The following is a 72089-nucleotide window of genomic DNA, read 5'->3' as shown; positions in this document are numbered from 1 at the left end:
TAGTTTCCCCCTTTTCATTTCTAATTTGGATGATTAAGTTTCTCTCTATTTTTTTGGTGTTTGCTAGTTGTTTATTAATCTTGTTTATGTTTCCAAGAATCAACTTTTGGTTTCTTAGATTTTTCAGATTTGGTTTCGAATTTCCAATTTATTAATTTCTTCTCTAAGCTTTATTATTTTCTTCTGTATTTCTATTTTTTATTATTTTCTATTTCTATTTGTATTTCTATTATTTATTGATTCATTTTGTTGATCAGTTTCCAATTTTAGAATCTGTGCTAATAAGTTATTTTATTTGTCTTTTTTTTTTTTTTGGTCACACCCGGCAGTGTTCAGGGGTTACTCCTGGCTCTATGCTCAGAAATCGCTCCCGGCAGGCTCAGGGGACTATATGAGATGCCAGGATTTGAACCACCATCCTTTACATGCAAAGCAATTGCCCTACCTCCATGCTATCTCTCCAGCCCCTATTTTGTTTGTTTTTTAAGACTGGTTTTGAGTCTATAAAGTTTCTGAGCTGTTGTTTATCTGTGAAGCTGTGTAACCTTCATTCAAACCTGAATGTAAGTCTGACTGGATAAAGTATTCTAAGAGAAACATTCATTTTGTTTAGTTTTGTCACTATATCCTACCACTGACTTCTGACCTTAAGGGTTTCTTGAGACAGGTCTGCTGTAAATCTTAAGGATGCTTCTTTGAATGTTATTTCCCTTTTGGTCTTGCTGCTTTCAATATTCTATTCCTATCTGTAGGATTAGTCATTGTGACTAAGACGTGTCTTGGGATGCCTTTCTTTGGTTCTTTTTTGGTTGGTACACTTGGGCTTGCAGGATTTGGTTGCATGCACTCTTTAGCTCTGGGAGTTTCTCTGCAATAATGTTCTTGACTGTTTATTCTTTATTCTTTATGGTTTTCTTCCTGGGTCTCTGGCATTCCAGTGATGATGTTTCTGAATAAGTTTATGCCAGAATTATATATATATATATATATATATATATATATATATATATATATATATATATATATATATATCAGCTCACTGATTCTGTCCTCAGCCATTTGTTAAGCTATTGGAGATACTTTCCAGTAATGTTTTCATTTAGCCTGTTATTTAAGTTAGAAGTTTTCTAATTTTCATTTTCATATCCTCTTTATTCTTATTTGTAGTTTATTTAGTTCATTCCATGTTTTCTTTAAGTTCTATGAGCAGCCTCCATTTTTCTTTTCTAAAGTCCTACTCTGAGAGGCTAAAAAGGCAGTTGATATGTTTTGGGTCATCAGAGCTGCCATCTTTACTCTCTAAGCATGATTGGAGACCTGCATTGTTTCTCTATTGTCACGGTTGCGATGTGGTGTTTTCCACATGCCATGCTGGAAAAAGTGCACAGCCAGGGAGAAGAGCAGACACTCTCCTTTTGCTCTGCTTTTGTGGGTTGTAGTACACATGCTGAAGTACCATGCTTTCCAGGTGGATGCTGACAAGCCAACTCCCCTTTTCGTCTCTGTCTTGAGGGAGGGGGCCCACTACCAGGGGTCCAAACTTTCCAGGTGGGTGCTGCCAAGCAGACTCTTATTTGTCTCTGTCTTTGATGACAGTGATCCACTTATATGGGGCACCATGCTTTCTGGGCAGGCATCACCAAACAAACTCCCCTTTCTGTGTCTGTCATTGTTGGCAGGGGTCTGCTTACCTGGGGTGATATGTTTTCCAGGGGGGTGCTGCCAATCAGACTCCCCTTTTTGTCTCTGAAGTTGGGTCATTGATAATCTGTCTTGAAACACAAAAATCTGATGTTAATCTTCTATCTGATCTTCAGCTATAAGTATTATAAGTATTAATGTGAAAAACTATAAAGTCAATTACTATCAAATTTAATGCAAATATAAAACAAATTAATCTCATTTTCTACTGTTACCATGATGTCACACCTGATATAAAAAGTATTTTATTGATTATGTGTCTTACTACCTATTATTTTATTAACTGCAGAAAGCAATGCTCTATTTTACTTTATTTTCCTTAAGTTTTTATAACTACATTAACATCAATTCATCACTTAGATACAGCAAGATATAAGACTATAAAATTCCAGACACACATTTCCTCAGTAATACACTGAGGAAGTACTCTTCAAATAATACTTACTAATATTTCTTTCCCATTTGGATGACTTTTGTTTCTTTACTAACTTTTTTTTTAAAATTTTGGGTCACAGCTGGCAGCACTCAGGGGTTACACCTGGCTCTATGCTCAGAAACAGCTCCTGGAAGGCTTGGGGGACCATATGAGATGCCAGGATTCAAACCACTGTCCTTCTGCATGCAAGGCAAACACCCTGCCTCCATACTATCTCTCCAGCCTCTCTTTACTTTCATTTTAATATTTAATATTGAAACTTGAGGTATGGACACACTAATTTTCTCTGATACTTCATCCAAAGCTAAATATAGAGAAGCATTTGGGATAAAAAAGAAATTGTGAAGTATTCACTTTCAAATTTATTTATTTAACTTTTGGTTTTTGGGTCACACCGGCAGTGTTCAGGGGTTATTTCTTGCTCTGCACTCAGAAATCGCTCCTGGTTGGCTCAGGGGACCATACTGGGTGCCGGGATTTGAATCACAATCCATCCTGGGTCAGCTGCATACAAGGCAAAGGCCCTACCGCTGTGCTATCGCTCCGGTCCCTAATTTTCAAATTTATAATAAGCGTATGTCAGGGCTGGAGTGATAGCAGAGTGGTAAGGCGTTTGCTTTGCACACGGCCAACACAGGATGGACCCTGGTTCAAATCCCAGCATTCAATATGGTCCCCCGAACCTGCCAGGAGTGACTTCTGAGTGCAGAGCCAGGAGTAAACCCTGAGCAATTCCAGATGTGGCCCTAAAACCAAAAAAAAAAAAAGGTATGTAGATATTTTTCTAATCATTATAAAATTGTTAAGGTCGATACAAAATGAAACTAGAAGAGTTTTTTTTTAAGTATGTGTTGATACAAAGATAGTTTTGCTGAATATGTATTCAAACTGCCATATTTTTTTAAACATGTGTGACCACAGCACAAAGGTATGTAAAGCAGTGTGAACACTCAATGGATCAAGAACAAACTTTACAAACTTTGAAGATAATGGGAAATAAGGTATAGAAATGTAGACTACCTAGGCTCTCCAAATATCTAGCTCTATTTGAATTGACTGAAGATTAAGTGTAGTGACTAAGAACTGGACACCCAAGTGGGAGTTATCTAAAAACATTATCTCTGGAATATTACTTATGATGCCAGTTTGTCTGGGAATTGTTGCTTAGCCCCACCTATCACAGACCATAGCAAACTTGTGTCTTGGAAACTCTACCTTAGATAAGCCAACAAGCAGCCCAATACTGTCTGCTAGCATTCAGCTAACATTCAGTTAGTCACAGAAAATGAAGAGAAGAATTAAGCTATTTTGTTTTGTTTTGGGGCCACATCTGTTGATGCTCAGGGATTTCTCCTGGCTATGTGCTCTGAAATCACTCCTGGCTTTGGGGGACTACATGGGACGCTGGGGATTGAACAGGTTCATCCTGGATCAGCCGCATGCAAGGCAAACACCCTACCACTGCGCTATCGCTCTGGCCCTGAGAAGAATTAAGTTTTATCAATTCATTCAGCTCCATAGAAAGGTACTATAACAAAGGCCCCAATTGTCTGCTATGTCTGAATTACCACACTGGCTATCCATCCACATAACATGTTATAAACCTGTGTAATTCTGTGCTACTATAAAGCTCTGGTGACAGAGATCTCCCAACTTTTACTCAGGAGGTTCCTTGTATTACAACTGCTTAGTCACAGTGTATTTGTGATATGAAATTAGAAATCTAAGTTGAAAAATTCTGGCATAAATCTATCGTGGTTAAACACAACCTCATCTCCATAGTTACCATAACCTACGTCGTTGGAACAGATGAAAAGGTATCTTGGGTTGCCAGAAATAGACATTAGAGAACTAAGCATACTTATTCAGACTTGGCAGACCAAACACAGGATAACAATGGTAGTCTTCATTTGGCGATCATGCAGTTGTACTCAAATGTAGCACTCTGGCATACTCAGAAACATAAATTAGTTCATTTCATGGCAACAAAGCCCACTCAAACTGGGTGTCAATGGCACTGCCAAATAATCACAATATTTTACAAGAGATCTTTAACTAGGAATTTGTTGCATTAAGCCCTTAGGATGGACTGGGGATGGTGGACGGAGATGGAGGCCTTTCTTTGCCATCCCAGGCCACGTGGCTCCATCCCCCATTAACCGGGGAGTCTGGGTCCAGGAAAGCGAAGGGTATTGAACTTACTCACAGGCAGGCTTCCAGAGAGATAACATCTTTATTTAGCCCCAGCCAACAGATGTAGCTGCTAACCATTTATGCATGCCATTCTTAGCTTGCCCTGTGTCTTAACTCCTTCCAGCCATCTTCCCTCTCACCTCCATACAGGCAAAGACCAAAAGCCTTAATCCCCTGGGTCAAAGTCCTTATCTCACCTTTCCAAGAACCCTCCCAGGACTGGGCGGGGTCTTGTAGGTGAGATCAGGTTACACAGGAAGAATGGGGGTTGGGGCCACAGGAATTCTCAACTTTCACTCTCTAAGTGTGGCCCACTGCTGACAAAGGCATATACCCACATCATAACTTCAAAGAACAGCTTTCTAGAGAGTTATTAATTTGGGTACATATAGAGTTATGGTAAAGTGTTCTTGAATAACTATTACTTGGGTACACAATAAAGTTGTGGTAATGTGTTTGCTTCTCATGCTCACCAAACTATCTTCATTTCTGTTTCAGAGAGCCACAACTTTGAATCCTGAATCAGAACACATGCCTGTTAGACATTAGCACCTTAGCTGCTACTTAAACTCTCCAATTCCCAGTGGTCATCAGGCCTTTGCAACTCAGAAAAGTAGGCACTGATTTCACAGGCCTGACAGTCAATTAAGATCAGTTTGTACTCCGATCTTCACCTCTACCCTCTTGCAGCACCAAAAATAAACAAGAAACAGCAATGCCAGCTATGATGAAAAGGGACAAAAGCCCAGGAAGAGATGCTGAAACTTTCTAAACTTCCTGAAAAAGCAAACAATAGTTAAAATTAATGGTTCCAAGCAGCATTCCATTAATGCTCAATGAAATGAAAACAATAGTGAGCATCATTAATTTCAAAGAAAATATGAGTAAAATGTATGAAACAATTTCAAAAACAAATGAGCAGACATATATAGTAACTAAACTAAAAATAATAGCAGGATTCAGACTAGAAGTCAAAAATTGAATCAGTGGCCTCAAAAATAAAGTAGATGAGTGCCAGAGTAGTAACACAGTGGTAGGGCATTTGTCTTGCATGTGACTGACCCAGGACGAATGTAGTTCAATCCCTGACATCCCATATGGTTCCCTGAGCCATAAGCAATTTCTAAGCTCAGAACCAGGAGAAACCCCTGTGGGCCACCAGGTGTAGCCCCAAAATAAAAAACAAAGAAGCAAACAAAAGAATAACAGATGTAATCACTGTACTCCAGGATTTTGTAACTCAACACATCTTTTTGAGAGTTGATCTATCACAGTGATTTAAAGTTTGTCATTTAGGAATTACAAATGACTGATAAAGCACCTCAGACTTTCGAGATAGCAGTGTATCTTACATCCTCGGTAAAGGAGACAGGCTGGTGAGGTGGGAGAGAAATAGGACATTGGAGAAGGGAAGTTTCACTGGTGATAGAACTGATGTTTGGACATTGTATGCCTGAAACTCAACCATACATAACTTTGGGAATCACGGTGCCTTAATAAAAAAAAGAAAAAGAAAAAGAGATCACTACTCAAAATGACAATATCCAAAGATAGGGACACAATACTGAAAGCAGCAAGATCAAAATATAAATTCACACAGGAAAAGCCACAAGATTCATAACAGTTCTAGCAAATGAGATTCTCCAAGCCAGAAGATTCTAAAGAATATAGTAAAAAAATTTAATGAAATTAACATGTCCCCAAGAATACTTTATCAAGCTAGATTGTCATTCAGATTTGAAGGAACAAAATAGAGCAGAGGTGGAGCAGATGTCAGAATGAGTGGTGAGCACAGGGCAGGAGAGAGGAAACTTTCACAGATATGTGTAGAACAGCAGGATCAAAGCAGATAGGACACAGCAAAAATGATGAGTAAATTCTTGATACTGTAGGATTCACAGTTTGTCCGGTTTGTGTCGACAACTACCATACTACCATACCATATATAGGTAATAAATTTCCTTTATTTTCATTTACCAATAAATGTGTACCATTGACTTCTTCATGGAAAAGTAAGACATCCTCTAAATAAAGACCTAATGCATCTTTGGAAGCAAAAATTAATGTAAGACACTATTATTTTTCGGGAAACAGGATATAAGAATAACTTCCCAGCTTCTTTTTTTGATTTCCAGTAGCTTTTACAATTGTTTTTCTTCCTTTCCTTCTGAGTCAGTGTCTATCCTAAGATTTTACATGAATTTCCTGCAAGCAGCAAATAATTGGTTTTTGGTTCCTGATCCAACCTACTACTCTGTGCCTTTTTATGGGAGAGTTTAATCCATTGACATCTAAGAAAACTATTTTTAGAAAGGGCTGTTGTGCCATTATACTATATAAGGTTGTTGCAGTTAAAATTGGGCATTTGGTTTAAATAATAAATCTTTGAATAGTTTATTTAGAGTTGGTTTTGTTAATGTGAATGTTGCACTTCTTTTTTGTCTGAGAATGTTTTTATCATTCCCTTCCAAATAAATGAGAGATTCCCTGGGTAGTGGAATTGAGGTTGAAAATTTCTTTCATTCAGAAATTTGAATTTGTCAATTCACTCTTTTCTTGGCCTGAATAATTTCAAATGGGAGATCTGGTTTCATTTTTATGTTCTTTCTTTATACTTAAGGTTTTTCTTTTCACTTAATGCTGTCTTTTCACTTAATAAGTCTTGGTATTGTTATGTTAGGATCTATTTTTTTTTTTTTGGCACTCTTTGCCTCTAGGATTTGTACAGTGGCCTCCCTCCAGAGAGTAGGTAAGTTCATTTCTATTATCTCTCCTACTATTTGTTCTTCTCCTTTCTATTTTTTCTTTACCTTCTGGTATTCTTATAACTAGGAGATTATTTCTCTTTTCTTTGTTCTTAAGTGCCTTACATTTTCTTCCACAGTTTTGTCTCTCCTTTCTCTTTTAATTTCTTTACTAATGTTGGCTTGTAATTTGTCTTCAACTTTGTCTATAAAGTTATCTACCTGTATAATTCTTAATGGCAAAAAACTGAAAACAATTTCACTAAGGCTAAGCACTAGACAAGCATTTGATTGTCTCTACTCTTATTCAAAATAGTATTAGAAACCTTAGCAACAGCAATCAGACAAGAGAAGGAATTAAAAGAATAAAAGTTGGAAAGATGAAGTCAAGCTATCTTTATTTGCAGATCACATAATGATTTACATTAAATATCCTAAAGAGTTCACAAAAATAGCTCCTAGAAACAATAAACCAATATAGCACTGTGGCTGTCTACAAAGTCAATGCACAAAAGATAGTTGCATTCCTTTATGAAAATAGTGACTTAGAGGAGAAAAAAGATCAAAAAGTCTATTCCATTTAAAACAGTGTCCAAAATTATCAAGTACCTATGAATCAACCTAACAAGAGAGGTGAGAGAACTATACTACAAAAACTTCAAAACACTTAAGAAAGAAATTGAAGAAGACTTAAGGAGATGCAAAAACACTCCATAATCATAGATTGGAAGAATCCATATTATCAAAATGGCCATTATATCTAATATATATATATTCAATGTAATCCCTATCCAAATTCAGACAAAATTATTCAAGGACTTAGAACGGTCAATTATAAAGTTTGTATAAAACCATAAAAGACCTAAAATAGCCAAATTCATATCGAAAAACAAGAAACTGAAAGATATTTCATTACCTAACTTGAAGCCCTATACAAAGCCATAGTGATCAAAACAGCATGGCCTTGAACAAAGACAGACTTTCAGAGCAATGGGACAGAATAGAATATATAGTGACAAACTTCCAAGTATATGATGAATTACAGTTTTTGTTAGAGAGGATGTGGTAAGAAAGGAACTCTCATCCACTAATGTTGCCTGGTCCAACCCCTATGGAAAAGAGTATAAAGGGTTCTCAGTAAACTCAAAATTGATCTGCCATATGACCAAGAAATCCCTCTTTTGGCTATCTATTCCAAGGACAGAAAAACATTCATCCAAAACGATTTATGTACACAATTATTCATTGCAGCACTCAGTACATTGGAAACAATTTAGATGTCCAACAAAAGATAAGTTGATCATGAAGATGTGGTATATATATATATATATATATATATATATATATATAATACTACATAGCTGTAAGAAATGACATAATCATGCAATATGCAACTACATGGGTGGGACTGAAAGATATTAATAAACAGTAAATATTTATTTAAAATAAATAAAAATAGTAATAAATAATAAATAAATAAAGTAAGCTAGAAGAAGTATAAATACAGAATGATATCACTTACATGTGGTATTTAGAATAACTACATAAAAACAAACTGTCTAAATAGAAGTTGTCTCAAACAACCTTGGCACCAGAGTATAATGAGAAGAGAAAAGAAAATTAAGTAGAGAGCAAGAACACAAATATAAAATATGGGGGTCTGGGGCCAAGTGTCTCAGGTGCATTGGTAGTGTTAAAATAGGATAGAATTTGAACCGGAATGGTGGCGCTGGAGGTAAGGCGTCTGCCTTGCAAGCACTAGCCTAGGACGAACCGTGGTTCGATCCCCTGGCATCCCATACGGTCCCCCTAAGCCAGGAGCGATTTCTGAGTGCATAGCCAGTAGTAACCCCTGAGCATCAATGGGTGTGGCCCCAAAACAAAAAGAAAACAAAACAAAAAGGATATAATTACATATCCAAGCTGAAATCAACAACAATGGAATCAAGAGACCCAAATGTTAACACTAACTTTAACCCAAACTTAAAATGGATCTATTATACTGGTAGGCTGTGGTGTGTGGGTGTTGGTATGAGATACACTTTCAGAACATTGATGGAGAAAGGTCAATACTGGTGGCAGGATTGGTCCTGATTCATTGTATGTCTGAAACCCAACTACAAAGGATTTGTAAATCACAATGGTTCCAATAAAAATAAAACAAAATAATTTTTATAAAAGCTAAAGATCTTCATTACATCTTAATATCTACAAGAGATTTTAAATAGTCTTAGGAAAAGAAACCCAAATTGTAAGTAGTAAAATGAATTTTAAAAGAAACATAAACAGGAGAAATAAATAGAAATTAATGAATTGCTGAGATCATTCAATGGGCTAAGAGCATACGTTGCATGCCAAAGTCTTAGGTTGCCCTCAGATCTAGGAAGCTCCACACACTCATTCAACACTATAGAAAATGAGAACCAAGAAAATATGGAATTAATATACTTACTAACAGACTGTTCCCCCTTCGGAAGTTTTTGTTTCTTTTTCACTTTGTGTAGTTTTGGGGCAGCTGAAATTGAGTCTTGAAGTTTAAGTGTAAGATTTTCATCTGGTACTTGATCTTGAGCTACACAATAATAAATTTTGAGAGAGAGAGAGAAAAGTGAAACTGTGAAGTCAGTGACTTCCAAATTTATAACAAATGGAACACAGTTTAGCCTGTTTTACAAAAGTTAAAATTGTCAAGGTCAGAATTGATATAATAATAGTTTTAATGGGTGTGCACTCTAACTCATATTTCATTAATATTATATACCATATTGCTTTATATTAATTTCCATTTCTTGAGAACAATTTTAAGTTAAAAAATTTATAGACCCACAAGGATTAAGACCAACATATGGACTTAGGCACATAAAAAATGCTCAGCATCACTTAAAATTAGGAAAATTCAAATCAGGATGACAATAAGATATCTTATACCAGTGAATATGGCACATAATCAAAAATATGGTAACAATTTGTGTTGGTGGGTATGTGGTGGAAAAGGAACTCTCATCCACTGATGGTGAGAATGTGGTCTGATTTAACCCCTATGAAAAACAGTATGGAGGATTCTCAGTAAACTCAAAATATAATTGCCACATGACCTAGAAATTTTAGTTTTGGTGATCTATCCCAAGACATAAAAACATTCATTCAAAAGGATGTATGCACTCTTATCACAATGCTCAGCACAACAGCTAAGAGTTGGAATTAATCTAGATGCCCAAAAACAGATGAGAGCATCATGAAGAGATACATATATATAATTGAATACTATATTGTTCTATAGAATAATGCAATCACGAAATTCACTGTATCATGGATGAAACTGGAAGATCTCATGTTAAATAAAGTAATTTAGATGATAAAATAGGATGATATCACTTATTAGTAGTATTTAGAATAAAGAAGTGAAATAGGAAATACACTCATATAAATGGGGGTTTACTAGAATACTCTTGACCCTAAAGTATATATATAGTGAGGAAAGGGAAACAAATGGAGTGGAGGAGGAGAAAGACAGATGTGAAATAATGTGGGCAGAGATAAAGGGGACTCAGGTACATTGGTTGTTAAAGAAGAACAGAAGGAAACAAATATTCAAACCAAGGAATCAACAACTGAAATTACGAGACACAAACTTTAAAAAAACTTAAAACAAACTTAAAAAGGTGCATGCTATGATGGAAGGCTGGGGAAGATAGGGGGATACAGGATGAACTCTAAGAAAAATGATGAAGGAGGCTGACACTGGGGCGGGGATTGGTGCTAAAACATTGTATGTCTAAAACTCAACTATGAATAACTTTGTACACAGTGCTTTAAATCAAAAATTATAGAAGCAAGATGGAACCATGAGATATAACATATTCTCATTTACCTAATGAGACTCTAGGAATGTTCACCTAATTTTTATACATACTAATCTGTATTTCCTCTTTGGATCGTCTCTGTTTTTTTAATTGCACTTCTGTAATTATTGCTGAATCTTTAAGCTGAGCTATGCGCATTTCCTCTGGTACTTCAATAATAAACCACATTTACAGAATCATTTAGTTGAAAAAATAGAAAAGCAAATACTTTGAGTCATTAATTTATAAATATAACTAGAGCAGAACTTCTCATTTAAAAAAAAATGACTGGGGCCAGAGCAATAGCACAGAGCAGGTAAAGTGTTTGCCCTGCACATGACTGTCCTGGGTTCTATCCCCAGCATCCTATTGGTGTGAATTTGCCTGGAGTGATTCCTCAGTGCAGAACCAGGAGTAATGCCTGAGGACTGCTGGGTGTGCCTGAAAAAACAAAACAAAACAAAAGTAACCATAATTTCAGACTGATAAAAAACTTTTAATGTGTTTCTGTTTAAAGACAAAGTATGGTATTTCAATTTCTTATCTAAGGCATCATATATATTTTGTCATCATATATATTTTGTATCTTATCTATTTCCCTAGATTTGTTTTGTTTTGTTTTTGGGCCCCACTGAATGACGCTCAGGGGTTACTTCTGGCTATGAGCTCAGAAATCGCTCCTGGCTTGGGGGACCACATGGGACACAGGGGGATCTAATGGAGGTCCATCCTAGATCAGACACAAGCAAGGCAAATATCCTATCGCTTTGTCACCACTCCGGCCCCTATTTCCCTAGATTTTTGATGAATAAGTTAAAATTAAAATTAGAATAAGACACTAGTAAGATAGGAACTCTAGAAAGCTCAAAACACTTTTCCCAATGTAAACAATGATAAAATACTCTGCAATTAATATGCTTATCAATATATTTATCTTCTTTATATTGTTTTGAGGTATTTATAATTGAGTCTTGAAGCTCAAGTATATGATTTCCATCTGGTATTCCATCATGAGCTACATAATGAAAAACATTTAGAGAGAAAGAACGAAAGAGAGGTTGTGCATTCATTGACTTTCAAATTTTTGTTTGTTTGTCTGTTTGTTCTTGGCCACACCTGCTGGCGTTCAGGTATTACTTCTGGCTCCACACTCAGTGATCACTCCTGGCAGAATGCCAAGTATTGATCCTGGTTGATTGCATGCAAGGCAAAATATCCTGTACTATAACTCTAGTCACACACTTTACAATTTTTATCAGATGGAAATCACTATCTTGTTCTATTAATCAATTATATTCAGTAAAATTGACATAAAATTTTAATGTATATGTGTTTAACTTGTTTTATTAATAAATCTTATGGATCACAATTTATTTATATTAACTCCTATTTTTCTAGAACTTAAAATTACAGAATAAGATATCAAGATAGAAACTTAAGATACTCCTTCAATAAGATTAGTATAGTTCTCATAATTTCTATGCTTACTAATCTGTGTTTCCTCTTCAGATGGTCTCTGTTTCTTTAGCTGTTCTTCTTTCAATGTTGAATCCTGAAGCTGAGTTATTTGCATTTCATCTGGTACATCATAATGAGCTACTTTATGGAAGCATTTAGGTAAAAAACAGAAAAATAAACATTTGTACTCATTAATTTATAAATTTAAGCATATATCAAAATTATTCTCATTTTTATAAAGTAAAGTGACCATAATTTCAGACTGGCTATTAAAATGGAAATTTGCATCAATATTTCAAATCTCCATATCCTAGGTAGAAAATGTACTTCTTGTTTTATGTATTTTCCAGTGCCTTAAAATAACTAAGTTAAAAATCAAGATTAGGATTGGACACTAGCAAATGGAGGCACAGGAAATTGCAAAAACTAATTTTCAAGTATAAAAAATAACTGAGTACTCTGCAATTTATATACTTTCTAATATATTGTTCCTCCATGGGCAGTTTTTGTTTCTTTAATTGATGTTGAGTAGTTGAAATTGATTCTTGAACCTCAAACATAAGATTTCCATCTTGTGCTTCATAAAGACAAGCATTTAGAGAAAAGAAATAAATTATTTAACTTGCATTATGAAATTATAATTAACTGTGTTCAGTTCAGAATGTTTATATGATAAGAATATTTTATTTCATTAGTAACTCCTAAATATAATTGATTTACATTAATAATTGTTTTTGAAAATATTTATACTTTAATTTTAAAATTCTAGAATATGACATCAGAAAAATGGAATACTAAGATATAAGACACATTCATTTTCCCAATGCCATACAGGGAAAAGTTGCATTATTTCTATAAATTACTAATGTGCATTTCCTCTTTGGATAACCCCTGTTTCTTTAACTGCACTTCTGTCACTGTTATTGAATCTTGAAGTTGAGGCATGTGCATTTCATCTACTACATCATAACAAGCTACATTTACAGAAGAATTTGGTTGTATATAGAAAGAAAATTCTTTTTATCCACAAACAAAAATTTAGAGTAAATGTACCACAAGAATTTATTCTCATTTTTATAATAATATTAAATGACCATAATTTCAGGTGATATAAAAATAGAAGGCATTTGTATTTAGAATATTTAGCACTTTTATATCCTAGACCATCAATGTACTTTTTATCTATTATTTTAAATGCATAAGTTAAAATAATTATTAAGACATGATACTAGCAAGATAAAAGTTTAAGAAACTCCAAAAATTCACTCTTCAATGTAGACAGTTAAGTATTTAGCAATTAATGTACATACTAATATATTGTTCCTCTGTGGAGAGTTTATGTTCCTTTAATTGATGCTGGGTGGTTGAAATTGAGTCTTGAAGCTCATTATTAAGATTTTCACTAGGCACATTTTGAGCTACATAATGAGAAGTATTTAGAGAGAAAAAAGAAGAAAAAGCTTTACACTTATTAACTTTCTAATATATTACAGAAAAATACACAATTTATAAAGTTATAATTAAATTCTAATGCTTTATTGTTGTATTAATAACTTATAGATGTAATAATTGACTTATATTAATCCTAATTTAAAAAATTTTTATACTTAGGCTTATACAATTATCTAAGACCACAAAATGAAACTCTAAGATATTATTTATATTCATTTTCCCAATGAGACTCAAAGTGCTTGAATTATTTCCACACTTACTAATCTGTGTTTCTTCTTTGGATGGCCACTGTTTCTTTAACTGTACTTCTGCTGCAGTTACTAAGTCTTGAAGTTCAGTCATATACACTTCACGTAAAGCTTCATATTGAGCTACATTTATAGAAGCATTTTGGTGAAAAATAGAAAAACAAGTATTTTTGATGCATTAGATTATTATTTTGATTCATTTAGAAAAAGCATACAACTAAAATTTCTTACAAATTTTATGAGATAAAGTGACCAAAACTTCAGGCTTGATATAAAAGAGAAGTTGTATAATTTTGTATGTTCAAGCTGCCTTAATATTTGAGTTTCATATCAAGCATAAATGTGCCTGTGTTAGGGCCGGAGCAGTAGTGCAGTGGTAGGGAGTTTGCCTTAACATGGCTTACCCAGGACAGATCAAAGTTCTATCCCCAGAGTCCCATATGGTCTCCCAAGCTAGGAGTGATTTCTGAGCACATAGCCAGGAATAACTCCTGAGTGTCGCTGAGTGTGCCTCGTCCCCCAAAACTGCCTATGTTGTATTTAAATTCCTAGATTGTTATTGAATAATCTAAAATCAAGATTAGAATAAGATACTAAAAAGATGTAGCTCTAGGAAGAAGATCCAAAGACTTATTCCCAATGCATTCAATTATAAAGTATCATGAAATTATTATACTCATGAATAAATTGCTCCTTTTTGTATGATTTTGGAGGTGTTAAAATTGAGTCTTGAAGTTCAAGACTCTATCTGGTACTCCACCTTGTGATACATAATAAGAAACATTTGAGAGGAATAGAGAGATGAAGGGTAAAGTAGAAATATTGTGCATTACTAACTTTGAAATCTTAATAAGTGGAATACACTTTCTCCCATTTCATAAAAATTAAAATTAGTCTTAAGATCAGAAACATTGATCTATTAAAATAGATTTAATAAATATGTGTCCTGATTTATGAATACATTAATACATCCTATATATCATGATTACTTTATATTTAAGATAGCATAGAGGTAAGGCATTTGCCTTGCATGCAGAATGACAGTGGTTTGAATCCCGGCATCCCATATGGTCCCCCGGGCCTGCCAGTAGTGATTTCTGAGCGTAGAGCCAGGAGTAACCCCCTGAGCGCCGCTGGGTGTGATTCAAAAACAAAACAAAAAAAATTATATTAAAACTTTTAATAATAAATTTAAAATTTTAAGACGACACCAGGATAATGTATTCTGAAGCTATCCATTTCTCCAATGCCACTTATGGTTGTTTGATTATTTCTATATTTACTAATCTGTATATCATCTTTGGATGGTCCTTGTGTCTTTAAATGAACTTCTGACACTGTTATTAAGTCTTGAGACTGAAATAGGCCAGAGCAGAGAGCCCAGCTGCTCCACTCAATGGCCATGCATGTCTCCTAGACAATGAAACCCAGCACAACATATAGAAAACAAAACACTTGGGATCGGAGAGATAGCATGGAGGTAGGGAGTTTGCCTTTCATGCAGAAGACAGTGGTTCGAATCCTGGCATCCCAGGCATCCCCCCACCCCACCCCCCGAGCCTGCCAGGAGCAATTTCTGAGCATAGAGCCAGGAATAACCCCTGAGTGCTGCCGGGTGTGATCCAAAAACCAAAACCAAACCAAAATAAAATAAATGAAAACAACACGCTACAAGCATGGCAATGGGGAAACAAGACAGGCCTCCACTATGCTGAGAGAATGAAGATGGCAGCTCTCATGACTCAAAAAGTGCCAACCACCTATTTAGCCTCTCAAATAAGGAGTATAGAGAAACAATAAGGAATATCTCTATAGAATTTAAAGAAAGCATGAAAAACAACTGAACAAACTGCAAAAAAGAATCAAAAGTATCCTAGATAGGAGAGATAGCACAGTGGTAGGGCATTTGCTTTGCATGCAGCTGACCCAGGATGGAAGTTATTCAAATCCCAGCATCCCATATGGTCCCCTGCCTGCCAGGAGCTATTTCTGAGTACAGAGCTAGGAGTAACCCCTGTGACCCAAACCAAAACAAAAAGAATCAAAAGGATCTGAAAATAAATATGAAAACAAACTCCAAACTGAAACATGACTGAAAAACTTGGTAGGTGAAATGAAAACCTAAATGGAAAGCCTCTGCAGCAGAGTAAAAGTGGCTGAGGACAAAAATCAATGAGCTGGAATATTGAATGTGCAACAACTTCATACAACAGAAGAGGTTGGAAAGGAGCTTTAAAACAATGAACTGACAATTAAAAAAATTCTCAAAGTATGTGAAGAGAGAAAAATTTAACTCTGGAATAAATTTAACAGAAATAACATACGAATCATTGGAGTCCTAAAAAACCAGGAAGAAAATCTCTATGAAGAATCAATAGTCAAGGACATCATTTCAAGAAACTCTCAGAGCTAATGGTTGTATGCATTCATGATAAAAACTATAAACCAGATTGAAGATAGAAGGAACATTTCTCAATATAGTAAAGGCCATGTACCACAGTCAATGGCAAATATTATACTCAATGGTGATAAACTAAAAGCCATTTCTCTAAAATCTTGTACAAGACAATGCTGTCCCCTCTCACCACTCCTTTTTAACTTAGCACTGGAAGTACTTGCCATAGCAATTAGGCAAGAAAAAGATATCAAGGACACCCAGATAAGAAAGGAAGAAGTCAAGTCTGACTGTGTGCAGATGACATGATACTATATTAACAAAACCCTAAAGACTACTAAAAAGCTTCTAGAAACAATAGACTCATATAGCAAGTGGCAGGCTATAAAATTAACACACAAAAATCAATGGTCTTATTATACACAAATAATGATAGAGAAAAAAATGAACATTAAAAAACAATCTCATGGGAGTGAGTGAGAAATGGCTGCATGTGGGGGTTTCCAGGCAGAGTGCTGATTGCTCTACCTGCAGAGTCTCCACCCGGCTGTGCTTCTTCTGAGGAAACTGAGCGCCTGAAGGGAGCTCTGTCCTACCCTTCTCTGTCTTTCCTGAACTCTGGAAGCTCTCCTCAGAGCCCTGGGAAGTGAACCCCAAAGAAACTACATTCGGAAGCTACCCAGCGAGCCAGTGAGTGAGTAAGAAATGGCTGGATGTGGGGGTTTCCAGGCAGAGTGCTGATTGCTCTACCTGCAGAGTCTCCACCCTGTGGAGTCTCCACCACTGTGCTTCTTCTGAGGAAACTGAGCACCTGAAGGGAGCCCTGTCCTACCCTTCTCTGTCTTTCCTGAACTCTGGAAGCTGTCCTCAGAGCCCTGGGAAGCGAACCCCAAAGAAACTACATTTGGAAGCTAGCCAGCGAGCCAGAAACTGAGCACCTGAAGGGAGCCCTGTCCTACTCTTCTCTGTCTTTCCTGAACTCTGGAAGCTCTCCTCAGAGCCCTGGGAAGCGAACCCCAAAGAAACTACATTAGGAAGCTTCCCAGCGAGCCAGTGACTCTCCTCAGAGTCCTGGGAAGTGAACCCTAAAAATACAGCATTCTGAAGCTGCCCAGCGAGCGAGTGAAAACTACGCCTGACCAGTGGGGCCCGACTGTGAAAAACTGTGAGTGCTGCGTGTGTGTCTCTCTGCTATCCTGTTGCATGAACCTCCTGAGAGTGGGCTGAAAAGAGGCTCCAGAAGGCACTTAGCTCCACTTCGCTACGCAGCCGTGCGCTCTTTCTAAAAAAAGAACACCATCACAAGAAGAAAAAAACCACACTAAGAACTGTGCTGGATCACAGAAGCAAGAATTTCTCTCCAGACTGTCTACTCTGCTGCGTGCTCGGGCCTAAGATTTGATCCTGTGTGAGGCTTCATCCACGGAGGACTCCCCTACCTTGGAGGCAAGTCGGCCCATCCAGAAAGGGCGGAGCCAGAGAAGTGTGTTGCCTGCATCATATAACCAATGAATACCACCGCAACACGTAGAAAAACCCACAATACAAGTGTGACAATGGGGAAACAACGCAGGCCAGCATCAGACATAGAGAATGAAGATGACAATTCTGATGACCAGTTAACGACCAACCAACTAATCAATCTCTCAGATAAGGACTTTAGAGTAGCAATATGGAATATTCTCAAAGAACTCAAAGAAACCATGAATAGAGTAGAACAGAACACTAATAAGAACCAAGAAAATATTAAGACAGAAATCACAAAACTCCAAACTGAAATAACATGTCAACTAACAGGCCTGAAAAAATCAGTAAACGAAGTGAATGACAACATGGATAAGCTCTGGGACAGGGTATCAGAAGCTGAGAATAGACTTGGTGCTGTGGAAGATGAGATACACAACAATTCCATACAACAGGAGAGATTGGAAAAAAAACTTAAAACAAATGAACAGACAATGGAAAAATTAGTCAAAGAATGGGAACAGATAAAAATAGAGGTCTATGATAAGATCAACAGAAACAACTTAAGAATCATTGGAGTCCCAGAGACCCAGGAAGAAAATTTCCAGGAAGAATCAACGGTCAAGAACATCATTAAAGAGAAACTCCCAGAGCTAAAGAATATATGTGATCAAATCCTGCATGCCCGAAGAGTACCAACCAAAAGAGACCCAAGAAAAACCACCCCAAGACACATCCTAGTCACAATGACAAATCCCACAGATAGAGACAGAATTCTAAAAACAGCAAGATCAAAAGGGGAAATTACATTCAAGCAAGCATCCTTGAGATTTACAGCAGACCTTTCACCAGAAACACTCAATGCCAGAAAGCAGTGGTGGGATATTGTGACAAGACTGAATGAAATGAATGCTTCACCTAGAATACTGTACCCAGCAAAACTCACTTTCCGGTTTGACGGAAGAATACATGGTTTCACAGACAAAAAACAGCTCAGAAACTTTACAGACCCAAAACCAGTCTTAAGAGAAAAACTGAAAGACCTAATTTAAAACAAGACTAACCAAAAGACACACCAAATTTCGATATAAAGATGGCATTAAATCCCAGGACAATTCTTTCTCTCAACGTCAATGGACTAAATGCACCAGTTAAGAGACACAGAGTGGCTAAATGGATCAAAAAACTCAATCCAACCTTCTGCTGCCTACAAGAAACGCACCTGAATAGTCAGAACAAACATAGACTCAAAATAAAAGGCTGGAGAAAAGTTATCCAAGCAAACAACACCCATAAAAAAGCTGGAGTGGCCATACTAATACCAGATAATGCAAACTTTATACTCAGGAAGGTTGTAAGGGACAAAGATGGACATTTTATATTAATCAAGGGGTATATAGAGCAGGAAGAAATAACTCTCCTAAACATATATGCACCAAATGAGGGGCCAGCAAAATATTTAAAACAATTGTTGACAAATCTGAAAAACAATATCAATAACAACACAATAATTGTGGGGGACCTCAACACTGCTTTGTCAACACTGGATAGGTCAACCAGACTGAAACCCAACAAGAATATACTAGACCTGAGGAGAGAAATGGAAGAAAGAGGCCTAGTGGATATATATAGGACACTCCATCCCCAGAAACCTGGATACACATTCTTCTCCAATGTACATGGGACATTCTCCAGGATAGACTACATGCTGGCACATAAAACATACCTCCATAAGATCAAGAGGATAGAAATTTTGCAGACTACCTTCGCTGACCACAAGGCTCTGAAATTATTTGTGAACTCCAAAGGGACTCAGAAGAAACACTTTAACACCTGGAAGTTAAACAGCCTCATGCTCAATAACCAGTGGGTCGGAGATGAAATCAAGGAGGAAATCAAAAGGTTCCTGGAAACAAATGACAATAAAGACACAAACTATCAGAACTTATGGGACACAGCAAAAGCAGTACTGAGAGGAAAATTTATAGCTTTGCAAGCACACATCAGGAAGGAAGAAGGAGCTTACCTGAGTAGCTTAATGACACAGCTAATAGAACTAGAAAGTGCTCAACAAAAGGACCCAAAAATAGGAAGACAGAAGGAAATAACAAAGCTGAGAGCAGAAATCAACGAAGTGGAAACCCAAAAAACAATCCGAAAGATCAACGAAAGCAGAAGTTGGTTCTTCGAAAAAATAAACAAGATTGATAGACCACTGGCAAACCTAACAAAGAAAGAGAGAGAGAGAAACTTGATAACTCGTATTAGGAATGAAAAAGGAGAGATCACTACTGATATGACAGAGATTCAAAGGGTAATCAGAAACTACTTTGAAAAACTCTATGCCACTAAAAATGTGAACCTGGAAGAAATGGATAAATTCTTGAACTCTTATAATCTTCCACGGTTGAAGGAAGAGGATGTAGCATATCTAAACACCCCCATCACCATTGATGAAATAAAAATGGTAATCAAAAGTCTGCCCAAAAACAAAAGCCCAGGCCCAGATGGATTCACTAATGAATTCTTTCAAACTTTCCAAGAGGAACTACTACCAATCCTGGCAAGACTCTTTCATGAAATTGAACAAACGGAAACACTCCCAAACAGCTTTTATGAAGCCAACATCACCCTAATACCTAAACCAGACAGAGATGCTACGAAAAAAGAAAATTACAGACCAATATCGCTGATGAATGCAGATGCAAAGATCCTCAACAAAATCCTGGCAAATAGGATTCAATACCTCATTAAGAAGATCATCCACTACGATCAAGTAGGTTTCATCCCAGGAATGCAAGGATGGTTTAACATCCATAAGTCTATCAACATAATACACAACATCAACAACAAGAAAAATAAAAACTACATGATTATATCAATAGATGCAGAGAAAGCATTTGACAAGGTCCAACACCCATTCTTGATCAAAACTCTCAGCAAGATGGGAATGGAAGGAACCTTTCTCAATATAGTTAAGGCCATCTACCACAAGCCAGTGGCAAATATTATCCTCAATGGAGAAAAACTAAAAGCCTTCCCTCTAAATTCTGGCACAAGACAAGGCTGTCCTCTCTCACCACTCCTATTCAACATAGCACTGGAAGTACTTGCTATAGCGATTAGGCAAGAAAAAGATATCAAGGGAATCCAGATAGGAAAGGAAGAAGTCAAGCTCTCACTGTTTGCAGATGACATGATGCTCTACTTAGAAAACCCTAAAGACTCTACCAAAAAGCTTCTAGAAACAATAGACTCATATAGCAAGGTGGCAGGCTACAAAATTAACACACAAAAATCAATGGCCTTTCTATACACCAATAGTAATAAGGAAGAAATGGACATTAAGAAAACAACCCCATTCACAATAGTGCCACACAAACTCAAATATCTTGGAATCAACTTGACTAAAAAAGTGAAGGACCTATACAAAGAAAACTATAAAACTCTGCTCCAAGAAATAAGAGAGGACACGCGGAAATGGAAACACATACCCTGCTCATGGATTGGCAGGATTAACATCATCAAAATGGCAATACTCCCCAAGGCATTATACAGATTCAACGCTATCCCTCTAAAGATACCTATGACATTCTTCAAAGAAGTGGATCAGGCACTGTTGAAATTTGTTTGAAACAATAAACACCCTAGAATAGCTAAAGCAATCATTGGGAAAAAGAATATGGGAGGAATTACTTTCCCCATCTTTAAACTTTACTACAAAGCAATAGTTATCAAAACAGCATGGTATTGGAATAAGGACAGACCCTCAGATCAGTGGAATAGGCTTGAATACTCAGAAAATGCTCCCCAGACATACAATCACCTAATTTTTGATAAAGGAGCAAGAAATCCTAAATGGAGCAAGGAAAGCCTCTTCAACAAGTGGTGTTGGCACAACTGGCTAGCCACTTGCAAAAAATTGAACTTAGACCCATAGCTAACATCATGTACGAAGGTAAAATCCAAATGGATTAAAGACCTCGATATCAGACCCCAAACCATAAGATATATAGAACAACACATAGGCAAAACTCTCCAGGACATTGAGACTACAGGCATCTTCAAGTAGGAAACTGCACTCTCCAAGCAAGTGAAAGCAGAGATTAACAGATGGGAATATATTAAGTTGAGAAGCTTCTGCACCTCAAAGGAAATAGTGCTCAGGATACAAGAGCCACCCACTGAGTGGGAGAATCTATTCACCCAATACCCATCAGACAAGGGGCTAATCTCCAAAATATACAAGGCACTGACAGAAATTTACAAGAAAAAAACATCTAATCCCATCAAAAAATGGGGAGAAGAAATGAACAGACACTTTGACAAAGAAGAAATACAAATGGCCAAAAGACACATGAAGAAATGCTCCACATCACTAATCATCAGGGAGATGCAAATCAAAACAACAATGAGATACCACCTCACACCACAGAGAATGGCACACATCACAAAGAATGAGAACAAACAGTGCTGGCGGGGATGTGGAGAGAAAGGAACCCTTATCCACTGCTGGTGGGAATGCCGTCTAGTTCAACCTTTATGGAAAGCAATATGGAGATTCCTCCAAAAACTGGAAATTGAGCTCCCATACAACCCAGCTATACCACTCCTAAGAATATACCCTAAGAACACAAAAATACAATACAAAAATCCCTTCCTTACACCTATATTCATTGCAGCACTATTTACCATAGCAAGACTCTGGAAACAACCAAGATGCCCTTCAACAGACGAATGGCTAAAGAAACTGTGGTACATATACACAATGGAATATTATGAAGCTGTCAGGAGAGATGAAGTCATGAAATTTTTCTATACATGGATGTACACAGAATCTATTATGCTGAGTGAAATAAGTCAGAGAGAGAGAGAAAAACGCAGAATGGTCTCACTCATCTATGGGTTTTAAGAAAAATGAAAGACATTCTTGCAATAATAAATTTCAGACACAAAAGAGAAAAGAGCTGGAAGTTCCAGCTCACCTCAGGAAGCTCACCACAAAGAGTGATGAGTTTAGTTAGAGAAATAACTACATTTTGAACTGTCCTAATATTGAGAATGTATGAGGGAAAGGTAGAGCCTGATTAGAGTACAGGCAGGGGTTGGGTGGGGAGGAGGGAGATTTGGGACTTGGGTGATGGGAATGTTGCACTGGTGATGGGTGGTGTTCCTTTTATGACTGAAACCCAAACACAATCATGTATGTAATCAAGGTGTTTAAATAAAAAAAAATTAAAAATAAAAAACTAATCTCATGGGGCCGGCGAGGTGGCGCTAGAGGTAAGGTGTTTGCCTTGCAAGCGCTAGCCAAGGAAAGGACCATGGTTTGATCCCCCGGCATCCCATATGGTCCCCCCAAGCCAGGGGCAATTTCTGAGTGCGTAGCCATGAATAACCCCTGAGCATAAAACAGATGTGGCTCAAAAAACCAAACTAAATAAATAAATAAAACAAGATTATTATTATAAAAAAACAATCTCACTTATAATAGTGCACAGAAACACAAGTAGCTTGGAGTAAACTTAATTAAAGAGATGAAGGGCCTATACAAAGTAAACTACAAACACTGCTTCAATAAATAAAAGAGGAGATACATACCCTGTTTATGGATTGGGAGAATTTACATAATTAAAATGTCAATACTCCACAAAGCATTGTACAGATTTAATGCAATTCCTCTAAGGATACACATGATATTCTTCAAAGAAGTGGATTGGACACTCTTGAAATTCATTTGAAACAATGCTTACAAATACCTAAAGCAACTCTTAGGGAAAAAGATGGGAAGCATCACTTTCCCCAACTTTAAATTGTATTACAAAGTAATAGTCATTAAAACAGCATGGTACTGAAATAAAGACAGACTGTCCAATCAATAGAATAGACTTGATTATTCAGAGAATGTTCCCCAGACATACAGTTTATTAATTTTTTTTTTATTTTTGGGCCACACCCGGTAATTCTCAGGAGTTACTCCTGGCTATGCGCTCAGAAGTAACTGCTGGCTTGGGGGATCATATAGGATGCCGGGGGATTGAATCACGGTCCGTCCTAGGCTAGCGCTGGCAAGGCAGACACCTTACCTCTGGCGCATCATATCGTGGGTCGGTCCTTGCAGCCCTCATCTCTGTTGTCTCTGGGTATTATTACCATCCCATCTTTTATTTTTCATAAATACCACAATTGAGTGAGACTATTCTGTGTCTATCTCTCTCCCACTGACTTATATTGCACAATAAAAGTTCCCATATTCTAGGAAAATTTTATGACTTCATCTCTCCTGACGATTTGCATAATATTCTATTGTGTATATGTACCACCGTTTCTTTACCCACTTATTTGTTGTCAGATATGTGGGTTATTTCCAGATTCTGGCTATTTTATATAGCGTGAAATGAACATACACTTGCAGAGGGCATTTTTGTATTGCGTTTTTGTGTTCCTAGCATATATCCTTAGGAGTAGTACTATTAGATCATTTGGGAGCTCAATTTCCAGTTTTATGAGGAATATCCACATTGTTTTCTAGAAAGGCTAGACCACACTAGCATTCCTACCAAGAGTGAATAGGAGTACCTTTCTCCCCACAACCCCACCAGCACTGTATGTTATTGTTCTTTGTGATAAGTGCAGGTCTCTGTGGTGTGAGATGGTACCTTATTGTTATTTTGATTTCCATTTTACTAATGATTGGTGATGTGGAGCATTTTTCTTTTATTTTTTAATAATATCTTTATTTAAACACATTGATTACAAACATGATTGTGATTATGTTTCAGTCATGTAAAGAACACCCCCCTTCACCACTGCAGCATTCCCACCACCAATGTCCAAAATCTCCCTCCACCCTACCCCACCCCCACATGTACTTTAGACAGGCTTTCAAGTTCCCTCATTCATTCACATGGTTATGATAATTCTCAGTGTAGTTATTTCTCTAACTGCACTCACCACTCTTTGTGGTGAGCTTCATGAAGTGAGCTGGAAGTTCCAGCCCCCCTCTCTTTGTCTCTGAGGATTGTTGCAAAAATGTCTTTCATTTTTCTTAAAACCCATAGATAAATGAGTCTATTCTGCATCTATCTCTCTCCCTATGACTTATTTCACTCAGCATGATAGATTCCATATACATCCATGTATAGGAAAATTTCATGACTTCATCTCTCCTGGCGGCTGCATAATATTCCATTGTGTATATGTACCACAATTTCTTTAGCCATTTATTTGCTAAAGGGCATCTTGGTTGTTTCCAGAGTCTAGCTATTGTAAATAGGGCTGCAATAAATATAGGTGTGAGGAAGGGATTTTGGTATTTCTTGACTTCTCAGCCGGAGCAGCTCCAGGACGCAGTTTTGTTTTTTGTTTTTTGTTTTTTGTTTTTTGTTTTTGGAGGGGGGGTTCCTTCCTAGCCCTCTGAGGAGAGCTTGAGGGATTCAAGCAAAATTGAGACACAAGCAAAGTCAGCAGGATCCTTCAAGTTATCACAGTCATCAAGGGTGTAGCAGGGCAGAACCTCCACAGACAGAGGAATCAGCTCTCTGCCTGGTGACCCCCACAGCCAGTCCTTACTAACTCAGTGTTTCTTGGCTTCTCAGCCTGAGCAGCTCCAGGATACAGTTTTTTTTTGGGTGGGGGGGCCTTCCTAGCTCTGAGGAGAGCTTGAGGGATTCAGAAAAGAGACACAAGCAAAACCAACAGGTTCCTTCAAGTTATCACAGTCATCAAGGGCACAGCAAGGCAGAACCTCCACTGTGGAGCATTTTTCTCATGTGCCTTTTGGCCATCTGTACTTCTTTGAGGAAATGTGTTTTCACTTCTGCCCCCCTTTTCATGGGTTTCTGTTTTCTTTCATAAAGTTTTTTGTTAAGTTCTGTCAGTACCTTGTATATTAGATAATAGCTCCTTATCTGATCACTGTTGTGGGAATTGTTCCTCTCATTCTGTGGGTAATTTTTTACCCTAGTCACTGTTTCCTTTGAAGTGTAGAAGCTTCTCAGTTTGATATAATTCCATTTGTTTATCTCTGCTTTCACTGTTTTGGACAGTGGTGTTTCCTCTCTGAAGATGCCTTTAGTCTCAATATAATATAGTGTTTTATCTCATGTTCTTGTATATACCTTGTGGTTTGGGGTCTGATATCAAGGTCTTTAATTCACTTTATTTGACCTTTTTGCATAGTGTTAGATGGTAGTCTGGGTTCTCTTTTGTGCATGTGGCTGACCGGTTATCCCAATACAACTTCTGAAGAGGCTTTTCTTGCTCCTTTACCAAACGAATTTGTTGCTCCTTTATTAAAGATTAATAGATCAAATTTTCATATTCTATACCTCAAATATACTTCATATTTTCTTTTATTTATTTTTCTTGCATTTAATGAATAAATTAATAAATATATTAGTAAAAGATACTAGAAGGTAAAAATCTAGGAAGGTTCATTCATTCCCCATTGTTGTCAATGACAAAGTACTCTGCAATTAACACTCTTACCAGTGTATTGTTCCTCTTTATATTGTTTTGAAGAAGCTGAAACTGAGTCTTGAAGTTCAACCATAAGATTTCTATCTAGTACTTCTCCTTGTGCTACAGAATAAGAAAGAGAGAAACTGAGAGACAAAGTAGAGATTGTACATTTAATTTCAAATGTATAACATAGACTATATAATTTAGGCTGTTTCACAAAAATAAAAATTAATTAAGTTCAGCTTTGATATAAAAATAGTTTTAATTTATATATGTTGTTAAGTCCTTATTATTTAATTAAAATATCTTAAGTAACTTTATATCAATCACCATTTATGAAAATAATTTTTCTATTTTTAAACATTTTTCTTTGTTTCGTTTTTGGCCAAATCCAGTGATGTTCATGGGTTACTCCTGGCTATGAATTCAGGAATTGATACTGGCAATCCTAAGGAAACTAGATAAAATGCTAAGGATCAGACGTGGGTCAGCTCCCTCAAGGCAAGCACTCTGCCCACTATACTCTCTCTCCAGTTACCTAAAACTTTTAATTTTAAGTTTAAAAATTGCTGAAGAAGGAACCAGAGTGATAGCACAGTGGTAGGGCATTTGCCTTGCATGCAGCTGACCCAGTTGGACCCAGGTTCGATCCCTTGCATCCCATTTGGTTGCCTGAGCCTACCAGGATTGATTTCAGAGTGCAGAGCCAGGAGTAACCCCTGAGTGATGCTGGGTGTGGCCCAAAAACCCAAAAGTAAATAAATAAATTGCTGAGCAAGATATAATCAAGACAAAACCCTAAGAAACCCATTTCGACAATGTCACCCAGGCAAAGTTTTTATTATTTCTATACTTACTAATATGTGTTCCTTCTTTGGATAGTCTCTGTTTCTTTAGCTGCTTTTTTGTCGCTGTTACTGAGTCCTGAAGCTGTGGCATGTGCATTGCATCTGGTATATCATAATGAGCTACACATATAGGAGAATTTAGGCACAATAAAAAAGAAATATTTTGATACACAAATTTATTAAAGTGTACAACAATAAGTTTTCTGTCTCATAAGATAAAGTGACCATAATTTCAGACTTCATATGAAAATACAATGCTTTTAACATGTATATGTTCAAATTGCATCATTACTTCAAATTTTCATATCCTCATATTTTTTATCAGTTTTCCTAATATTTCTAATAAATAAATTAATATATGGTTAGGATAGGACACTAGCAAGATGGAGGGCTAGGAAGGGCCAAACACTCATTCTTCATTACTATCAATAACAAAGTACTCTGCAAATAATACACTTACCAGTATATTGAGGCTGGAACTATAGTATAGTAAGCAGATAGAATGCTTGCTGGCACAGGCCAACAAACTCCAGCATGCAGATATAGTTTAATGAGACCATGATGAGTGCAAAGCCAGAATTAAGACCTGTGTACCACTGAGTGTGGACAAAATACCAAACCAAACATATACATACATATAAATGTATATACATACCAATATCTTGTTGTTCTTCATATGATTCTGAGGTAGTTAAAACTGATTCTTGAAGTTCAGGCATATGATTTCTATTTGGTACTTCATATTGTGCTGCATAATGAGCATTTAGAGAAGAGAAAGAAGTATGGTGGTAGAAAGACATAGTGCATCCACTAACTTTGAAATATGAACAAGTAGAATACACAATTTATCCCATTATATAAAACTACAGTTGCCATACATTAGGATAGATATGTTTCAACAGTAATTGTTCTAGCTCATTACTGCATTGTAATATAACTATTGCTTTATATAAACTTAATATGAAATATAAATTGATTTAACTTATAAATTTGATTATAAATATAAGTTATAATTTAATTAAATCTATAATTTTAATAATTATAAAGTTATTATTTTACAAATTCAATTAAAATATAAATTATCATTTATAAATTAAATTTTATGTATGAATATAAATCGATATTTATATTGATATCAGTTATGTAAAATTTTCATCATTGTGTATATTTTTATTATATAATTCATTTTTACAGATAAATCATATGGGTTGTCTAGTTCAGTATTTTTTTCATTGTTCTTTTCCATTGGTCAAATATATTTCACACAATAGTCAACTGACTTGAGTCGTTTTATTCCCTCATCTTCTGAACACGTCCACTAAATTTATCTAATATGGTAAACTTCAATACATTTCACTCTTTTTTTCCAAGCCCACTATTTGCAGTTATTAAAAACCAAGACAAATAAAGCTCACTTCCTCGCAACCCTTCAACAACTTACCTCACACTCTCAAGTTGAACTTTTCCTTTTTTCTTCTACATCTTGGCTCAACCAGACATTTATACTCCATATCAAACTACTCCTCTTTCCCTTCATTTTAAAGTAATCACTATCAATATGTTCTCTCATTTTTCAAACATTAAAATTCTCAGCCAAATCCTCACTATGGTTTTCTTACAGTAGTCCAGACTAGAGTCATTTAACGAATCCAAAACCTACTTTCAAAACTATAGCTGCTTAATTAGTTAAAAACAGTATGGCTTGGATTTACTTGGTAAAGTTAATAGAATTTAACACACATACGCACACACACATTTATGTTAAATATATATTTATACATATACACGCCTTGTTTTTGCATTGTGTTATGTTTTTATTAAGTCTGAGAATGCTAGAGATATAAATATGTAACATATTTAGATAATTTCTCAAGACTGCTTAAGACACTACAGCAATTTCTCATACTTGGTCTCAATTTTTTTTTGTTTTGGGGCCACTCCTGGCAGTGCTCAGGGGTTACTCCTGCTTTTGAGCTCAGAAATTACTTCTGACAGGCTTGAGGGACCATATGGGATTCCTAGGATCAAATCCAGGTTGGCAATGACAAGGCAAATACCTTTCCTACTATGCTATTTCTGCAGCTGTTGGTCTCAATTTTAAGGGCATTCATACACACTTGGGGATAAGTGTTTATATTTCACAAAACATATGCATTTTTTACAGGTAACACAAGTTATGATTGCTTTAATATGTCTTTATTTTGGAACAATCATCTGCTCTGTAATCAAGATTTCAGATGTTGAGAAAGATATTTTTTCGTCATTCAAAGTAGGCTACCCATTTTGGGGAGCCATACTTGTGAGTATATATACCTAAAATCATCTCTAAAATAACATTATACATGCTTATCATTTACCCAGATCAAACTTAACCAATTGCTATTTACACTATTTGGATTTAGGTATATAAATGCATTTATAACATCATTATAACATTTGTCACACTTTTATCAGATGAAATACTTGAGATTAATAAAAGTGAAATGACCAAATGTCGGCCCTAAAATTTTAGAATCCAAATATGGGGGAGGGGAATCCACTCCTTATATAATTTATCAATTAACTTTTCTTTGTGAAGAGTATACACGCCTTTTTAATTAAAGAACAAAAATATTTTAAAACACGACAATTTGAAAAGGCACCAAAGTAAAAAATATAAAAGGAAATACTAAAAACTACAATAAAAAATAAATAATTGGAAGGATAAATGCAAGAAAACAGGAATGTGCAGTGAAAAACAATTGTACATAGCATTCCAGTTGATGAAATGAAGATCTATTAAGTTACATGGGGTTTTTTTCAAGGAACTTAGGTTCAGTATAAATTCGGAAATATTACAGATAGTCCATGTAGATTTTAGGGGCAATGGTGAAATTTCAAGTTCTATATGCCAGGTTCAACGAACACTGGCAAAATTCCAGTACTTGCAAAGTTTTAAGTTTTGACTGATACTGTGCCACAATTGGTGGGTACTGAGAAGTCACGCTGAATGCAAAATTAGAAAACCCATTTCATAACGTTTCATTTGGTTAAAAATGTGAGGCTTGCATCTTTTTTCTTTACGTATCAGATATTAAACTGGTAAGAACAGATACTACACTTGATCTTAGCCAAAAGGCTGAGAAGCGATTAGGCTTGCATCTTCTAAATAATCTTAGAACACACCTAAAAAATAAAATCAAACAACCTCCCCCCGCAGATTAGCAGTAATCGAAACATATTCTTTAGCTGCCATTGAACAAAGAGGACCCACCCATACCCAGGAGCGCTGTGTCCCAGGATTCTGCTATTTTAACAGTACCGAGAGGTCAACTATCCACTGCGCCTTCCCATGCATCTACATTAGAGTCTCTTTCCGCTTGCCACCTAAATGGGTCTTAACCCGTGCTCTCCGGGTGCTGGCCAGGGTACATTGGGCTCTTGCATGTCATGGGGTGTCTGCAGCCAACAGAAATATGTGCTGGTGCCAGCGTCCGGCTGGGTGGAAACCCTGCTCTGGGCCATGGTGGTGCCAGCACAAGTATTGTTCTCCTCCCATCCTCAAGGAGCTCTGGCAGACTTTGCGGCTCTCTGGGGCTGCAAGCCTGCAATGTGGGGGCCATAACAGCCCGGAACAGTGCAGCCACTGTTGCTTGTGGAAAACATCATTGGCTTGCAGCAACTGGCCTGGGGAGAGGTCTTGGCAGCAGCACACCCTTTGTCGGTATTGCTGAAAATGCTCGGAAAGGAGCCACCCATCCTCACATCTCCGTCCTGTAAGACCTCCAAGACCAGCTTCTGCATTGGGTGGACTACCGAAAATTTTCTGTTTTACTTTGGGTCACATCTGGCAATATGCAGGTACTATATAGGTTGCCAGTGATCAAAAAAGGATTAGCTGCATAGAAAGCAAGCACCTTACCTGTTGTACTATCTCTCTAGCTCTCTAAAATGTTAAATTTTAAGTTAAAAATATATGCAGGATAAGACATGAAACTCCAAAATAGCCATATTCCCAATGTTATGCAGGGAAAGCTTGAATTATTTCTATTCTTACTAATCTGTGTTCCCTCTTTAGATGGTCTCTGTTTCTTTAATTGCGCTTCAACCACTGTTACTGAGTCTTGAAGTTGAGTTCTGCACATTTCATCTGAAGCTTTATACTGAGCTAGTTACAGAAGCATTTTGGTGAAAAATAGAAAAAGAAATATTTTGATTCATTAACTTATAAATTTAAAGTGTATAAAATTTTTTCTCATTTATACAGGGTGAAATAACAAAAAAGGTACATAATGTATATATGTTTAAACTGTATTAATATTGCAGTTTCATATCCTAGGCATCAAATGCTGTATGTTTTATCTCTTTTCATAGATTTTTATTGAATAAGTTAAAACAAAATTTAGGGTAGGACACTAGCAAGATGGAGGTCTAAGAAGGTCTAAACACTCATTCCCCACTGCAACTACTCAGAGAAGGTTTATGCAATTACTATACTAACCAATAAATTGTTCTTCTTTGTATGGCTTTGAGGTAGTTGACATTGAGTCTTGAAGATTAAGCATAAGTTTTCCTTCTGGTACTCGATATATTTAATAAAAATATTGAGAGAGGAAGAGAGAAGTGGAAAAGTGGAGAGGTATTGTGAATTCACTAACTGAAATTTAAACATGTAGAACACATTTTATTGCATTTATAAATTATAATGAATTACTTTAAGTTCAGGAATATCAATATAAAAATATTTATAATATAAATATATCTTGATTTTTATTTTACTAATAAATCTTGATCACAATTGATATAATAATATTTATGTATATAACATTTAAAATTATTTTTAAAAATTGCAGGATATTAGGAATACCATGTAACAAATGTTTGCATTATTTCTATAATGTGCATATCCTCTTTGGACGGTCCCTGTTTTGTTAACTGAACTTCTGACATTATTTCTGCATCTTGAAGCTGATACAGGTGCATTTCATCAGCTACCTTATAATGAGCTACATTTATAGAAAAATGTTGGTGCATTACAAAAAAGAAATATTTTTATCCACAAACAAAAATTTAAGGTAGGTGTGTAAAATTTTATTCTCATTGTTATAATATTAAATGATCATAATTCAGACTTGATATGAAAATACAAAGCTATTAACATGCATATATTCAAACTACCTCATATCCTGTGCATCAAATATACTTCACATCATCTATTTTCCTAAGATTTTTGTTCCTTTGTTTTTGTTTGGAGCCACACCAAGTGGTGCTCAGGTTTTACTCCTGGCTCTTACATCAGGATCACTAGCGATGGGTGGGTTCAGGACACCATGTGTGATAACAGCAATTGAACCCAAGTCAGTTAATGCAAGGCAAATATATCTTACCTGTTAAACTATTGCTCCAATTTCATTCTTATGATTTGCAATACTTACGTTAAAATCAGTATTAGGACATAACACTAGCAAAATAGAGATCTAAAAAATTCCAAACACTCATTATCCACTGTAGTCAATGAAAAGCACTCTGCAATTAACATGCTTACCAATATATTTTTCCTCCTTGAGCAATCTTTGTTTCTTTACTTCATGTTTGTTAGTTAAAACTGAGTCTTTAAGCTTAAGTCTCTGATTATTATCTGATTCTTCATCTTGAGCTACATAATGAGAAACATTTAGAAAAGAAGAGAAAATGAGATTTTGTCAATTTTCTAATGTATAACTAATAAAATATAAATGTTATCTTACTTATAAATCTATAATAAATTATATTACATAAGAATGATTATAAAAGTCTTAAAGTACATGTGTTCTAATTTTTACTTAATTTTACATATTATAATTGCTTAATGATAATCTCCATTTGTCTGAAACCTACTAGTCTGTATTTCCTCTTCAGATGGCTCCTGTTTCTTCAATGGCACATCTGTCACTGATAACGAGTCTTGAACCTGAGGCTTGTGCATTTCATCTGCTACATCATAATGAGCTACATTTACAGAAAAATGTTTGTCTATTACAAATAGGAAATATTTTTATCCACTAACAAAAATTTAAGTTAGGTGTAAAATTTTTATACCCAATGTTATAATATTAAATGATCATAATTCAGACTTGATACTAAAATACAAAGTTATTAACACGTATATATTCAAACTACCTCAGTTTTTCAATTTTTCATATCCTGCACATCAAATATACTTCACATTTTCTTTTATTTTCCTAATTTTTTTTCCTTTGTTTTTGTTTGGAGCCACACCAATTAATTGGAGGTCAGGGTTTACTCCTGCTCTTCCATCAGGATCACTATGGTGTGTGGGCTCAGGACACCACATGTGATATCAGGGATTGAACCAAATCAGTTAATGCAAGGCAACTATTCTACCTGTTGTACTATTGCTTCAATTTCATTCTGAGGATTTGTCATACTTATGTTAGAATCAGTATTAGGATATAACACTAGCAAGATGGACATCTATAAAGCTCCAAACACTCAATTTCCAATATAGTCAATGAGAAAGCACTCTGTAATTATTATGCTTACCAATATATTTTTCCTCCTTGAGCAATTTTTGTTTTTTTACTTTTTGTTTGTTAGTTAAAACTGAGTCTTGAAGCTTAAGTCTCTTATTTTTTTCTGGTTCTTCATATTGAGCTACATAATGAGAAACATTTATAAAGGAGGAGAAACTGAGTTTTTTGGTCAATATTCCAATTTATAACAAACAAAATATAAATTTCACCATATTTATACATTTATAATGATTACATTATGTAAGAACAAATATATAGGTCTTAAAGACATATGTTCTAATTATTAATTAATTTTATATATTATAATTGCATTATGATAATCTCCATTTTTTAAGAAACTTACTAATCTGTATTTCTTCTTTGGATGGCCTCTGTTTCTTCAATTTCACATCTGTCACTGTTAACGAGTCTTGAACCTGAGGTTCGTGTGTTTCATCTGCTACATCATTATGAGCTACATTTATGTTGGTGTATTACAAAAAGGAAATATTTTTAACCACAAACAAAAATTTAAGGCAGGTAACAAAATTATATTCTCAATATATTATATTAAATGATCATAATTAAAGCCTAATATGAAAATACAAAGTTATTAACATGTATATATTTAAACTACCTTAGTATTTCCATTTTTCATATCCTGGCATCAAATATATTTTACATCATATATTTTCCTAAGATTTTTGTTCCTTTGTTTGGAGCCATACCAAGTAGTGCTCAGGGTTTACTCCTGGCTTTCCATCAGGATCACTACAGTGTGTGGACTCAGGATATTACATGTGATATCAGGGATTGAACCAAATCAGTTAATGCAAGGAAAATATTCTACCTGTTGTACTATTGCTCCAATCTCATTCTAGGATTTATTATACTTAGGTTAGAATGAGTATTAGGATATAACACTAGTAAGATGGAGATCTAAAAAATTCCAAACACTCATTTTCCACTGTAGTCAATGAGAAAGCATTCTGCAGTTAATATACTTACCAATATGTTTTTCCTCCTTGAGCAATTTTTGTTTCTTTACTTTATATTTGTTAGTTAAAACTGAGTCTTGAAGCTTAAATTCTTCATCGTGAGCTACATAATGAGAAACATTTAGAAAGGAGGAGAAAGTGAGAGATTTTGGTCAATATTCTGATTTATAACAAATGAAATATAAACATTACCTTTTTATGAATTTATAATGACTTACATTACATACAGAACAATTATAAAGTTCTTAAAATACATGTGTTCCAATTTTAATTCATCCTACATTCCTACACATTACAATTGCTTTTTGATAATATCCATTTTTAAGAAACTTACTAATCTGTATTTCCTCTTCGGATGACCCCTTTTTCTTCAATCGCACATCTGTCACTGATAACAAGTCTTGAACCTGAGGCATGTGCATTTCATCTGCTACATCATAATGAGCTACATTTACAGAAAAATGTAGGTGTATTACAAAAAGGAAATATATTTATATACAAACAAAAATTTAAGGCAGGTAACAAATTTATATTCTCAATTTTATAATACTAAATGATCATAATTCAGACTTGTATGGAAATAGTTACTAACATGAATATATTTAAACTACATCCGAAATTAAATTTTTCATATCCTGTACATCAAATATATTTTCACATCATCTTTTTTCCTAAGATTTTTGTTCCTTTGTTTTTGTTTGGAACCACACCAAATGGAGCTCAGGATTTACTCTTGCCTCTTCCATCAGGATCACTAGTGATGGGTGGGGTTCACAACGCGACTTGTGATATCATATATTGAACCTAAGTCAGTAAATGCAAGGCAAATATCCTACTTGTACTGTTGCTCCAGTCTCATTCCTAGGATTTGTAATACTTACGTTAAAATCAGTATTAGGATATCACACTAGCAAGATGAAGATCTAAAACGTTCCAAACACACATTTTCCACTGTAATGTAAATAAATATGCTTACTGATATATTTTTCCTTCTTGAGCAATTTTTGTTTTTTTTCTTTATGTTTGTTAGTTAAAACTGAGTCTTGAAGCTTAAGTCTCTGATTATTATCTGATTCTTCATCTTGAGCTACATAATGAGAAACAGTTAGAAAGGAAGAGAAAATGAGAGATTCTCATCAATCTTCTAATTTATAACAAATGAAATATAAATTTTACCTTATTTATAAATTTATATTGAATAAAATTACATACTGAACAGTTTACACAGATCTTAAAGTACATGTGTTCTTGTTTTAATTAATCCTACATATTACAAATGTTTTTATATTAATCTCCATTTTTCTGAAACTTACTAATCTGTATTTCCTCTTCAGATGGCTCCTGTTTCTTCAATTGCACATCTGCCACTGTTAATGAGTCTTGAACCTGAGGTTTGTGCATATCATCAGCTACATTTATAGAAAAACGTTGGTGTATTACAAAAAGGAAATATTTTTATCCACAAACAAAATTTAAGTTAGATGTAAAATCTTTATACCCATGTTATAATATTAAATGATCATAATTCAGACTTGATACTAAAATACAAAGTTAACATGTATAGATTCAAACTACCTTTGTTTTTCAATTTTTCAGATCCTATGCATCCAATAAACTCCATATTTTCTTTTATTTTCCTAATTTTTCTTCCTTTGTTTTTGTTTGGAGCCACACCAATTGGAGTTCAGGGTTTACTCCTGCTCTTCCATCAGGATCACTATAGTGTGTGGGCTCAGGTCACCACATGTGATATCAGGGATGAACCAAATCAGTTAATGCAATGAAAATATCCCATCTGTTGTACTATTGCTCCAATCTCATTCTGAAGATTTGTTATACTTATGTTAGAATCAGTATTAAGATATAGCAGTAGCGGGGCCGGAGAGATAGCATGGAGGTAAGGCGTTTGCCTCTCATGCAGGAGGTCATCGGTTCGAATCCCGGCGTCCCATATATGGTCCTCCCGTGCCTGCCAGGAGCAATTTCTGAGCCTGGAGCCAGGAATAACCCCTGAGCACTGCCGGGTGTGACCCAAAAACCACAAAAAAAAAAAAAAAAAAAAGATATAGCAGTAGCAAGATGAAGATCTAAATATTTCCAAACAATCATTTTCCACTGTAGTCAATGAGAAAGCACTGCCAATTAATATACTTACCAATATATTTTTCCTTCTTGAGCGATTTTTTTTCCTTTACTTTTTGCTTGTTAGTTAAAACTGAGTCTTGAAGCTTAAGTTTCTGATTTTTTTCTGCTTCTTCATCTGGAGCTACATAATGAGAAATATTTAGAAAGGAGGAGAAAGTGAAAGATTTTTGTCAAATTTCTAATTTATAACAAATGAAATATAAATTTTATCTTATTTAAAAATTTATGACTTATATTACAATCAGAATGATTATAAAGTTCTTAAAGTACATGTGTTCCAATTTTAATTAATCTTATATTCCTGTATATTACAATTGTTTTATATTAATCATCATTTTTCTGAAACTTACTTATCTGTAGTTCCTCTTCGGATGGCCCCAGTTTCTTCAATTGCACATTTGTCACTGTTAACGACTCTTGAACCTGAGGCTTGTGCATTTCATCTGCTACATCATAATGATCTACATTTACAGAAAAATGTAGGTGTAATACAAAAAGGGAATTTTTTTATTCACAAACAAATATTTAAGATAGATAAAATTATATTCCAATTTTATTATATTAAATCATAATTCAGATCTGATATGAAAATACAAAGTTATTAACATGTATATTTTCAAGCTAACTCAGTATTTAAATTTTTCACATCCTGTGTATCAAATATATTACACAACATCTATTTTTCTAAGATTTTTGCTCCTTTGTTTTTGTTTGGAGACACATCAAGTAGAGGTAGGGTTTACACCTACCTGCTCTTCCATCAGGATCACTATAGTGTGTGTGGGCTAAGGACACCACATGTATTATCAGGGAGTGAACCAAATCAGTTAATGCAAGGAAAGTATCCTACCTGTTGTACACTTGCTCCAATCTCATTGTAGGAGTTATTATACTTACGTTAGAATGAGTATTAGGATATAACACTAACAAGGTGGAGATTTTAAAAGTTCTAAACACTCATTTTCCACTGGAGTCATTGAGAAAGCATTCTGCAGTTAATATACTTACCAATATGTTTTTCCTCCTTGAGCGATTTTTGTTTCTTTACTTTATGTTTGTTAGTTAAATCTGAGTCTTGAAGCTTAAGTCTCTGATTTTTTTCTGATTCTTCTTGAGCTACATAATGAGAAACATTTAGAAAGGAAAAAACCAAGAGATTTATCAATATTCTAATTTATAACAAATGAAATGTAAACTTTACCTTGTTTATAAATTTATAATGACTAAATTACATACAGAATGATTATAAAGTTCTTAAAGTACACGTGTTCTAATTTTAATTAATCCTACATTCCTACACATTACAATTGCTTTATGATAATCTCCATTTATGAAACTTACTAATCAGTATTTTCTCTTCGGATGACCCCTTTTTCTTCAATTGCACATCTGTCACTGTTAACAAGTCTTGAACCTGAGGCTTGTACATTTCATCTGCTACATCATAATGAGCTACATTTACAGAAAAAGGTAGGTGTATTACAAAAAGGAAATATTTTTATCCACAAACGAAAATTTAAGGTAGGTACCAAAATCATATTCTCAATTTTATAATATTAAATGATCATAATTCAGACCTGATATGAAAATACAAAGTTATTAACATGAATATATTCAAATTACCTCCATATTTTAATTTTCATATCACGTGCATCAAATATATTTCACATCATCTTTTTTCCTAAGATTTTGTTCCTTTGGTTTTGTTTGGAGCCAAAACCTGTGGAGCTCAAGATTTATTCTTGCCTCTTCCATCAGGATCACTAGTGATGGGTGGGGTCACGAACCACATGTATTATCAGATATTGAACCCAAGTCAGTAAATGCAAGGCAAATATTCTACTTGTACTGTTGCTCCAATCTCATTCTTTTTTTTTTTTTTTTTTTTGGTTTTTGGGCCACACCCGGCTACGCTCAGGGGTTAATCCTGGCTGTCTGCTCAGAAATAGCTCCTGGCAGGCACGGGGGACCATATGGGACACCGGGATTCGAACCAACCACCTTTGGTCCTGGATCGGCTGCTTGCAAGGCAAACACCGCTGTGCTATCTCTCCGGGCCCTCCAATCTCATTCTTAGAATTTGTAATACTTACGTTGATATCAGTATTAGAATATAACACAAGCAAGATGGAAATCTAAAAAGTTCTAAATACTCATTTCCTACTGTAGCCAATGAGGAAGCGCTCTGCAATTAATATGCTTACCAATATATTTTTCCTCCTTGAGCAATTTTTGTTTCTTTTCTTTATGTTTCTTAGTTAAAACTGAGTCGTGAAGCTTAGGTCTCTGATTATTATCTGATTCTTCATCTTGACCTACATAATGAGAAACATTCGAAAGGAAGAGAAAATGATTCTTGTCACTTTTCTAATTTATAACAAATGAAATATAAATTTTACCTTATTTATAAATTATAATGAATTATATTACATACTATACGATTTTACAGATGTTAAAGTACATGTGTTCTTTTTAATTATCCTACATTCATTCCTACATATTATAATTGCTTTATATTAATCTCCAGTTTTCTGAAACTTACTAATCTGTATCTCCTCTTTGGATGGACCCTGTTTCTTCAATTGCACATCTGTCACCGTTAACGAGTCTTGAACCTGAGGCTTGTGCATTTCATCTGCTACATCATAATGAGCTACATTTACAGAAAAATGTTGGTGTATTACAAAAAGGAAATATTTTTATCCACAAACAAAAATTTAAGGCAGGTGTACAAAATTTTATTCTCATTGGTATAATTTTGAATGATCATAATTCAGATGATATAAAACTACAAAGTTATTAACATGTATAAATTTAAACTACCTCAGTATTTCAATTTTTTATTTTTCTGTGTATTAAATATATTTCACATCCTCTATTTTCCTAAGATTTTTCTTCCTTTGTTTGTATTTGGAGTCACACCAAGTGTTGCTCAGGGTTGGGCTCTTCTATCAGGATCACTAGTGATGGGAGAGCTCACAACACCACATGTGATTATCAGGGATTGAACCCAAGCCAGTAAATGCGTGGCAAATATCCTACTTGTTTTATTGTTGCTCCCATCTCATTCTTAGGATTTGTAACACTTACGTTAAAATCAGTATTAGTAAAAGGGGAACGATTTATGCGATCTGAAGAGAAACTGGAGTATTATTAGAAATGATACAATCATGAATTTTGCAGCAACATGATGGATCTTGAAAATATTATGTATAAATGAAGTAAAGCAGAATAAGGATAAATACAGAATAATAGCACTTCTTTGAGATATTTAGAATATATACCACATATACATATAGTGATCCATGAACAAATATCAGTGTTGAAAGGGTAAAAACTCCAAACACCATAGGTGACAGTATATAATGAGGAGAAATGTTCAAATGAAGTGGAAGGGGGCAACACAAAGATGCTATTACCCATTATTACCTACAGAAACCAACAACGATAGAAACAGCAATTTTGAGTGAACAGGTATGCAATCAACCTCTAACCACAATGGTCTATAATAATGCCTAATGTATTTACCCACAGAACCTCGTGCAGAATACGATGGAAGCCTGGACTCCTGCTGCAGTGATTACTAACAATATGCTGTAATGCCTTAATTGTATCAAGTATAAAATAACCTTCAGCTTTTTTGTTCACAGGGGACCTTGGAAACAAAGGGTGGACATCCTAATTTTAAACCTATGTGTTCAATCATAATGGATACCATATACAGTGCCCATTATGTCAATGACTTGATAAAATACTCGAATTTATTCACTTCTTTTTGTTTATGTCTTCTATTAGGACTCAAAGCATATGATCATTGAGACTCGAACAGTCAATGGTACACCACAGACTTATGCTACAGATCCCACTCATTGAATACATTGAGGCAAATCTCTACTACTTTTTCTTCATTTTTCTCTCTTTCTTTTTCCCTCTACTTTTTTCCCTCTTTTCCTTATTCTTCTTCATCAATTCAATCTATGTTTTAAAAAAAGCTCTCGCTGTCAGTTGCTCCTTAGAAAAGGTACCTCTATACTTAAGATGCAGCACACATAGGGTAACCACATCCTATAGTCCTCACCACCACATTGCTTAGTACTCTAGATGTGAAATATGTGTTTGGCCTAAAAAGCTCCAATCACTATATAATCCTGAAACCTTCTTTTAGCTAAGACCACCCCTGTCAGTGAAGAGCCTTGAAAGGGGAAAACCCTCCAATACAGACGCACTGGCCAAATCCTCTTTAACTTACATTCACGATTTTTACTTATTTTTCTTTTCTCTTCTCTTATCTACTGTTGTCCCTTCCTTTCACTCCTAAGCCATATCATAACCACTTATTTATCTTTTCTTAACTCAATCATACTTTAAGAGCTCAGGCCCTGCTTATGAGAGTCAGGCCTCCAACAACAACCTAAGAATAGAACACTAATATCTGTCTTCATGTTGGCATGAGTTTGTAGACAGTGGACTCCTCTCTGATTGCCGAACCCAAAATGTAAACAAGCCCTGCCTAAAATGTAGATAGCCCCTTTTATATATTATTCCACCTCCCCCCTTCAGAAATCCTTCTATCCTTTCATCCCCCAATCCTGATCCATTATCCTTCCTTATTTAACCCTCTTTACCCTCAGTTATTAACCCATTAGGTAACAAGACCAACCTCCTGCTCCAATAAACCACCACCAAGCTCCCAAACCCAAAGGACATCCTCCCAGCCCCACATCACATGCCTCGGCAAGAAATTACAACCAACATACCTGCTGATTCATGCTTTATGGCCCTTTTCCTTACCCTCCTAATCATGGACTATTGCATGCTATCGATTCAGCCTCAGAAAAACCCCAGCCCAAGGACACTTCCCTCATGGCTAAAAATAATTTTACAAACTCAACAAGACACAGTGTGTGATGAAAAATTGCCCTGGACTCCACCCTCCACAAGAATATCTCAAAAGGCTCAACGGGGAAGCCTATATTTTCCTTATGCATTTAATGCCTCTATTATAATACCTTTTAGTCTATTTATCCCCAAAAGTAAGTTAGCCTCATGAAAAACATTTTTTCTTTAATGCCTCTTTTTAATGTATTTTTATTTGTTTCTTCTGTTACATGTTTATATATATATATAGATATAAATTTTTCTCTCTCTCTCTCCAACCTCACCTGTTTTGTTTCTGCATGGTATGAAAATCTACAAGAAAGGTCTTGCCTGGGATAAAACCAGGCAAGGTCAAAACCAGGGCACAGAAATTGTGCAGACTATCATTCTTACCTCCAAATTTACCAGCAATATAATATGTCACCATACCCTTTTGCATAGACACTCTAAATAAAGGGAAATATTATGCACCGAAACAAGCTCTTATCTATTAGGGATAAGAACCCATACTTTTTATAATGCAGGGTCGCCTCCCACCCTGAGCTTGGGTCATATGGACCCAACTTAGACTCCATGCATTTGGACAATGACCATCCAATCCAGAACCCTAGATTCCAGACATGGAACCAACACAGGTTCCAGCAACAGCACCAGGAACCAAACTCCTTCCAGGGGAACTTCGAATGCCATCCTGGCACCAACTTGTACCAGTTTTAACATGACATTCTGACATGAGGAAATGATAATAACTTTAGCTAAGAGAGGGCTTCCCTATCTCACCACCTAATACTATGATACATTTGGGAGACATGTCATCCTTTGCCCTAAGCAAAAACCAAAATTATTATTTACATAAGACTGACTTTGACAAACATGGTCTGGACAGAACCTATCGAGGGACCAAAGAGAAAGTTCCTCACTTAGGCCTAGGCCTAGAATTTGTACAAAAACAAAGATCTCTAATTCCAGAGATGTTACACCCCACTCAGGAAGGGCACACATCAGAAGTGCTTTTTAGCCTTCTTAGGTGTAGTGCACTCCTGAAAAAGAATTATTTGCCAAAAAGGCCCACTTAGAGTAGTCAAATCAGTTGACCCTTTGCGTGGATTGTTTGGCTATAATTCTAAAAGTGGCTGTGACTCTCTCTCTCTTTATTTTTGACCATTATTAGAAATCAGGCCTCAGTATTTCTTTCTAACAAAGGAGGACAGTACCAAGCCCGCCAAAAGTCTCCTGCTGAACAATTTGTGATCTCTCTTTCTCCCCCCATTTCCTTAAAGGCATCTGGTTTCTCTTTACCTGTCTCTTCATATGCTAATTCTAGCTTTGATCTTATTGGTTCATCCCCTTTTCCTTTTTCCCTGGCTACGCCCAAAAATCCATCTATATAAGGCCCAATAAAGCCTCTTTGGCTCTCTCTGGCCTCTCCCTCTTGTTTTCACCATGTAGTTCTGTGTGGTTTTATTTATTTCATAATTCATAATTCATATTTCATATTCGTCCGTTTCGTGCTTCTGCTTGATTCCCAGTGGGAAAATGAACCCACTAAGGTTTGCTTAGGGACTTTTATCTTATCAGGATAAAAAGTCCGCAGCACAGAGATCTTATTTTGACAACTGTGACTGAGCAGAAATTTTGGAACCACGCTGAAAGACTAAACCCTAGACTCTGTCCTAGGATCTGAACAAAAACCAAGACCACTAAATACGAAAGACTGATTACAACAACAGTGATGGAACAGAACTCCTAGAACCATAAAGAAAAACTCTCTCCTAGCCTTCACCCTATGACCTATGCAAATAACAAGAGCTCCAGCTATAGAGGCGGGATGTCATCACCCACATCTGAGTGAAAAGTTTCCCTGCATGATAAAAAAGACCTTGGGGGTGTGTAAATGAGTGCGTATAGAGCCTGTAGTTGTTCCCATGGCAGTATGCTTCAGAGTGGGGAAATCCTCTTAGGTCAGGGGAATTCCCGTTCTAATTTCCCTAATATTTAGCATTCCTATGCAAGAAGGAGGAGGAGGAGGAGAAGAAAGAGAAGAAGAAGGAGAAGGAGGAGGAGGAGGAGGAGGAGGAGGAGGAGGAGGAGGAATAAGGAAGAAGAAAAATATAACAATTCATTTTTAAAATGGTTCTGGTCTGTTTTTTGTCTGGTTTTTTTTTTTGTTTGTTTGTTTGTTTTCCATAGCAGATGGTTTTGGTTTTGGGTTTATTCACTTTTTTTATTCTTTTTGTACTTTTTGTTCTGTTACCTTATTCTTTTTTCCCTTCCTTCTTCTAAATGGATATTTATAACACCTAGACGGACTCCTCCTAGTTTTCTCTTTTTTGTTTGCCTTTATTTTTGTCGTACCCCCCCCCCCCCGATGGTACAAAGACCAGACAGTCTTATGTTCATTTGGTGGAAATAAAAATGATCATACTTGAATACCAAATCCAAAGTCAACCACAACAGAATATACCGAATATATACAATATATACAACAAGCTCTACAAGTGGGGAACAGTTCCAATAGCATTATGAGGGGTAGAGGAGGGAGATGTGGAATGAAAGCTGGATCAGGGCTGGAGGGAGGACAACACTGGTGGTGAAATGCCCCTCATTCACTGTCACTGTGCCCTAAATATTTCTGTGAAATATTTGTAATTCACTTTCACCAAAAAAAAAAAACTTATTTTAATTAATCAGTATTAGGATAGGCACTAGTAAAATGGACATCTAAAAAGTTCCAAACATTCATTTTCCACTGTACTCAATGAGAAAGTACTCTGCAATTAATATGCTTACCAGGATATTTTTCCTCCTTGAGAAATTTTTGTTTCTTTACTTTATGTTTCTTAGTTAAAACTGAGTCTTGAAGTTTAAGTCTCTGATATTTATCTGGTTCTTCATCTGGAGCTACATAATGAGAAACATTCGAAAGGAAGAGAAAATGATTGTCAATTTTCTAATTTATAACAAATGAAATATAAATTTTACCTTATTTATAATTTTTTTTTTTGGTTTTTGGGTGACACCTGGCAGTGCTCAGGGGTTACTCCTGGCTGTCTGCTCAGAAATAGCTCCTGGCAGGCACGGGGGACCATATGGGACACCGGGATTCGAACCAACCACCTTTGGTCCTGGATCGGCTGCTTGCAAGGCAAACGCCACTGTGCTATCTCTCTGGGCCCCTTATTTGTAAATTTATAGTGATTTATATTACATACAGAACGATATAAAGTTCTTAAAGTACATGTGCTCTAAATTTAATTAACCCTACATTCCCATATGTTACAATTGCTTTATATTAATCTCCATTTTCTGAAACTTACTAATCTGTATTTCCTCTTTGGATGGCCCCTGTTTCTTCAATTGCACATCTGTCACTGTTAAAGAGTCTTGAACCTGAGGCTTATGCATTTCATCTGCTACATCATAATGAGCTACATTTACAAAAAAAAATGTAGGTGTATTATAAAAAGAAAACATTTTTATTCACAAACATTTAAGGAAGGTGTATAAAATTTTATTCACAATTTTATAATAGTAAATTATAATTTATTTATGATCAGATTTGATATGAAAATACAATGGTATTAGCATGTATATATTCAAACTACTTCAGTATGTCAATTTTTCATATCCTGTGCATCAAATTTATTTCACAATTTTTTTTATTTTCCTAATTTTTCTTCCTTTATTTGTTTGGAGCCACACAACATGGAACTCAGGGCTTAGTCCTGGCTCTTCCATCAGTATCACTATAGTGGTTGGGCTCAGGACACCATATGTGATATTAGGAATTGAACCCAAGTCAGTTAATGCAAAGCGAATATCCTACCTGTCGAACTATTGCTCCAATCTCATTCTTAGGATTTGTAATACTTAAGTTAAAATCAGTATTAAGATATAATACTCACAGTATTAAGATATAATACTCACAAGATGGAGATCAAACAATTTCCAAACACTCATTTTTCACTGTAGTCAATGAGAAAGCACTCTGGAATTAATATACTTACCAATATATTTTTCCTCCTTGAGCAATTTTTGTTTCTTTACTTTATGTTTGTTAGTTAAAACTGAGTCTTGAAGCTGAAGTCTCTGATTTATATCCGGTACTTCATCTTGAGCTACATAATGAGAAACATTTAGAAAGAGAAGAAAATAAGAGATTCTTGTCCATTTTAATTTATAAAAAATTAAATATCTAATTTATTTATTTATAAATTTATAATGAATTATATTACATAAGAATGATTATAAAGGTCTTAAAGAACATGTGTCTTATTCTTAATTAATTTTACATATTATAATTGTTTAATATTAATCTCCATTTTTCTGAAACTTACTAATCTGTATTTCCTCTTGAGATGGCTCCTGTTTCTTCAATTGCACATCTGTCACTGATAACGAGTCTTGAACCTGAGGCTTGTACATTTCATCTGCTATATCATAATGAGCTACATTTACAGAAAAATGTGGGTGTATTACAAATAGGAAATATTTGTATCCCCAAATAAAAATTTAAGGTAGGTGTACAAAAATTTAATCTCGTTATTATATAAAATGATCATAATTCAGACTTGACATGAAAATACAAAATTATTAACATTTATATATTCAAACTACCTAAGTTTTTCCATTTTTCATATCCTGTGCATCAAATATTTTTCACATCATCTATTTTCCTAAGATTTTTGTTCCTTTGTTTTTGTTTGGAGTCACACCAAATGGTGCTCAAGGTTTACTTCTGGCTTTCCATCAGGATATCTATGGTCAGTGGACTTAGGACACCTCGTGTGATATCAGCAATTGAACCCAAGTCAGTTAATGCAAAGCAACTATCCTATCTGTTGAACTATTGCTACCATCTCATTCTTAGGATTTGTAATACTTAAGTTAAAATCAGTATTAGGATATAACACTCGCAAGATGGAGATATAAAAAGTTCCAAACACTTATTTTTGACAGTAGTCAATGAGAAAGCACTCTGCAGTTAATATACTTACCAATATGTTTTTCCTCCTTGAGCAATTTTTGTTTCTTTACTGTATGTTTATTAGTTAAAACTGAGTCTTGAATATTTAGTCTCTGATTTATATCCGGTACTGCATCTTGAGCTACATAATGAGAAACATTTAGAAAGGAGGAGAAAATAAGAGATTTTTTGTCAATATTCTAATTTTTAACAAATGAAATATAAATTTTACCTTATTTATAAATTTATAATGAGTTATAGTACATGCAGAATGATTATAAAGGTTTTAAAGTACATGTGTTATAATTTTTTTTTTTTTTTGGTTTTTGGGTCACACCCGGTAATGCTCAGGGGTTACTCCTGGCTATGTGCTCAGAAGTTGCTCCTGGCTTGGGGGACCATATGGGACACCGGGGGATCGAACCGCGGTCCGTCCAAGGCTAGCGCAGGCAAGGCAGGCACCTTACCTTTAGCGCCACCGCCCGGCCCCCATGTGTTATAATTTTAATTAATTATACATATTACAATTGCTTTATGGTACTCTCCATTTTTCTGAAACTTACTAATCTGTATTTCCTCTTTGGATGGATCCTGTTTCTTCAATTGCACATCTGTCACCGTTAACGAGTCTAGATCCTGAGGCATGTGAATTTCATCTGCTACATCATACTGAGCTACATTTACAGAAAAATGTGGGTGTATTATGAATAGGAAATATTTTTTATCCACAAACAAAACTTTAAGTTAGGTGTACAACTCTTTATTCTCAATGTTATAATATTAAATGATCATAATTCAGACCTGTATGAAAATACAAAGTTATTAACATGCATATATTCAAACTACCTCAGTATTTTCATTTTTCATATCCTGTGAAACATTTTCTTTTATTTTCCTAATTTTTCTTTCTTTGTTTTTGTTTGGAGCCACACCGAGTGGAGCTCAGGCCTTACTCCTGGTTCTTCCATCAGTATCACTATGGTGGTTGGGCTCAGGACACCATATGTAATAGCAGGGATTGAACCAAATCCATTAACGCAAGGTAAATATCCTACTTGTTGTACTACTGCTCCAATCTCATTTTTAGGATTCGTTATACTTATGTTAGAAACAGTATTAGGCTATACACTAGCAAGATGGAGGTCTAGAAAGTTCCACACACTCATTTTTTACTGTAGTCAATGAGAAAGCACTCTGCAATTAATATGCTTACCAACAAATTTTTCCTCCTTGAGCAATTTTTCTTTCTTTACTTTATGTTTGTTAGTTAAAACTGAGTCTTGACGCTTAAGTCTCTGATTTTTATCTGGTTCTTCATCTTGAGCTACGTAGTGAGAAACATTAAAAAGGAAGAGAAAATGAGAGATTTTTGTCGATGTTCTAATTTATAGCAAATGAAACATAAAATTTACCTTATTTATAAATTTATAATGAATTGTATTACATACAGAACGATTATAAAGGTCTTAAAGTACATGTATTCTAATTTTAATTAATCCTACATATTACAATTGCTTTATGATAATCTTCATTTTTCTGAAACTTACTAATCTGTATTTCCTCTTCAGATGGCCCCTTTTTCTTCAATTGCACATCTGTTACTTTTAACGAGTCTTGAACTTGAGGCACGTGCATTTCATCAGCTACAACATAGTAAGTTAAATTTACATATGTATTTAGGTTAGAAATAAAATATTTTAATTCACAATATTATACATTAAAGTAATTGTACAATAAAATTTAAGGTAAAAACAGATGTATGGTTACTAAATAGTAATCTAGACACAGAGGGGACCACAGATTCTAGCAGCCCATGGGGTGAAGGTGTGGGATATGGGTACAGGGTGGAGGGAGGACAAATTTGGTGATGGGAATTCCCCTGATTCAATGTCAATATGTACCTAAAATATTACTGTGAAAGATATGTAAGCCAATATGGTCAAAATAAAAATTATATTAAAAAATTTAAGGTAAGTGTACAATAAATATTTTCTCTCATTTTTATAAGATAAAGTGACAATTAATTTCAGATTTGCTATGAAAATGGAAATTTGCTCTATTTTTATGTATTTTTTCTATGACTAAATCATATATATCTATATATTCCTACAGATAGGAATTATCTAAATTATAGTCGAGATAAGGATTGGACTCTATCAAATGGGGCATAAGAAGTTTAAAGAACTAATTTTCAAATATAAACAATGACCCAGTATGCTGTAATTAATATACTTACTATTAAATTGTTCGTCCATGGGCAGTTTTTGTTTCTTTAATTGATGTTGGGTGGTTGAAATTGGTTCTTCAAGCTCAAGCATAATAAGTTTTCCATCTGGTGTTTCATCTTGAACTACATAATGAAAACCATGTATAGAGAAAAGAAAGGATGCAGAGATTGTCCATTCACTAATTTTTAAATTTTAACAAGTGGAACACAAAATTTATTGTTATAAAATAACAATTTATTGAATTAATTTCATAATGTATATGATAATAGTTTTAATGGTATACTTTCTTTCTCTTTTTTTTTTTTTTTGTTTTTCGGGCCACACCCATTTGATGCTCAGGGGTTACTCTTGGCTAAGCACTCAGAAATTGCCCCTAGCTTGGGGGTACCATATGGGATGCCGGGGGATTGAACCAGGATCCTTCCTTGGCTAGTGCTTGCTAGACAGACACCTTACCTCTAGCGCCACTTCGCCGGCCCCAAAATGGTATGTTTTCTAACTAATTATTTCATCAATAAATCTTAGACATTACAATTGCTTTGTATTATTTACTTTTGTTGTTGATTTGTTCCAACTGACTATACTCAAGGCTATACTCACTTTTGATTGTGACTCAGGGATTGCTCCTGGCTTTATTCAGGGATCATATGGGGTGCCAGAGATTGAACCTGCATCAGACACATGCAAGACAGGTGCCCTACCTCTATGCAGTTGCTCTGCCCCCATAATCTCAAAATTTTCTAGAACCTTTATACGTAAGGTTAAAATGACAGAATAGGAAAAAAATGACAGAATAGGGGCTGGAGGGACAAACAAAATTACAAGACAAGACATCAAAAGATGAAACTCTAAGATAGAATATACATTAATTTTCTGATTAAGACTGGGAAAGTTTGCATATCTATACTTACGCCTCTGTGTTTCCACCTTGGATTGTTTCTCTAGCTGCACTTCTGTCACTGTTAATGAGTCTTGAAGCTGAGTCATGTGCATTTCATCTGGAACTTCATAATGAGCTACATTTACAGAATCATCAAGATAAAAAATTGAAAAGTATTTTGATATTTAAAGTACAAGTAAACAAGAATTTATTCTCATTTCTCTGAGATAAAATGACCAAAATTTCAGACTTTTCATGAAAATAGGCTTTAAAATCTATATTTTCAAATTTTCTTAGTATTCCAGTTTCATGCCATACGTATTAATTAAATGTGTTTCATGTTTTGATTTCTTTGATATTTAATAGATAAGTTAAAATCAAGAATAGAATAGGACATTAGCAAGAAGGGTGTTTAGGAAGTTCCAACCTCTCATTCCAACTTCAGACAATGACAAAGTTCTCTCTAGTTAATATACTTACTACTATCTTGTTTCTCCTTGGGTAGCTTTTGTTTCTTTTCTTGACGCTGAATGGATGAAACTAAGTCTTGAAATGCAAGCCTAATATTTCTGCCTGGTATTCCATCTTGAGCTACATAATGAGAAGTATTTTGAGAAGAAGAGCAAGGAGATAAAAGATAGTGTATTCACTAGCTATCAAATTTAAAACAAGTAGAAGACACAATTTATTCTGTTCTATAAAATTACAATTGTCTAAGTACAGAATTGTTCTAGTAGTAGTTTTATTAGGAAACTGTTATAACTCATTATTTCAATAATAAATCTTAGAGATGAGGGGGTCAGAGTATAGTACAACAATGTCTTGTACATGGCCAACCAAGGCATCCCATATGACCCCCTGAGTACCACCAGGAGTGATCTCTTAGCACAGAGTCAGAAGTAAGCCCCAAAACAACAGAAATAAATCTTGGACATCACAATTGCTTTTTTTAATCTCCATATTTGTCTACAATTTTTTTATTAATATCTTTAAACAGCTTGACTACAAATATGATTGTAGTCGGGTTTCAGTCATGTAAAGAACAGCCCCCCCCAAAAAAAACAAGAAAAAATTATTGGATAAGACATCAGTAATATAGAACCCTATAATACTCATTCCTACAATAATACTTTACCTCTATACTTTATTTCTATACATTTTCTATACATATATACAAATTATATACATTATTTCTATACTTACTAATCTGTGTTTTCTCTATGGATGATCTTTGTTCCTTTGATTGCATTTCTGTCATTATTATTGAGTCTTGAAGCTGAGATATATGCATTTTATCTGAAACTTCATGATGTGCTACATTTTTAAAGCATAAATTAGAATCAAGATTAGGGTGAAGCTCACTTCAAGGAGGGGTGAGTGCAGTTAGAACAGTAACAACTACTAGAACAATGTTAATAAGTGAGAGAAGTAGAATGTCTGTCTTGAATACAGGCAGGGGTGGAGGGGTATGGGGAGCAATTGGTGGTGGTGGGAATGTTGCACTGGTGAAGGGGGTGTTCTTTTTGTGACTAAAACCCAAGTATAGTCATGTTTGTAATCACGTTGTTTAAATAAAAACAAAAAATACTTGATATCACGAACATTAAAATAAAACATAATATTGTTCCAAAAAAAATAAAAAGATTAAGATAGGATATTAGCAAATGGCACTCTAAGAAGCTCCATACATCCACTTACTCAAATATAGACAACATCAAAGTGTTCTGAAATTAATTTACTTACTAATATATTGTTACTTCTAGGGAAGTTTTTGTTTCTTTACATAATTCTGGGTAGCTGAAATTGAATCTTGAAGCTCAAGCATTTGATTTCCAACTAGTACTCTACTCTGAACTACATAAAATTAGCATTTGGAGGGAAATTATAAAATGAAAGTAACTTGGTTTTCTAACTGTGAAAAACACATTATTTTAATTTTTACAAAATACAACTATCATAAGAGTGAAATTTGTGGGAAAATAGTGTGCTAATGTTCAAAATAAATTCATTAATAGTCATATTCTTCAAATTTACTATATATTTCACTATTTTTATGTAACTTTTATTTTTTTGGTAACTTTTATTCTTAATAGTAGAATAAAATCAGCTGTAACCTTAGGAAGATTCCTAACATATTCATTTTTCCAGTGAAACTCTGTGAAAGTATTTATAAGTACTTTACTTACTAATCTGTGTTTCTCCACTCAATGGTTCTTGTTTCTTTACTTGTACTTCTGTCCTCGACACTGAGTCCTGAATCTGAAGCTCATGAATATCATCTGGTATATCATCTTTTAGCACTAAAAGATAAAAATTTAGGCAATGGAGAAAAACAAATGTATCATTAAACCCTTACACATTTACAAATGCAATAGAATTTCTTCAAGTTTTATAAAATCATACTATTAACATAATGTCAGGCATGAAATGAAGAGATTCTAACTAGTTATGTGTTCAGAATGCCTAAGTATTTCATTAATAGTTCACACATCAAATGTAATGCATGGAATATTCTATTTTCCTAGATGCTTTACACTTTATTATTAAATCAGACTTTAACAAGATGTGAGAATAGGAAGTGCTCATTCTTCATTTTCCCATGAAAATACTGGGGTACTTTCTACTAATTAATGTTTCTTAATATATCTTTCTGTTTCAAATATTTTTTGCTTCCTTTACGTTAGATTCTTGAGAGTGATTCTTGAACCTCAGGCATAAGAATATTATCCAGTTATTTCATTTGAGCTATCTACCAAGAATTTAGGGTAAAAAAAAGAAAAAACAATTTAAATTGAAAATAATTTTTCAGCACGATTCCTTTCTTTTTTTTAATTTGGTTTTTCGGGCCACACCTGTTTGATGCTCAGGGGTTACTCCTGGCTAAGCGCTCAGAAATCGTCCCTGGCTTGGGGGGACCATATGGGACACCGAGGATCGAACAGCTGTCCTTCCTTGGCTAGCGCTTGCAAGACAGACACCTTACCTCTAGCACCACCTTGCCAGCCCCAATGATTTCTTTCTTAAAAGTAAAATAGAAGCAACTAAAATAGTACCATAATATGAAAAATATAAGTGTTAATGCATAGCAAAATACCATAATATGGAAAATATAAGTTTAATCATATATATTCAAACTCATCATTATATTAGTAGTCCTAAGCATCAAATGCATCTTAATCTTTGTTTTTATTACTTTTGGGTCATCTAAAGGTTCTCAGGATTTACTGTTGGCTCAGTACTTAGGATTCATTCCTGATAGTGTTGAGGGTACTATATAATAACAGAGATAAAATCCCTCCATGCCAAACATGGATTTTTGTGCATTGTTTCATTTTTATGCTTCATAATACATTTAATATCACTCTTTATGTTTTAAATTATTACCCCCAAATTAATCATAGGATAAAGTATCATCAACAGAGAAGAAAGAAACTTCAGAAACTCCCCCACTCTGCAGATACATTAGAAAGTAGTGTATAATTAATGTACTTACAAATATATTTTTTCCCATTAAGAGAGTGCTGTTTCTTTACTTGAAGTTGGGTTTTTGACACTATTTTTTTCATCTCAGTCTTAGAAATTTCATCTGATATTTCATTGCTCTGAGCTACAAACAAAGAAGCATATGTCAGTGAAAAATGAATATGTAAAATATTTAATTTTCAAATTCATAACAATACAACAGAATGTCAGTCTATAATTATTGTGAAACAAAGTCATATCAAAATTAGGTTTTAAAGAGTACCTCTTCAAATTACCTTATTTCTTTCATTAATAATCAGTCATAAAATGCTTTATTTAAGTAGCACAGTGGGTAAAGTCTTTTCCTTGCAAGCAACAGACTTGGGTTCAATCCCTGGCATCTGATATGGTCCCCAGAGCCTGCCAGGAGAAATTCCTGAGCACAGAACCAGGAATAACCCCTGAGCACTGATGGGTGTGGCCCAAAACCAAAATAAAAATTGCTTTATGAATGAGCCTCCATATGCAACCACTGCCATATTAATAGGCTCAGTGCCACATCTCCTGAACTTCTGCTCCTTTCTCCACCCTTCCAGGTTAGATTAATCTCATGGATGACATCTTCAAGCCTTTTCCAAATGAAGGCAGATTTCCTTCCCTTATGACTAGGTCCCAGCAGCTTCCATGTCTGCCCTCTGGTGCCATATCAACTGGTCCAGCTCCACATATCCTGAACCACAGTCTCATATGTGGCCAGCTCTACTCACCAAATTACACACTGTTCCCAGTCAAACTTCTGATCAGGGAAAGAATAAATAACTCCTAATATAATCCTCAGATACTTACAGGAGGACTAACTACTAAGCTTCTCCATTAGCACAAAGGGACACTGCAAAGCCAATGGAGAAGACAAGTAGACACCCAAGTTCAAAGAGAAAAAAATAATAGAAGGGTTAATCTGTACCAACTGGTCCTGTAAATCTTCAATCACAATAAGAAAATGAAAGCAGAAATTAAGGGTATGGTAGGTGATATAAAACTCAATAATTTTTAATATCACCTACCATAACAGAAGAGCAGCAGAGACTATTAGGAAACTTCACGATAAGGCAGAGAAAACCTCTAAAAATCAACAAAAGGTTGAAAAAAGAAAAGAACAGAACACCAACAAACTATGGAAAGAGTTCAAAAGTCACAATATAAGAAACATAAAGGATAATTTTTAAAGAGTGAATAGTTAAAAGAAATCATAAATAAGAATTACCCCAAGTTGAAGAATACATATAATCAAATACAAGCAGTCTGAACAGTCCCAGGAAAAATAGTCACAATTAGGAAAACTGCAAGACATTGTGTTCTAAATGACAAAAACCTAAGACAAATAAAGAATATTGACAGCAGTAAGATCAAAAAAGGAACTTATATACAAAGCAGGCCCAAAGATTCACAGAAGATATGTCAAATGAGACTTTAAGTCCAGAAAATAATAGAGGGCAATATGACAAAATCTGAATGAAATAAAGATGTCACCAAGAACATTCTAGCTAAGTAATATATTCAAATTTGAAGAACTATACAGAACTTCAGGAACAGACAAAGCTTAGAAAATTTATAGCTGTGAACCCAGTCTGGCAAGAAGCATTAAAATACAGGTAAAGGCCAGACAGTAAGATACTTGCCTTGAATGCAGATTACCTGGGTTTGATCACCAGCACCCAATGTAATTCCCTGGGCCACAAAGAGTGATCCCCAAGGAAAGAGCAAGGCCTGAATAGAGCCAGATGTGTGGTTCACCCCAAAACTCAAATAAAATACAAAAAAAGTCTCAGTACTTGCATTAAGTGTGACACATATAGCACTTATGGTTGCCTTCTACTAGATTAAAAAAGCACTTTTACTCCTCATATTGCTAAGAGATTTTATACATTTTTAATAATGAATTAACTAATATTTTATTTCTACTAAATTGTCTATGTCTAATCAGGTATTATATTTTTTCACATCCATTGATATTTTTAGTAAATCTTTTCTTATCAATATGGACAATTAAACAGTGTAATATAAAGTTTTATATTATACTTTCTGATATAAAGTCCATATTTCCTTAGGATAAAACATACACTTATAGATTTATTAGTATTTATCCTTAACATTTTCTTTTTTAAAATCTTTTTGTATTATATCTTTATTTAAACACCTTGATTACAAATATGATTGTAGTTGGGTTTCAGTCATGTAAAGAACACCCCCTTCACCAGTGAAACAATACCATCACCAATGTCCCAAATCTACCTCCTCCCCACCGCACCCCCGCCTGTACTCTAGACAGGCTTTCTACTTCCCTCATTCATTCACATTGTTATGGTAGTTCTCAGTGTAGTTATTTCTCTAACTGCTCTCACCACTTCATGTGGTGAGCTTCATGTCATGAGCTGGACCTTCCAGGCCTCTTCTCTTTGTCTCTGAGAATTATTGCAAATATGTCATTTATTTTTTCTAAAACCCATAGAGGAGGGAGATTATTCTGCATCTATCTCTATACCTCTCACTTATTTCACTCAGCATGATAGAGTCCATGTACATCCACGAATAGGAAAATTTCCTGACTTCATCTCTCCTGATATAATATTCCATTCTGTATATGTACCACAGTTTTTTTTTAGCCATTCATATGTTGAAGGACATCTTGGTTGTTTTCAGAGTCTGGCTATTGTAAATAGCACTGCAATGAATATAAGTGTGAGGAAGGTATTTTTGTATTTTTGAGTTCCTAGGGTATATCCCTAGGAGTGGTATAGCTGGATCATAAGGGAGCTCAATTTCCAGCTTTTGGAGGAATCTCCATATCGCTTTTCATAAAGGTTAGACTAGGTGGCATTCCACCACCAGGGAATAAGAGTTCTTTTCTCTCCACATCCCTGCCAGAACTGCTTGTTCTCATTTTCTGTGTTGTGCACCAATCTCTGTGGTGTGAGATTGTACCTCATAGTTGTATCTCCCTGATGATTAGTGATGTGGAGCACTTTTTCATGTGCCTTTTGGCCATTTGTATTTCTATTATTACAAAGTGTCTGTTCATTTCTTATACCCATTTTTTGATGGAATTAGATGTATTTTTCTTGTAAAGTTCTGTCAGTGCCTTGTATATTTTGGATATTAGTCCCTTATCTGATGGGTATTGGGTGAATAGTTTCTCCCACTCAGTGGGTGGCTCTTGTATCCTGGGCACTATTTTTTTTGAGGGGCAGAAGCTATTCAGCTTAATATATTCCCGTTTGTTTATCTCTGTTTCCACTTAATTGAAGAGTGCTGTTCCTCCTTAAAGATACCTTTAGTCTCAATGTCATGGAGTGTTTTACCTACATGTTGTTCTATATACCTTATGGTTTTAGCTCTGATATCAAAGTTTTTCATCCATTTGAATTTGACCTTCATACATGATGTTAGATGGGGTCCTGAGTTTGATTTTTTGCAAGTGTCTAACCAGTTGTGCCAACACCAATTGTTGAAGAGACTTTTCTTGCTCCATTTAAGATTTCTTGATCTTTTATCAAAAATTAAGTGACTGCATATATGGGGGGACATTCTCTGAGTACTCAGGCCTATTCCACTGATCTGAGGGTTTGTCTTTATTCCAGTACCAGGCTGTTTTGATAACTATTGCTTTGTAATAGTTTAAAGTTGGGTAAAGTAATGCCTTTCATTTTCCTTTTCCCAAGGACTGCTTTAGCTAATCAAGGGTGTTTATTGTTCCAAATGAATTTCAGAAGTGTTTGATCTACTTCTTTAAAGAATGTCATGGGTTTCTTTAGAGGAATTGCATTAAGTCTGTACAATGCTTTGGGGAGTATTGCCATTTTAATGATGTTAATCCTGCCAATCCATGAGCAGGGTATGTGTTTCCATCTCTGTGTGTCCTCTTATTTCTTGGAGCAGGGTTTTATAGTTTTCTTTTTATAAGTCCTTTATGTCTTTAGTCAAGTTGACTCCAAGATGTTTGAGTTTGTATGGCACTAATGTGAATAGATTGTTTTCTTAATGTCCACTTCTTCCCTCTTATTATTGGTGTATGAAAAGGCCATTGATTTCTGTGTGTTAATTTTGTAGCCTTCCATATTGCTAAATAAAGCCATTTTTTCTAGAAGGTTTCTGGTAGAGTCTTTAGGGTTTTCTAAGTAGAGTATCATGTCATCTGCAAACAGTGAGAACTTGACTTCTTCCTTTTCTATCTGGATTACCTTTATATTTTTTTCTTGCCTAGTTGCTATAGCTAGTCCTTAGAGTACTATGTTGAATAGAAGTGGTGAGAGAGGACAGCCTTGTCTTGTATCAAAATTTAGAGGAAAGGCTTTTAGTTTTTCTCCATTTAGGATAATATTTGCCATTGGCTTGTGGTAGAAGGCCTTAACTATATTGAGAAAGGTTCCTTTCATTCCCATCTTGCTGAAATTTTTATCAATAATGGGTGTTGAACCTTATCAAATGCTTTATCTGTGTCTATTGATATGATTATGTGATTTTAATTTTTTTTCTTTTTGTTGATGTCTTCTGTGATGTTGATAGATTTTTAGACGTTAAAACTTGATTGTAGTGAATGATCATCTTGATGAGGCATTAGATCCTATTTGCCAGGATTTGGTTAAATATATTTGCATCTGTCTTCATCAGGGATATTGGTCTGTAATTTTTTGTTTTGGCAGCATCTCTGTCTGGTTTTGGTATCAAGGTGATGTTGGCTTCATAAAAGCAGTTTAGAAAAGTTTCCGTTTTTTCAAATTCATGAATGAGCCTGGGCAGGATTGGTAGTAGTTCCTCTTGAAAAGTTTGAAAAAATTTATTAGTGAATCCAGATGGGCTTGGGCTTTTGTTTTGGGAAAGACATTTGATTATCATTTTAATTTCCTCAATGGTTATGGGGGCATCTAGATATGCTACATCCTCCTTATTCAACTGTGGAAGGTTCTGAGTCCAAGAATTTATCCATTTCTTCCAGGCTCTCATATTTGGTGGCATAGCATTTCTCAAAGTAGTCTCTGATTACTCTTTGATTCTCTGCAATATCTGTAGTGATCTCACCCTTTTCATTTCTAGTATGGGTTATCTATCAAGTTTCTCTCTCTTTCTTTGTGAGTTTTGCCAATGGTCTATCAATCTTGTTTATTTTTCAATAACCAACTTCTGCTTCATTAATCTTTTAGATTGATTTTGAGTTTCTACTTCATTTATTTCTGCTCTAAGCTTTGTTATTTCCTTCTGTCTTCCTATTTTTGGTACCTTTTGTTGATCTTTTTCTAATTTTATAAGCTGTGTCATTAGGTTATTCAGGTATGCTCCTTCTTCCTTCCTGATGTGTGCTTGCAAAGATATAAATTTTCCTCTCAGTACTGCTTTAGCTGTGTCCCACAGATTCTGATTGTTTCGTGTCTTCATTGTCATTTGTTTCCAGGACAGTTTTGACTTCCTCTTTGTTTTTATCTCAGATTCACTGGTTGTTCAGTAGCAGGTTGTTTAATTGTTAAATTCTTCTGTTTCCCTTTGTAGTTCACATCTAATTTTAGAGACTTGTGGTCAATAAAGGTAGTCTACAAAATTTCTATCCTCTTGATTTTATGGAGGTATATTTTATGTGCCAGCATGTGGTCTCTCCTGGAGAATGACCCATGTCCATTGGAGAAGAGTGTGTATCCAGGTTTTTGGAAATGCAGTGTCATATATATAATAGGCCTTTTTTCTTCCATTTCTCTTTTCAGGGCTAGTATATTTTTGTTGGGTTGCAGTCTGGTTGACCTATCAAGTGTTGACAGGGCCATGTTGAGGTCTCCCACAATTATTGTGTTATTATTGATGTCCCTTTCAAATATGTCAATAATTGTACTGGATATTTTGCTGGTCTCTCATTGTGTATGTATATGTTTAGTAATGTGATTTCTTCCTGTTGCACATATTCCTTTATTAGTATAAAGTGTCCATCTTTGTCCCTTACAACTTTTCTGGGTCTAAAGTTTGTGTCATCTGATATTAATATGGTTACCCCAGCTTTTTTCACAGTGTTTTTTACTTGGATGATTTTCCTCCAGCCTTTGATTTTGAGTTTATGTTTGTCCTGACTATTCAGGTGTTTTTCTTGTAGGCTGCAGAGGATTAGATTCATCTTTTTGATCCATTTAGCTACTCTGTGTTTCTTAACTCATGCATTTAGACTATTGACATTGAGGGAGATGATTGTCACTAGATTTAATGTCATCTCTGTTTATAATTTTGCTGTGTCTGCAGGTCCTCTTGTCTTAAAGTAGACCTTTCAGTTTTTCCTTTAAAGCTGGTTTTGCATCTGTAAAGTTTCTGAGCTATTGCTTATCCGTGAAGCTATGTATCCTTCCTTCAAACCTAAAGATGAGTTGGCCTGGGTGCAATATTCTAGGTGAAGCCTTCATTTTTAGTCTTGTCACAATATTCTGCCATTGTCTTCTGGCCTTGAGAGTTCTTGGAACAGGTCTGCTGTAAATCTTATGGATGCTCCTTTAAATGTAATTTCCCTTTTTTAATCTTGCTGCTTTCAGTTATCTCTATCTGTAGGATTCGTCATTGTGACTAGGATGTGTCTTGGGGTGTTTATCTTTGGGTCTCTTTTAGTTGATACTCTTCGGACATGCAGGATTTGATTGCATGCAGTCTTTAGCTCTGGAAATTTCTCTGTGATGATGTTTTTGACTGTTGATTCTTCCTGGGGATCTGCTTTCTGAGCCTTTGAGACTCTAATGATTCTTATGTTGTTTCTGCTGAGTTTATCAAAGACTTCTATTTTCATCTGTTCACATTCCTTGAATATTTTTTCCACTGTCTGATCATTTGTCTTAAGTTTCTTTTCCAGTCTCTTCTGCTGTTTGGTGTTCTGCATTTCATCTTTCAGTTCACTGATTCTGTCTTCGGCTGCTGTTACCATGTTGGAGAGGCTTTCCATTGAGGTTTTCAGTTCAGCTACCATGTTTTTCAGATCTTTTATTTCAGTTTGGAGTTTTCTGATTTCTATCTTTGTGTTCTGTTCATCTAGAAATATATATGTTGTTATTTCCATGAGGATCCTCCATATTTTTATTCTAAACTTCTTTTTTTTTACTGATTATCAAGAAATAGTATTTATTTAACCATCTATATATTTTTATTTAATTTTATATAGTCTTTCTTTCTTCACAAATATTACTTGGTAAGAACAGAACACATTTTAAAGGCTTTTGGCACAGAAAGCATAGAAGAGTGAGTCAATTGCTATCTACAGATCATTACATAAAATATAAGGTACTCTTACCAGTATGGATAAAATTCAATGAAAGAAATTTGGTACAAAGACTAGCTTCTGTGATTGCTAACTTTTACAGCTTATGGTGACCTTTTACTGCATTTAAAAATAGTAAACATCAGGTGCTCCTTTTTCTTTTTTTTTATAATTACTTTTATTTTTTGTTTATTATTATTATTTTTAATATATTTTATTTAAACACCTTGATTACATACATGATTGTGTTGTTTGTGTTTCAGTCATGTAAAGAACACCCATCACCAATGCCCCAAGTCTCCCTGCTCCCCACCCAACCCCCGCCTGTACTCTAGACAGGCTTTCCATTTCCTTCATACATTCTCATTATTAGGATATGTTGAAATGTAGTTATTTCTCCAACAAAACTCATCCCTGTTTGTGGTGAGCTTGATATCAGTCCTGAAACCATAAGATATATAGAACAACACGTAGGCAAAACACTTCAGGACATTGAGACTACAGGCATCTTCAAGGAGGAAACTGCACTCTCCAAGCAAGTGAAAGCAGAGATTAACAGATGGGAATATATTAAGCTGAGAAGCTTCTGCTCCTCAAAGGAAATAGCGCCCAGAATACAAGAGCCACCCACTGAGTGGGAGAAACTATTCACCCAATACCCATCAGATAAGGGGCTAATCTCCAAAATATACAAGGCACTGACAGAACTTTACAAGAAAAAAAAATCTAATCCCATCAAAAAATGGGGAGAAGAAATGGACAGACACTTTGACAAAGAAGAAATACAAATAGCCAAAAGACACATGAAAAAATGCTCTACATCACTAATCATCAGAGAGATGCAAATCAAAACAACTATGAGGCACCACCTCATACCACAGAGATTGGCACACATCACAAAGAATGAGAACAAGCAGTGTTAGCGGGGATGTGGAGAGAAAGGAACTCTTATCCACTGCTGGTGGGAATGCCATCTAGTTCAACCTTTATGGAAAGCGATATGGAGATTCCTCCAAAAACTGGAAATCGAGCTCCCATACAATCCAGCTATACCACTCCTAGGAATATACCCTAGAAACACAAAAATACAATACAAAAATCCCTTCCTTACACCTATATTCATTGCAGCACTATTTACCATAGCAAGACTCTGGAAACAACCAAGATGCCCTTCAATAGATGAATGGCTAAAGAAACTGTGGTACATATACACAATGGAATATTATGCAGCTGTCAGGAGAGATGAAGTCATGAAATTTTCCTATACATGGATGTACATGGAATCTATTATGCTGAGTGAAATAAGTCAGAGAGAGAGAGAGAGAAAATGCAGTATGGTCTCACTCATCTATGGATTTTAAGAAAAATGAAAGACATTCTTGGAATAATAATTTTCAGACACAAAAGAGAGAAGGGCTGGAAGTTACAGCTCACCTCATCAATATTCTAAACTTCTTATCTGAGAGATTAATCAGGTTGTTAATATTTTTGGGTCATCAGAGCTATCATTTTTATTCTCTGTGCATGGTGTTTGCCTGCAAGATTTCCCCATTGTCACGTTTGTAGTGTGATCTTTTTTGTGTGTTATGGTGGGGTTCATTAGTTAGAAAGAGCACGTGACAGTGGCAGATTCCTCCCACCTACCTTCACAGACTAAGGATATGCCTTTCTGCCAGGGCACTGCTGACAGCCGTTTTTTACTCACTTAGTCTTTCTTGACTTTCAGCTTGGGCACCTCTAGGAGAGCGATTTTGCTGGGCCCTACTCAGCCCTCTCTTAACATTTTTTTAAATTATCTTTACTCTTACTAAATTTTACATTTTAAAATTTATCTATTTAATGTAAATTTTAAAGTATAATAGTACAGAATAATTCATTATATTACATTTTGTCATTTATAAAAGAAATAATTTTAATGAAGAAAATATATAGTATTATAAGAACAAACTCAATAAAAATAGTTTTAAAGATCATTTACATTTGTTTTATTTTTTAGTGACAGTCTATACTTCATTCCATAGCTAAAGAGTTAGGCATAAATCAGATTAAGACAGAAACTCTAACAGTCCTACAAACAGGAAAATATGGAGGAGGATGTTTATAGTTATTATACTTACAAATATCACTGTTTCCTTTTTCTATTATTTGCTTTTTTACTTGAAGCTGTGTTTCAAATAATGTGTCTTGGAGCTCATGAACATAAGTTTCATCTTGTTCTTCATCCTGAGCTAAATAGAAATAGAAAAAAGAAAAATTTTATATTGTAAAGCAACTGGCTCGCATTTATAATAAATACATAGAACATATTTTATTTTAAAAATTAATACATTATAAAATTTTAGATATTCTTTAAAATTTGATATAATTTTAACATATATAGTCCAACTGACTTATTTTATTAATAATACTAATACTTATGTTTCATGCTACTGTTCATTTCCAAGAATAAAGGTTCTTAAAATTAATTACAAAATAGATATTATTAATAAATAAACAAGATTTATCTACACTGATTTCTAAATTATGGGCATAAAAGTTATTTTAATTAATTTACTAATATGTGCCTTTTACCTTTGAATGGTTTTTGTTTATTGGAAGCTGGGTTTTATATAGTATGTATTAATTTACATGTATAAGATTTGCATTTTTTCTTTCATCCTGAATTATTTCAAAATAAACGTTAAAGAGGGAAAATTATATTGTAAAAAATTAACTTTCGGGACCGGAGAGGTGGCGCTAGAGGTAAGGTGTCTGCCTTGGAAGCGCTAGCGTAGGATGGACCAAGGTTTGATCCCCCGGCATCCCATATAGTTCCCCCAAGCCAGGAGCAATTTCTGATTGCATAGCCAGGAATAACCCCTGAGTGTCAAATGTGTGTGGCCCAAAAACCAAAAAAAAAAAAAATTAACTTTCAAATTTGAATTTCTGAGCCTTGTTAGTTCAAATTTATTTGAACAGTTATGAGATACACATATAAAAATTATTTATGGTTGAGTATCAGTTATACATTGTTCCAATACTTGTCTCATTATTACTTGTTAGTTTAAATTTTAAACCAATATCAGGGGCCGGAGAGATAGCATGGAGGTAAGGCGTTTGCCTTTCATGCAGGAGGTCATCGGTTCGAATCCTGGCGCCCCATATGGTCCCCTGTGCCTGCCAGGAGCAATTTCTGAGCCTGGAGCCAGGAATAACCCCTGAGCACTGCCAGGTGTGACCCAAAAACCAAAAAAAAAAAAAAAAAAAACCAATATCAAATATAATTTATATTATGCTCTTTTTATAGAATGTTTGCACATAAATAAAATTGATAATAGCATAAGATAAGATTAAATTATAGGACTAGATAAATTTTGAAATTGTTTTCTAATAAGAAAAGGGTAGGTTCTGAGAAATTAATTAACTTACTAATATATCTTTCCTCTTTGGATATTTTTTTCATTATATCCACTTGAGTTTTCAAGACTAAAGGTTGATTCTCGGGCATCCTCTAATAATCTTGCTATTCATCCTAAGATACTTAAAATTTTAGTGGGCCTATTCGACTGCATAGACCCAGTGAGATCAGAACAACGTGGTAACCTGGACTTGCCCAGGAGCTGTGCAAGGCAGGCACTCTCCACCTGCCTGTACAGAAATGGCAAGAACAGCACAATGAGAAGAACAAGGCCTCAGAACTCATCTCCACAACCACACATTTCTTTGGTCAGTGAACCCCAGCACAACGCATAAAAAACACCACACTAAAAAGGTTATAATGGGGAAATATTGTAGAACACTACAATGTGTAAAGAATGAAGATGGCAGCTCCAAACACCTAAGAAGTATATATATAAGTATATATATATATATATATAAGAAGATTATATAGCCTCTCTGATAAATACTTTAGAGATGATCTGTGAAGAATGTTTAAAGAACAACTCCATACAACAAAAGAGATCTTAAAAGAACCTTAAAACAAATGATTAGACAATGGGAAAAGCTGTCAAAGTATGTGAACAGATTGCCTCCTCTGTGTCCCATAAAAGCTGGACAGAGGACTAAGCACTGGAAAGCCACATACCCGGCAGCTGGATAAGATGTGGTGCTCAGTAACTCAGCTCCTTTGTGTACCCTGAAAGATAAATCAGGACAAGCAAAGGACTGAAAGATGACACCTAGCACCTGTAGAGTGTGGCCGATCACTCTTCCCTGAAGCTGGAATAAGTTTCAGCATGCCGTATACCAGCATATAAAACAACCCCAAAATTTTAAGAAATTTTCATGGGTTAAAATGTTGTCTTATATGCCAGAAAATATGGTACATTAAACCAAGAATCTTCTGCACTTCAAAGGAAATAATGACTAGGATACACAGGCCACCCATAGAATGGGAGAAACTATTCACCCAATATCCACAGAGACTGGCACATATCACAAAAACAACAACCAGTGCTAGCATGGATGTGAGGAGAAAGGAACTTTTATTTACTGCTGATGAGAAAGCTGTCTATTTCAGCCTTTCTGGAAAACAATATGGATATTCCAAAAAAAAATAAATAAAATAAATAAATAAATAAAACCCTGGAAATTGAACTCCCATATGATCCAGCAATACCACTCCTAGTGTTATACCCTAAGAACACAAAAATACAATACAAAACACCCTCTCACTCTTATGCTCATTGTAGAGCTATTTAAAATAGCCAATCTATGGGATTGGAGCTATAGCACAATGGTAGGGCCTTTGCCTTGCATGTGGCCAACACAGGACAGATCCCCATTTGATTCCCAGCATACCATATTTTCCCCCGAGCTTGTCAGGAGCGATTTTGGGTGCAAAGCCAGGAGTAATGCCTGAGTGCCACCAGGTGTGATATCCCCAAATAAAATAAAATAGCCAGAATCTGTAAACAACCCAGGTTCCCAACAACAGGTGAGTGTCTAAATAAATTGTGGTACATCTACACAATGGAATACGAATACTATGCAGCTATTAGGAAAAATTATGTCATGAAATTTTTCTATACATGGATCGACATGAGACTATTATGCTAACTGAAAGAAATAGAGGAAGAAAGAAACATATAGAATAGTCTTACTCATCTGTGGCATTTAAGAAAAATAAAAGAGAATATGGTAATAATGTCCAGATGAAAAATATGAGAAATATCCAGAAATAGAAATGAGAGTCAGAAGGAAGTCCATGGTAGGAATCTTGCCACAAATAGCAATGGGTGAAGTTAAGGTAGTAAAGGGTGCATTATGGCAATGATAGTTGGAACTGATCACTCTGGACAAGAACTGGATGCTGAATGAGGATAAAGTAACATGTGTGGCATTCACTAACAAAAGTGAAAACCACAGTCCTTGAGAATGAGTAGGAGAAAGGATGAGAGAGAGAGAGAGAGAGAGAGAGAGAGAGAGAGAGAGAGAGAGAGAGAAGCAAAATACCTTCCCCAGAAAAGGTGGAGGTGGGAGGAGAAAAATGAGGAATATTGTTGGAAAAAAAGGTGCACTGGTGAAGAGTGGTGTACATTCTATGACTGAAATTCTACTATGAACAATTCTGTAACCATATGATTAAATAAAGCAATAAAATGGGTATAAATAATTTCATAAAAAATTGTGAAACCACTAATTTTCAATTTTTTTAAATTTGTAATGCATGCGCAATAAATTTTATCTCATTTAGAGTTAAATAATATTAGCATAGTGTCACATTTAATATGTAATAATTAATGGGTATATATCATGTTCTATTAATATTTCGTTAGTTGCAAAAGCACTATCTCCATTTTGTGCTATTTTTCTAGAATTTTTACATAAGTTAAAATCAATCATAGAATAAGTTATGGAAAATGGAAAACAGTATGGAGTGTTCTCAGTAAACTCAGAATCATACCTGTCCTATTAAACAGCAATTTCACTTTAGTGTATCTATCCCCAAGATAGCAAGAATGTTTGCACACATCTTCACAGAGCTCAGTATAACAGCTAAGAGTTGGAATCAGCAACAGATGAGTGTAACATGAATAAGTGGTACATATATACAATGGAATACTATGTAGCTCTAAGAAATAGTGCAATCATGGAATTTGCTGCAACAAGAATGGAACTGTAAGTTATACTGAATCAAGTAAGTCAGAAGATGGATAAGAAGATATCACTTACATCTTGTATTAATAATAGCTGCATGAAGCATTGCCACCTAATGATGAGTGAAACCACAAGATGCTCCATATCACCTTGACTTCAAATAGATTCTGTACAAAAACCAGGATCTCTGTACAGAAATTTGACTGCAACAACCATGATTGTGAAGAGCTTTTAGTGAGACCACTGAGAAAGACTTTGGGGAATTAGACATTTTACTATGCCCAGAGCTTGTAGTTGGTTTTATGCCAGGATGCTTCATGATTAAGGTCTCCCTGTTTTTAAGCCAAATGTTTTTCCTTTCTGTTTTCCACCATATTTTGCTATGTCTATGAAAATAGAAAAACAAAACAAAAACCTTCCACATACACCTTTATTATTATATTTTTATCTCTTATCTTTCTTTATAATTTTTATTGAGACCAATGTGAATTATCTCTTATCTTTTAAATTGGGGATCCCACCTTTTTCATATGACCTCGGGACACAGATTATTTTAACACATATTCCCACATTTTTCTATAAAACTAAGAGGAAATAAAGAAAGAAAGGCTGAGGTCAAGGGCCAAGTGGCAGGGAAATAAATAAGAACATAACTAAATATACAAGACAAAGTCAACAATAATAGAATTAAGGGACCTAAACTTTAACAATCTAAACTCAAAGGGGCCTGTTACACTGGCAAGCCAGGGAGGTGAGGGTGGTGGGATAGGATGCACTCTGGGCCCATTGGTGTAGGGAGGTTGACACTGGTGGTGGGAAGGACCCTGACCCATTGTATATCTAAAATTCAACTATGAAAGACTGCATATCACACGGGGTTTCAGTAAAATAAATTAAAAAAATAACTTCATAAAAAAAATGCAGTGTCTTAAATGGGGTGATTTTAGAACACACTTGGTCCCAGAGTATAGTGAGAAGGAAAGAAATTGAGATGATGAGGAGAAAGACAGGTGTGAAATAACTGTGTCAGGGGCCAAGAAAGATTTGGGTGCATAGGTGATGTTAAGAAAGGGAAAAAAAATCCAAACCTGTTAAATATGTAGACTAGGCTTTCAGAGTATTTCTCTTCAGTATTTGTTTCCCTGCCTGCTTTCCCACCTATGACCTTCCAGGTGGGGGGCGCTGTTCAGATCCGAATAAATAGGGATGAGCTGGGAAGTAAGGGTCCTTTCGGCATTTGGCTAGCAGGCTCTTAGTTTTGGGGAGCTGCTGGCAGGCTGATGAAGGATTCTGTGTCGAACCTTCTCGCTCTTTTTTACCCTCCTGTCTGTGTGGATTATTTACTGTGGGTAGATACTACCGAAATCGCTTCCCTGTTCAGGAATAGGAATCAATTTCCCATTCTGTGAGCTCATTGGAGATCAAGCCTTGGCCAATCTAGGAGAGAATGTGACCCAGACACGCTGCACACCAACCTCAACAACTGTAAGTGAAACGCTTTCTTAGAAATTTCCCTTGGCAATCTTCAGATGGCTTATGTGGTTAATTCCATGGACTCAAACAGATTGGTTCGGCATTATGGAAAGTTTTTGTTGTAGGTTGGCGGTGGTCCACATTGCCAACAAAAGTATATAATTACATAGCTCTCTGATAAACATTCTTAATCTTATCTGGAATTTCAATCTTGGCAAATATCGTCCTGGTAAGCTTATTGATTGGCTGGTGTTTAAGAGATAGAAAGATTAGGAACAGTGAATCTACTACCACTACAAAAAATAATGGCCTTTATCTGATGAAGACTCAAACCCCAGTACAGGCTGGTAAATCAACACCCACTATCAAAAATAAAGGCCTTTACCCTGCTAACACTAAGGCTCAAGACAAAAATTTAGCAACACACAGCCCTACTCCTACATCAACCACTAGTGAACAACTGCCAGTACTAAGTCCACAGGTGAACTCATACTAGTGCTGAATCAGAGGATGAATGACCAAACCCACGCCTCCATGCAACAAACCCACAATCCATGCCTCAAAGATTATCTGGAGTAATTTTGTTAACCTGGGCTCAGTCCTTTTACTTGGAATAAATGTCTCATTCTATGAACACCTTGAGATGAAAGACATAAATTTGTTTAAAAAGTCATGTGTAGGGCCGAAGAGATAACACAGCGGCAGGGTGTTTGCCTTAGACTCAGAAGGACAGTGGTTTGAATCCCAGCATCTCATATGGTCCCCCGAGCCTGCAAGGAGCAACTTCTGAGTGTAGAGCCAGGAGTAATCCCTGAGCACTGCTGGGTATGACCCCAAAACAAAAACAAAACAAGCCAAAACAAAAAAAGTCACGTGCAGACTATGGCCCAACATCATCATATTGTGTGTAGTTACTAAAATATTGGTGTCAAAACCAAATTAGGTATGAAAAGGGGGAGATCACCAAAGATACTGCAGAGATTCAAAGGGTAATTAGAGACTACTTTGAGAAACTCTATGCCACAAAACATGAAAACCTGGAAGAAATTCTTGAACTCATAATTTCCACAGTTAGACAGGGATGATCTAACATATCTAAATAGATCCATCAGTACTGAGGAAATTTAAATGGTCATCAAGAGTCTTCCCAAAAACAAAAGCCCAGGTCCAGATGGATTCACTAACAAATTCTTTCAAACCTTTCAAGAGGAACTTCTACCAATCCTCTGCAGGCTCTTTCATAAAATTGAAGAATCAGAAACAGTCCTAAATAGTTTTTATGAAGCTAACATCACATTGATACTAGGGGCCACTGCCATTAAAAATCCAGCACCAATAAAAATATATTGGGAGTCTGATGAACCAATATGGACAGGTCAGTGGCCCCTTAAAGCTGATAAATTAAAGGTGCTGAAAGAATTAGTGGATGAGCAGCTGAAATTGGAACATATTGAAACTTCATTTCTCAGTGGAATTCTCCCATATTTACTATTCCAAAAATCCAGGAAACGGAGACTTTTGATGAATCTTAGAGCTGTGAATTTAACCATGATCCCCTGGGGGGCAAATTGCAGACTTGTTTACCCTTTAGAATAACCTGTAGTTATTCCGAAGGACTGGCCATTGATAGTAATTTATCTAAAAGACTGCTTTTATTATATCCCTATTCACCCATATGATAGAAAACATTTCACATTTTTTATTTCTTCTCTTAATAATACTCAATGATGTAGACATTTTCAGTGGAAGGTCTTGCCCCAGGTTTTGACAAACTCCCCAACAATGTGTTAGTTTTTTGTTGATAAGATCTTGAGCCCTGCTTGTGAAAAGTTCCCTTATGCAATGATTATAAATTATACTTATGACATATTGTTGACAAAGAACAATGAGACAGATTTACAGAATTTGTATTCTTTTGTTATTAACTGTCTACAAGCATCAGGACTAAAAGTAGCTTCAGAAAAAAATTGCAGACTACACCACCATTTCAATACTTGGGCTTCATTCTAGATTAAACTTTTATATGCCCGCAAAAAATAATTCCATTAATCAACAAACCTTAGAACCCTTAATGATTTCCAAAACCTTGTAGTTGATATTAACTAGGTTTGTCCTGCACTCAGAATCTCTAATGCAGAGTTGACTAATCTCTTTCAAACTGTGGAGGAAGACTTCACCTTAAATTTAACCCCTGCCACCCAGAAAGAATTGGATTTTGTCTTAAACAGACTTCAAAAATCCTATCTTTCCAGGTTTGTACCTGGAGAAAAAGTGTTCTGTTGGTCTTCTCAACAATCGAGTCCCCCACAGCTGTGATGACACAACTATCCAGACCTTTGGAATGGGTTTATTTACATAATAAACAATCTCCCTCAGTGGTGTCCTATTTAGAAAGGATTTCAGAACTTATCATCAAAGCAAGACTCAGAATTGTTTCTTTGCTTAGTTTTGACCCAGACACAATAGTCTTAGTAATACCAAAAAAGGAAATTGAATCAATCCTGCCTCTTAATGAATCTTTCTAAAGAGCTCTTTTGGACTTCTCAGGAGAAATCTCTTCCCACTACCCAGCAGAAAAGGCTTGGGACATTTAAAAAAAAATTTGGTCTTCTCCTATACTCAATGCCCAGGTTTTTTATATCAACAGATCTCAAAATGGGAACAGAGGTATTACTGGGGATAAAATTAATATAACTGTAAATATTGAATACAAGTCAGCACAATAAGTTGAATTAACTATCCTGATTTATTTATTCTCCCACATACCAAGACCATGTAATATTGTACATGACTTTCCTTATGTGGCAGGTCTGTGCCATGCCATAACCATCACCTTCCTCAATGCCAATAATCCGATAATACAGAATTTACTTAAACAGTTACAGCAGATTCTCCAGAAACAGACTGAGCCCATCTTCATCACTCATATTAGATCCCACTCAGGATTACCAGGACCTTGGCTCAAGAGAATAAAACTGCTGACCTATTAGCAATGACTATTTTTATAACTCCCTTATAAGAACACTCAGCTCTTCATACAAATGCATGCCATCTACATGTGAATTATCAGATTCCATAGAGGCAGGCCAGAAAAATTGGAGAAAACTGCACCATCTGTGCATCATTAACAAAAAAAATTGCAGGAGCAAACCCAAGAGGTTTACAGACTAACAAACTTTGGCAGATGGATGTTACTTATACATATTTTTTTCAAAAAATCCTTATCTGCATGTTGTGGTGGACACATATTCTTGATTTATATGGGAGCCATGGCAGCTCCAGTGGAGTCTGCATGACATGGCAAAAGCCATGCTCTGGGACCTGAGGCAAAAGCTACATGGAAGTTAGTCTCCTGGAATAGTTGCAGGTGGTCCCAAAGCAAGAAAATATTCCCCACATCATGTACTGCTTCTTGAAACAATGATAATTGTTTTTGTTTAATTCCATGCTACAGTTACCTATGAACACTAGGTTCTATAGAAACCCATAACATAATCATTTGAGAGTACGTTAATGATTTTACAAATCACAGAAAAACTTCAAAAAATGACTTTTTAAGAAAAAAGCCTTTAGCAGAAAATCAAGGAATTTTGCTTAAAAGCTATCACTAATATTCTTTTTTAAAAAAATATTTTTATTTAAACACCTTGGTTACAAACATAATTGTGGTTGGGTTTCAGTCATATAAGATGACACCCCCATCACCAGTGCAACATTCCCATCACCAATGTCCCAAATATCCCTCCTCCCCATCCCGCCCCACCTGTACTGTAGACAGGCTTTATGTTTCCCTCATACATTCTCATTGTTAGGATAGTTTTCAATGTAGTTATTTTTCTAACTAAACTCATCACTCTTCGTGGTGAGGTTCATGAGGTGGGCTGTAATGTTCAGCCCTGCTCTCTTTTGTCTCTGAAAACTGTTGAGAAATGTTTTTCATTTTTCTTAAAACCCATACATGAGTGAAACCAGT

At 35.3% G+C, this 72089-nt stretch overlaps 1 long non-coding RNA gene and 1 other non-coding gene across 2 annotated transcripts; both read right to left on the bottom strand.

The window, feature by feature from the left end:
- Positions 1-30178: 30178 nt before the first annotated feature.
- Positions 30179-30374, bottom strand: LOC126014929 (U2 spliceosomal RNA). Its single transcript, XR_007497873.1, has one exon. It is a non-coding gene; the product is annotated as a U2 spliceosomal RNA (small nuclear RNA).
- Positions 30375-33115: 2741 nt separating this feature from the next.
- LOC126013951 (uncharacterized) lies at positions 33116-45834 on the bottom strand. The gene is made up of 3 exons (XR_007497554.1): positions 45764-45834; positions 35141-35178; positions 33116-33173 (listed from the first exon to the last, which is right to left on the bottom strand). It is a non-coding gene; the product is annotated as an uncharacterized LOC126013951 (long non-coding RNA).
- Between the last annotated feature and the right edge of the window lie 26255 nt (positions 45835-72089).

Source organism: Suncus etruscus, chromosome 7, assembly GCF_024139225.1.
Source record: "Suncus etruscus isolate mSunEtr1 chromosome 7, mSunEtr1.pri.cur, whole genome shotgun sequence".
NCBI classification, from domain to species: Eukaryota; Metazoa; Chordata; class Mammalia; order Eulipotyphla; family Soricidae; genus Suncus; species Suncus etruscus.
The sequence above is the reverse complement of the archived record's forward strand: the minus strand, read 5'-3'. Positions and strand labels throughout refer to the sequence as shown.